We start from the raw sequence: 67,209 nt of genomic DNA, 5'->3' as shown, positions 1-67,209 counted from the left end.
AAAGGGTGTGGATGGGGTGTTGCAGAGGGAGAGCTGGTCTTTCCCTGTTGACTGCCTGCTCTCTCCTCAGATCTGCCAGGTCAGCCTGGAAGGGAAGACGTTCTACTCAAAGAAGGACAAACCCCTCTGCAAGAGCCATGCCTTCTCCCATGTGTAAGGGGAGGCTCCAGCTGCCACACCGCACACGTTGGCCCTGCACGCATCTCTGTCTGCCCCTTCTCTCTTGCTCCATGGGGCCCCAGGGAGAAGGGGTTGGAGCCACCCCTCCCTCTGCCACCTCTGGCCTGGGCAGCACCTTGCTCTGGCCTACCTTATAGGCAAAGCTGAGCCTGCTGCTCTCTTGACCCTCAATGGCCTGTCTTCTCTCTGGATTATGTGCCCCCTGCCCCTCTGGTGGTCTCGGCTGGGCCACCTGTCCCCTCCCTTCTGTACCCACAACCAGCTGAGCCAGGCACCTCGCCTGGGGGCTAGACCTATTCCATGCTGAGCCCAAAGGTGGGAGAGGCTTGCTGGAGCAGGGCTGCTCTGACCCTAAGAGGTGACCAGCCTGGGTGCCAGCTGGATCTATCCTTCCCACCCCCTGGCCCATGCCTGGGGCTGGTGCCTCTCACCTAGCCAGGCTGCTAGCTCGCTGGAAGCTGTGGTGTGGATGAGAGAATCCTGCAGGGTTGCTCTGTTTCCCTCTTACCAGGGGCCGTGGCTCAGCATCTCCCTGGCCTTGCTGCAAGCCCCCAGGCTCATTGTGCAGGGAGCCCTTGCTTCATGGGCAGGACACAAGTACAGTCCCCGAGCCCAGGCCTGCTTGGTGCCTGCTCTTGGTTGTCCTGGAAGGAGCTAGTCCACACCAGCCACATGGCCACAGCGAAAACTACTGGCCTTGTTCCCTGCTACCGCACAGCTGCTATCCTGCCTGGACCACACGCCTATCCTGGCCCCACAGCCCCATGCTGGGCCTGTGCTGAGAGGTGCAGTGGGTCTCTGCCCCTGGGCTATCCAGTGCCCTCGGTGAAGGCTTTTCCCAACTCCAGCCCTACCATGGCCCAGGCTGAGGCAGACTTGCTGCCCCTGTGGGACTGACCTGGACTCTGCAAACGGGGAGGTGAGGGGAAGCTGAAACCTGTCTGGAAGAGGAAGCCCTTCACCCTGCCTGCAGAAGCTGCTAGCTACTTCACTGGTGAGGCTGCGGGGCAAGGAGCTGGGCCCTCTACGAAACAGGCATCGACGGGTCATGACCTGGGAAGTGAGTTTGCTGGCAGCTTGGCCGCCTTGCCCAGAGCTGCCCTGCCTGTGTGGGGCAGTGCTTGGTGTAGCCACAGTGCTTTCAGTGCCTTAATAAACACGTCTCTGGCAAGTGTCGGCTGCCCCGGAGCCTGTGGTTATTGTAGAGCATGGGGCAGGGCCCATGTTCCTTCCAGAGTCCCTCCCCGAGCGTTTTGCTGAAGGTTTCTGTTGCTTTCCTGGGGGAAATTGCCACCGATCCTCCCTGCTGCCTTGTCCTGAGCCAGGCAGGACCTAGACCCTCTGCTGAGCATGAGATGCTGCAGGGGAGGACAATCACCCGCTGCTGAGTCCCAGGGGGCGTCTGCCACCAGGGCCTCCGGAAAGCCAGGGCTCAGCCCTCTGGCTCAGTGGCACCTTGAAGTGGCTTGGAGCCAAACAAATCCAGGCTTTCAGAGCGGCCCTTCATGCAGCAGCTACCCCAGGGAGCAGAGGAGGGGAAAGGCCCCAGGGGACTGGGAAGAGCAGTTTGCTAAAGGGGTAAAACCAAGAAGTCTGGCTGGGCAGCAGCAGCAAAATGGGGGAAGGGGGTTGCCAGTTCCCCAAGTGCAAAAGGAGCAATTCAGGCTGAGGCTGTAGCTGAGAAGCTGAATGATTCCTTTGCGTGAGTTCCCCCCCTGAGGATGGTGGAGACACCTCCCTCCCACCTGCTCTTTCCTGGCAGCAAAGGGAGCGAGGTGTTGGACAAAGAGAGGCCGGAACAAACTAATCGTTTAAAATGCAATAAGTCACCAGGCCCCCGTGGCTGGGTCCAAGCCAACCATTCGGAGAGCGTAAGCATGAATTAGCAGAGCTGCTGCTCCCAAACCCAGGGAATCACTGTAAGAACAGCTCCTACCTCAAGGACTGGAGGGTAGCAAATGTACTAGACTTCAGCCAGGTTCCAAGGGGGATGGGGAATGGCTGACCAGTAAGCCATAGCTCTGGGCCCAGCGAAGGATTTGGAATGAGGATTAATAATCGAATACTGGGTAGGTCGTGCTGTGATAGGGTCTAGCCAGCGGGGGTTCTGTAAAGGAAAACTCCGGCTAATCTATGAGGATTTTTTGGCTGTGGTGACACTAGTGCATGATGGAGAATCAGCTGACGTAATTATTTAGATTTCAGAGACCTTTGCTAAAGTCCCACGAGAGAGGCTAGTAAAGAAGCGAAGTGTTCAGGGAGTGAGAGCTCAGTGATGTTACGGAGCAAAGACTGACCAGGAGACAGCCAGCCAAGAACAAGGGGAGATGGTCAATTCACATTATAGCAAAAGGTTAAAAGTGGGGCCTGGAGCTTCCTGACTAGGTTGGGTTTTGTGTCCTAGATTTGCTGATGGGCTGGGTTAAGGCTGATTCCCCACTCTGGCACTTCGAGTGCAGAAGGTGGGGCCCTCAAGGACTCTAAAAATTAACACTGGCCACTCCAGGCTTGTATTAAACTCTCAAGGTTACAGCTTTTCTCTGAGCTTGGATGGGTAGATGCTGCCACCACCCAAGTGTAGAAGCCCTGTGAGAACCCAGGAAGGCACATTTGAGAATTCCTTCCTGTGGGGTACCCTCCAGCCCTTTCACCCCCCCCTCTGGGGAAGAGCTGAGAAAACTAACCCCCCCTTTTTTTCCCCACCAGCTAACTAAAAACATGTGCACAACCTCTTAAGAGACAGAAATCCAGTTTTGTTGTTAAAAAAGGTAAAATTAATTTTTTTACAAAATAAAGAAAATACATTTGGAAACAGGCGTTTGCTAGATTTAAAAAAAAAACAACGATTAAGCATCAAGAATAGCTCTCTTGAGGTCCAGCTTAAAGGTCACAAGCAGAACAAGAGCACCGGGGTTAGCCCAGAGGAATCCACAAGCCATAAAGAAATAAAAGGGATAAACCTCATCACGTCTTCCTGGACGTTTCCTGGTCTACTGACATAGCTGGGGTTTTAGAGGAGTAGGTTCTAGGTATGATACTGATGATTTTTCATACTTAGCCCAAGCGTCTCACAGCAGAGCTGCTCTATTTGCCTTTCCCTGGAGAACAACCACAGACAGACAAAAGGGGAGTCTTGTTTCAGTTTTAAAAAGTTCTAGCCTTCCCATGAAAGCTCATGCTTCCTCACGAAAGCTCATGCTCAAATAAATTGGTTAGTCTCTAAGGTGCCACAAGTACTCCTTTTCTTTTTGCGAATACAGACTAACACGGCTGTTACTCTGAAGCCTTCCCATTGGCTCTTTTGGCCAGGTGCCCACTCACTTCCTTTGACCTATGCAAGGCAGTGAGAAGTTTTAACGCTTTACAGGTAGAGCAATTAGAGAACAGCTACTCAGAGGGATTTTATAGCTACTGGCTGGGTGGGTGTCCATAAAAGGGAGCTCCCCCGCCTTCATTTATCACAAGCTGGAAAGGGGGTGAACAGACAGCTAGCAACATTTGCAATGACACTATTCAGAGAAGATTGAGGAACTTCAGGGAGCCCTGACCAGGCCTGGGGAATGGTTCACATGATGGAAAATCAATCTAATGTTGAAAAAGGAAAATAATGCAGCTTGGAAGGAAAAATTGGACCTGCTCAGCTCGCTTACGGGGTCTAAGTTTTCTCTCAGCTCAGAGAAGGACCCTGGGCATAACTGCTGCTAGCTCAGTGGAGACCCCTGCTCGATGTGACGCTGGGGGCAAAACCACAAATCAGGCTGTGTAAAGAATGGACTGGAGACTAATCTGGAAAGTACAAGGCTGCTCTGTAACTTGCTGTCCCACTGTAGCTGGCTGCTGTGCCCAGTACTGGTCAGCCCAGTTCCAGCAGGACATGGCAGCCCCAGAGGAGGGGCAGCAAACAGTGACATGACTGAGCCGGGCTCTGGAAAACTCTTTTCTGAAGTGAATGAAAAGATTAGGATTGTTAATCTTAGAAAGGAGACAAGGGCCCCTGATGAAAGTCTAGAGCAGGGGAATTAGGAGCTCCTGTCTGAACATGACAAGCGGAGGCCTTCCAATGACATTGAAAGATGGCAAATTCAAAAGTGATAGTAACACTTTTCCAAAGAAAGTGTGATTAGCCAGCGGAACTCATTGCCACAGGATGTCATTGTGGCCCAGAACTTAGTGAGAGCCCAAGAGAGGCTGGCCATGTGTACGGATAACAGGAGTCAGCAGAGCTATAACACCAGTGCAGCCAGAGTGGGGAAGGTAAACCTGCACTGAGGGGCTAAAGCAGGCTCTGGTAGGATGAACAATGAGGAGTCCTTGTGGCACCTTAGAGACTTAACAAATTTATTTGGGCATAAGCGTTGGTGGGCTTGAACCCACTTCATCAGATGCATGGAGTGGAAGATACAGCAGCAGGTATAATTACATGAAAGGACAGGAGTTCCCTTACCAAGTGTGAGGTCAGTCTAACAAGACAGGTTTCAGGGTAGCAGCCGTGTTAGTCTGTATCCGCAAAAAGAAAAGGAGGACTTGTGGCACCTTAGAGACTAACACATTTATTTGAGCATAAGCTTTTGGATTGACGTGGACCAGGTGTGCTGAAGATTCAGAGAGAGTCGGTTTCAGGGGGTGGTTAACCCCTGGGAGTGTGTGACCAGAGAGAAGGACTTTTGCAGTAACAGGGTCCCCCGGGGGATTGCAGCGAGCGGTCCCAGGGGCGGAGGAGGCTGCAGCTCGACCCTGGCAAAGAGGTGGTGACCTCAAGGAGTGGCACCCTCGGGGTTCTTCCTGGAAACTGTGGAAAGCTGCCCAGGCCTGCGAGTGGCAGCAGGGAGATGTGATGCAGCAGGGAGGGGGGAGTGTTGAGCTGGGAATGTGGCAGGGGAGTTTCACTGGGGATGGGAGACCTGAGAGCCTGTCACCTGAGCCGGGAGGGGGAGGGGGAGGTGACACCTCTGCCCCGGAAACTGGACAAAGGCTGCAGGAGAGAGCCTGCTGGGGGGGGCGGGGTAGTTTCAGTTTGGGGCTGGGTGGAGGAATGCAGGGAACCCCAGGGCTGGGGTCTAAGCTCCCTGCCCCCCAGAAGGACTTAACTGAGGGGTCCTGGGTGTACCCACAAGCTCTGTTTTGGACTGTGTTCCTGTTGTCCAATAAACCTTCTGTTTTACTGGCTGGCTGAGAGTCTCAGTGAATCCCAGGAAGAGGGGTGCAGGGCCTGGACTCCCCCACATTCTGTGACAACTGGTGGCGCTGATCCACCAGGCACTGGAAGGTGGCCGGCGCTCCCTTGAGGCCAAAAGGCAGGGTCAGGAACTCATAGAGCCCCAGAGGGGTGATAAAGGCCGATTTCAGTCGGGCCTCTGCATCCAGCGGCACTTGCCAGTAGCCCTTTGTAAGATCCTTGGTGGTAAGGTATCGAGCTCCTCCCAGCTTGTCTAGGAGCTCGTCCGGCCTGGGCATGGGGTAGGCATCAGATTCAGTGATGGCATTGAGCTTCCGATAGGCCACACAGAACCAGACCGACCCATCCTTTTTGGGGACCAGCACCACCGGCGAGGCCCAAGGGCTGGCCAATGGCTGGATCACCCCGAAAGCCAGCATGTCCCGGACCTCTCTTTCCAGGTCCTGAGCAGGTGAGCTACAGCTAAATTGGTTAGTCTCTAAGGTGCCACAAGTACTCCTTTTCTTTTTTCTAATGAGACAATTCACTTAGCAAGATACCAAGGGAAGAAAAATAACTTTTGAAGTGGTAATGAGAGTGGCCCCTTTCAGACAGTTGACAAGAAGATGTGAGTAACCGTAGGGGAAAACTAGGTTTAGGTTTTGTAATGACCCAACCACTCCCAGTCTTTATTCAGGCCTTATTTGATGGTGTCCAGTTTGCAAATTAATAGGTAGGATGAGCTACCACTGGGGGCAGATTCTCTCGTTGGTTACTGCTAGGTTCTTGCCCCTGTCTCTGCAGTAACTGGCAGGGTACAGGACTAAACGAACCTCAGATCTGAGCCCATCTGTCAGTTGCTGAGGCAGCCAGGATGCTGTGGTGCTGTTGATGGACAAGCTGAGTCAGACCATCCAGCCTAGGATCCTGCCTGCCGGCAGTGGCCAGTTCCAGGTGCTTCAGGGGCACTGAACAGGACAATCATTGAGTGATCTCCACTCCCGGCTTCTGGTGAGCAGAGCATGGGGTTGCATCCCTGCCCATCTGGCCTAACAGCCCGGGATGGACCTGTCCTCCACGAACGTGTCTTGTTATAGCTCTGCCTTCACATGCCCTGGCAGTGAGTTCCGCAGGTTGTGTGCGTGTTGTCCGCTGCTCCCCAAGGAGCACAGCTCCGAGCAGGAGGCAAGGCAGCCACAAACACAGCAGCCTGGCAGGGTGGGCCTGGCCCCTGTTGATTTGCTACTGCTGGCTGTGCACCTGTCAGCACTCCCATTTCCCTGCTCCCTGGGTTAGCCCAGCCACAAGCGGTGCAGGGGCAGAGCTCTTAAAGCCCCCGGCAAGGCCAGGGGCTGCCGGCTCAAAGCGCGGCAGAGCTGGAGAAGCCAGCGCACTTTGGCATGAGTGGGGGGACCTTGGGGGTGGGCGGAGCCAGGGCTGGGACTCTGCCCAGTCCAGCTGCCTTGGGAGAACAAAGCTCCCGAATGCTGAGCTCTCCAGCGGCATCCGCGCTACGGGCCGAGAGCAGCCTGCAAGCGGCACCGGGTGAGGTGGCAGCTGCCCAGACCCTACCCAGCAGCTGTGGGCAGGAGCCTGCGTCAGCTCATGAAAGGCTGTGGGTGCAAGGGCATTTGGAGAGGCACTGGAGCTGGAGTCCAGGCAGGAATCATAGAATATCTGGGTTGGAAGGGACCTCAGGAGGCCATCTAGCCCAACCCCCTGCTCAAAGCAGGACCAGTCCCCAATTTGTGCCCCAGATCCCAAATGGCCCCCTCAAGGATTGAATTCACAACCCTGGATTTAGCAGGCCAATGCTCAAACCACTGAGCTATCCCTCCCCCCCAAGACCTTTCCTGCCTCTGGCAGAGAACTCCCCAGGGGAGCATTAACAGGCAGGAGCCACCACAGTCATGCAGGGGGCTTGAGCCCCTCACCATTGTATCTGACCTGAGACGCACGGTGCTGGGTCAGTGGGGTCAGCAGCACTGAGCACAGGGCCGAGTGCCCCCCTGCAGGGCCGCACCCCCGGTACCATGCTGGGGCATTGGAGTCAGGGCTGGCTGCAGGAAGCATTGCCCTCCTGAGCCTCTCGCACCATTGTAAGCGTTCCTTGGGTGGCGACTTCCTTAGGTCCCGGCTGATTCTCAGCTTGTGCCATCGGCCCTCGGGTGAGCTCAGGGCTGGTGAGGGGGCAGCACTACCAGGAGGTGAGCGCGAGTGACAGATGGGGGGCCTGGGCAGCAGATTCTCTGCCAAGGAAGATGCTAAGCCCAGTTCCTGGCTCTCGTGCTGCCAGCGGCTGGGGCAGGTTCCTGGGGGAAGGGCCCAGGCAGTGGAATGCAGCAGGAGTCGGTGGAATTGCAGGAGTAGGGCCCAGTGAGTCGTGTGCCCCATTAGCAGAGCCTGAGGAAGGCTAATCTTGGGAGGAGGCCCCAAGCTGCAGCCTGGGGAGCTGGCCACTGGTGCGGGATGTTGCCTGCCCACATGCTGGTCACCGGGGGGCTGCTGTTTTCCAGGGGGCTGAGGTCTGGGGCACGGCCTTTGGCTGCCTTGTAGCAGCTTCCCCCACCTGTAGGCTCCGGCCTTTTCTTTGGGAACACTGGTCAGGAGCCAATGGAGCTGGGAGCAGCCCTTCATTTGTAGCAGGGCTAAGCCCCCGCGCTTCTGGGCTTGCCACGTCAGTGATGAATGTAAAAAAACCAGCTGGAGCTCTGACCACTCTGTCATTACAAATTAAGCCCTGGCTGGGGGGTATGGAACCAACCGTAGGGCGGAACAGGTCCGGCCCAGCAGGGTCCCTGGTGCCTGTCTGAGGCCAGCCAGGGAGCCCTGCAGGGCAGCTGCAGTCCAGAGCTCACTTTCGCAGCCAGAGCATGGAGCTGGCAACTGTGTGGGCTCCCCCAGGGGCACAGCACCCGCCTGCAAAGCCAGGCAGTGCTAATGAAGGACGTGACGCAGGAGAAGTGGCGCGTTGGCACCTACCACGCAAGGTGCCATGGCAGCCCCGCAGCCGCACTCGCTGTATGGGGGGCAGGGAGCTGAGCCTTGAGTGCACTGGGCTGCTCTGAAACAAAGCAGTGGGGGGTGGGTGCTGGGGGGTCCGGGCAGTGGGTGGGGGGAGTGGGGGAACTGGGCGGTGGGTGGGGATTCTGGGGGAGGGCCTGGGGTGTGTGAGGGCACTGGGGGGTTGGGTGAGGGGTGCTGGGGGGTCCAGGCAGTGAGTGAGGGGAGCTTGGGGGCTGGGGGGCTGGGTCCATGTCCGGGGTGCTGGGGGGGCCTGGTGGTGTGGGGAGGGTTGGGCAAGGGGTGTGGGGTCCGTGTTCAGAGCGCTGGGAGAGGCTGGGGGGTTGGGTGGGGGGCGGGGTCTGTGTCTGGGGAGCTGGGGGGATCCAGATGGTGGGTGAGGGGAGCTCGGGGCACTAGGGGGCGGCATCCGAGTCCGGGCGGTGGGTGCTAAGGGGCGCGGGGGGGTCTGGGCAGTGGGCGAGGGGAGCTCGGGGCGCAAGGGGGTGGGGTCCATGTCCGGGGTGCTGGGGGACCTGGCCGTATGGGGTTGGGCTTGGGGGTTGGGCGAGGGGCGCAGGGTCCGTGTCTGCAGCGCTGGGGGAGGGTCTGGGGGGGTCTATGTTTGGGGTGCGGGGGGCCTGGCGGTGTGGGGGGGTGCTTGGGGGTTGGGCACGGGGTCCGTGTCCGTAGCGCTGGAGGCGAATGGGGGGCTGGGCGGGGTCCGTGTCCGGGGTGCTGGGGAGCCTAGCGGTGTGGGGTGGGGCATGGGGATTGGGCGAGGGGTCTGTGTCTGGAGTGCTGGGGTGTTGGGCCGGGGCGCAGGGGTGTGGGGTCCGTGTCCAGGGCGCTGGGGGGTCCGGGCGGTGGGCAAGGGGAGCTGGGGGCGCTAGGGGGCGGGGTCCGGGTTCGGGGTGCTGGGGGGTCCGGGCGGTGGGCGAGGGGAGCTGGGGGCGCTGGGGGTCGGGGGTCGGGGTCCGTGTCCAGGGCGCTGGGGGGTCCGGGCGGTGGGCGAGGGGAGCTGGGGTCGCTGGGGTGCGGGGTCCGGGTTCGGGGCGCTGGGGGGTCCGGGCGGTGGGCGAGGGGAGCTGGGGGCGCTAGGGGTCGGGGGTCGGGGCCGGGGTCCGTGTCCAGGGCGCTGGGGGGTCCGGGCGGTGGGCGAGGGGAGCTGGGGGCGCTAGGGGGCGGGGTCTGGGTTCGGGGCGCTGGGGGGTCCGGGCGGTGGGCGAGGGGAGCTGGGGGCGCTGGGGGTCGGGGTCCGTGTCCAGGGCGCTGGGGGGTCCGGGCGGTGGGCGAGGGGAGCTGGGGGCGCTGGGGTGCGGGGTCCGGGTTCGGGGCGCTGGGGGGTCCGGGCGGTGGGCGAGGGGAGCTGGGGGCGCTGGGGGTCGGGGCCGGGGTCCGTGTCCAGGGCGCTGGGGGGTCCGGGCGGTGGGCGAGGGGAGCTGGGGGCGCTGGGGTGCGGGGTCCGGGTTCGGGGCGCTGGGGGGTCCGGGCGGTGGGCGAGGGGAGCTGGGGGCGCTGGGGGTCGGGGGTCGGGGCCGGGGTCCGTGTCCAGGGCGCTGGGGGGTCCGGGCGGTGGGCGAGGGGAGCTGGGGGCGCTAGGGGGCGGGGTCCGGGTTTGGGGCGCTGGGGGGTCCGGGCGGTGGGCGAGGGGAGCTAGGGGCGCTGGGGTGCGGGGTCCGGGGCGCTGGGGGGCCGGGCGGCGAGGGGCGCTGGGGGATCAGGGCGGGGGCCGCGGCCGGGGCCGGGGCGCTAAGGCCGGGCGGGCGCGGCGGCGGGCGGAGCCGGCCCGCCCCTGGCCCGCCCCGCCCGGCTGCTGCAGTGTCTCCGAGGCAGGCAGGCGGCCGGGTCCTTGGCTTCGCGCGGCTCCCTGCGCCCGGCATGGCTGGCGTGAGCTTCGGGGCGCACCGGCTGGCGCTGCTGGCCGCCTACCAGGAGGTGATCGGCGAGGGGAGCCCCACGGACTGGTGAGCGCCCGGCGCTTTGGGCGGCTCCGCGCGGGGCCGGGGGGGACCGAGCCCCGGGGCGGCGCCCCCCGGGCCCCCCAGCCGGGGCCGAGCGGCAGCCACGAGCTGCCCAGAATGGTGCGCGGGCGGCGCGGCGGGCTGGGGAGCCGGGGCCGGGCCCCTCGGGGCGGGCTGCGCTGGGCGAGGAAGCCGGGACCCCCCCGGGGCCAAGGGCGCCCCGAGACCAGCCCCCTGGGTCCGCCCGCTGCGGGGTGGGGGACGCCCCCCCCGGGCGCAGGGAGGCAGCGTCCGGCTCCAGGGGGGCCCGGACCCGAGCGAGCCCTGCCCAGGTTGCTCCAGCTCCCGGCGCCCCGCTCCGGCTCCCCGGCTGTGGCCCATCTCCGCGGAGTCCCTAGCCCCGGGTCCCCAGCACCGCCCCGGACTCTGCCCGGCCACGGCACCAACTGCCCGGGCGGTTCGGGGCTGTTGGGCCTTCGGGGCTGCAAGAGTCTGTAGCGACAAGCTGCACAAAGGAGGGTGGGGCTGGGGGATGCAGGGGGAGGAGAGGAGAGGGGAGGGGAGGGGCAGGGGGAGGAGGCGGTTGGGGGGCTGGGGAGGTGGGTGGGGGGTGGTCAGGTTACTAGCCGTGCCCGTCCTCCCGCTGGCCCTGCCACTGGCTCCCGTGGGATCCATTCCCAGCCCTGCAGTCTGGCTCCAGCAGGCCCATCGCCTCCTGTTAGGGTGGGCCCTGGCCTGCCAGGCACCCGCTGGGGATGGGCAGCTCTGGAGGCCCCATTTCCTTTCGTCTCCCCATCTTTCTCCAGGGCAGTGTCTACCCTGCCTGTGCTGGAGGGACCCCCAAATTGCTTCTTGCTGGAGTGGCTGGTTCCGGTGGTGGAGACGCGGGCCCACGGCCCCCGAACCGGAGCCACTGACATCCCAGCCTGCACTGGAGAGACGGGCATTGCTGGGGATGCTGGTACCTGCTGGCATGGAGGGGCTGCGACCTCAGCCAGCGGGAGGGGGCAGCGAGGTCACCAGACCTGGCCAGCACCTTGGGGTGCAGGACGGCCGGCTCTGTCTAATGGCCCCCAGTAGGGGAACTCAGTGCTGCATGCCTGGGCCCAGGTCCCAGCAGGATCCTGCGGCTGTGCCCTGTGGAGCGAAGGCTCGTGGGAGCCTGGGCGGCCGTTTGGCGCCTTTGCTCAGCATTGGTGCTTGCTCCGGCGTTGGCCAGGCTGGGGAATGGCCTCGCGGTGTGCTCTGGGGCAGCCGAGTCTTTGTCTTTGAGCGAAAAGGCCCCCGTGGCTCTGGTCCTGCCCCCAGGCTCTCCCCGGTTTCCTAATGTGTCCCATGGCTGTGGGTTCTCTTTCCAGTCATCCTTTCCCAACAGCCGGTGAGGTGCCAGGCTGGTGCCTCCCCACCCTGGCCAGAGCTCCAGCTCCTTGGGACGGTCATGTGGGAGCAGGGTCTCAGGGTGCAAAGTCTCTTGCTTTTGACACCCCCCTTCTGGGGTGAAATAACGATGTTGCCCCTTGGCCCGACACGCCTCCGTTGGTGCAGGGCATGAAGGGAAGCAAATGGCTAGTGGCCATGCAGGGCCGGGGCTGCGTCCGGCGGTTCCCCGGGTGGTCGGGCCTGGAGCTTTTCTCTGCCCCCACTCGCTGGTCCGAACTGACCAGGGGAAAGGATCTGTGCTGTCTGGCCCCTGAAGCCACGACCACTCAGCCACACCATCTCATTGGCATCTCCCCTCAGCTGGGTCTGCCCCCTCCCCACAAATCGCTTGCACATGAGTGGGGCTCTGCTCCCTGGCCCTGCTGGCCCTGGCTGAGCGCTCTGTGCAGGGATTGTTGCCCTCGGCCCCTTTTGCATCTTCCTCCAGCTGCCGGCCGACGCGGCTGGTGCCCGGTTCCGCTGTTCGTGAGCGCTGGGGCCTGCTCCCTGCCTTGTCGCTGTGGACCCACAAGGCCCTCCCAGCGAGTGTGCACTTCACCCCCACTCCAGCTGCTGCGCTCCACTCCCTGCCCTCCCCGGGCCCTACCAGCTCCCTGCCTCTCTCACCCCCCAGCCAAGGAGCAGGGGTGCTGCCCTTCTTCCTGCCCACGCCCCAGTAAAGGGCCAGCAGCATGTGAGCTGCTCTCCTCCCACACAGGACCTGGGGGCTTGGAGGGGCATCAGCCCCCTCCCCAGCCATGTTACCGCAGAACAATAACTGGGGGGGCTGGGGCAGGGGCCAGGGAGCAGGTGCAAAGGCTTCTGGGGAGACGGCCAGTGAGCTGGCGATGTGGTGAGTGTGGGGTGTGGGGAGCTGGAGGCCGGGGGCCAGCGTGGCCCCCGGCAAGTTCTAACCTGCTTTGTGAAGCGAGGCTGGAGCCCTAGGTCTGGGCAGGGGGGGCGCCGAGCAGGGGGCGAAGTGGGGAAGCTCCATGGGGTGTGCAGGGAGGAGGGTCTTGAGGCGCTGGGGATGGAGTTGACCCCCGGGGGCTGAGGAGGACTCCCCACTTCAGGCAGGCTGGAGCCCCTCTGGCTCTGGAGGCAGCTCTGAGCATGTGGTGGGCAGAGGCTGCATTGGAGGCCCCGGCCAAGGGGAGACTTTGTTCCTGGGCGTGCTGAGGGAACCTGGCCCAGGGGCTGCTGCATGGAAAGGTGGCTAGAGCCAAGGCACCGAGTCTGGCGGCAAGGGGAGCAGCGACCTAGGGGCCGGGCGTCTGCCAGCACTTGGGGATGGCCAGCTCAGCCAGAGACGTGGGCTGGGGTCGGGTGCTCAGACCGGGAGCTCTTTGAGCCTGGGGGCAGCGTCCCCCTCCAGAGTCGGGGCTGGGGGTCGGGGGCTGCTCTGGCATGGGGCAGGTAGCTTGTTGCTGGTGAGATGCTGTCCGGGCCCCTGGAGCGCAAGGCTCCCAGGCTGAAGGGCCTGGCACGTCCCGGCTGGCTCTGGGGCTGCTGCCCAATGCGCCCCAAACATGGGGCCTGGTGCCACTGTGGGGTGAGGCCCAGCTTGCAGCCAATCAGATTGCAGGATGCAAATTGGCCCAGTGGCATTTGATTGGCCCAGCGGCCATTGATGTCACATGGGGCTGCTGAGCAATTGCCCAAGTGGGAAGCGCAAATCTCCAGGGGCGGGCGGAGCCGCGCGGGTACCCTGGGCAGGGATGTCCTACCCGAGACAGGCTGGGTGAGGGCGGAGGGGGCATGTGCCAGGCAGCAGGAGAAGTCCCCGGTGCTGCCCCCTGCCCAGTGCGGAGTGCCCACCCTGGCAGACCAGGCTGAAAAGGAAGCCAGGTCCCCCCTGCTCCAGCCCCAGCAGCCGCCTGAGGCTGCAGACGGGTCACCCCTGCTGGCCTAGGTCGTGGGAGGCGCAGTCAGGTTGCTGCTGGCCCTTGGGGGCGGGGTGGGCACACGGCACCTGTCTAATCCTGCAGACAGTGGCATTGGCTTCTCCCCCAGCAGCCAGCGGGACCCTGTCTCCGAGAGGTCACGGCCAGGGCCCCATCCAGCGTGGCCCTTCTGGCCAAGTCACCGCTCCTCAACGGGGGGCGACCCGAGGGGGCGGCACATCTCTGGTCACACTGGCCAGGAGACACTGGCAGTGTTGGGCTGGCTTCTGACAGACTCCGCCTGTGGTCTCTGGCTGGGAGTCCCCTTCCAGGCCGCCTCCCCTGTGGCTCAGGCTGACCTGAGCATCCCCGACCCCCACGTGGGCCCGTCTGGCCCCAGGGGGCAGTAGGGCAGCACCATGGGGAAAGAGCAGGGGCAGGGCGGGGAGCGCTCCTGAGAGCTGGGGTGCCAGGGCCCAGTCTGCCCACCTGAGACAGTCCGCTGGGAAACACTGCGCATGCAGCAGGGCCGGCCTGGGGGCTGAACAATGGGCTCCTTATGCAGCCAGTCCCCCAGCCAGCCATGCAGCAGCTGGGGCACGGGCTGTGTGCTGCATAACAACAGCCCTGGCAACAGTGTGCTCTGGTCACCTCCTCCCCACCCACCCGGATGAGCCGGGTCGGGGACAAGACCCTTGTCCGGCCTCCTGGGGAGCACAGGCCAGAGACCTGCCTCACACGGTTCCTGCAGCGGAGCTGGCAGAAAGCTCTCCCATGGCTGGGGTGAGTGCAGCCGGCCTGGGTCCTCGGCTTCAGGCGCGGCGGGGCAGGACTTGCTTCTGGAGTTTAGGCTTTGCCCCCTCCTTTGGGCTCTCTGCCCCCTCCCTCTAGGTTGCTGCTGGGTGCGTGGTGGTTCTGGGGCTGGCAGCCCTGGGAATCTGGCAGCTTCTTGGAAGGGGCAGCAGCCCCAGCCACTGGGCCTGAATTGTTCCTTTCTAAAGATCTAACTCAGGGGCTGGGCTCTCTGCTGGAGAAGCTGGGTGCAAGGGGAGGAGGCTGGGGACAGGGCGAGGTGGTGCAGAGGGGCCGCTCCACCATCCTCTGGGAGAGAGACTGTGCAGGAGATTGTTCTCAGGGCATGGGCATCAGGCTCCGTGCTCAGGGTTCGGCTCAGATAGCAGGGGCTGCGGGTCAGGAGTGAGGGCCATCATCAGAGCAGGGGGCTGGGGCTGGATGGGGCCATGGAGGGAGCTAGTGCTCCTAAGCACGGCCTTGTTGCGCAGACAGGGCTCCCATCCCAGGGCTGCTCAGCACAGGGAAGGGGATGTTTAGTCTGGGGCTTCCCCTCCCCTGAGCGTCCCGGAGGGTCCGGGGTCAGAGCGGCCCCTCCCCCTCCCTGCCTGGTGGAGGCGGCTGGGCCCATTACTCCATAGGAAAGGAATTCGGTGCTGTTTTCCGTGCAGTGACTTGCTGGGCCTGCATTGGAAACACATGTGCGCAGGCTGGGGGGGACGGGGCTTCTCCCCCTCCAGGCCATGGGGTGCAGGGGTCGGAACAGGGCTGCCTCATGCCCCATTCACACTCTGCGCGGGCATGTCCCGGGCCCGTGCTTTGTGCTTCCCCCCTCGCTGGCTGCTGGGCCCCAAGCCTGGGATGTGCAATGTGCTGTCCCTGGCACATGTGGTGTGAGGGCTGGTGGGGCAGGGCGCGGTGCTGCTCCCAGGGTACTGGGGGGCGCTGGCTCGGCTGCTGGGGTGCAAGAGGCACGTGAGGGGCTGACAAAGGGACACTTGAGGGAGGGTCTCATGAGGATGATCCCCCTCCCCCGGCCTGGCTGTGCAGTGACTGGCTAGCTTGTCTGCGGCTGAGCCCAGAGCTCTGAGCAAGGCAGCGGCACTGGGGGGTCTTTGCCAGTGTCGTCCTCATTATTTATGTCCATGTGCGGAATGAATTTTGTGATGTGTGGTACATCACCTTCGTACTGGTGCACATAACATTCATGGGGTGGGGCTGAGGGGTTCACGGTGCGGGAGGGGCTCTGGGTTGGGAAAGAGGGTTGCGGTGTGGGGGGATGCGAGCTCTGGCTGGGGGTGCGGGCTCGGGGCTGGGGATGAGGGGCTTTGGGTACAGGAAGGGGCTGGGGTAGAGGGTTGAGATGTGGGGGGTGAGGGCTCCAGGGTGGGGCCGGGGATGAGGGGCTTGGGGTGTGGGCTCAGGGCTGAGGCAGAGGGTTGGGGTGGGGGGTTTTGGGCTCTGGGGTGGGGCCAGGGATGAGGTGTTTGGGGTACAGGCTGCCCCAGGGCTGCAACGGGGAGAGGTGCCTCTCCCCAGCCATGGCAGCTCTGGCGGGGCCAAGGGAGGGGCTCCTCTCCCCGGCTGGCTGCGGCAAGTCCGGGACAGGTCCGTGTTGAGGCATCCTCTCCCCGCCACAGCCCTGAGCCCCTGTGTGGGGCTTAATGGGCAGCTGCGCGGCCGTGCAGCTTAGAGGGAACTTAGGTCTCCGTGTCGTGGAAGATGGTGCCAATGGGGCGAAGGCCTGGCTTGGCGAGGAAGCTGGAGGGGGTCCTACGGCCCATGTGGGCACATGGGGTAGCGGTGGCCTGTGGAACTTTCTGTTGCCGGAGCTGGGATGCAGAGCACGCAGCATTTGGGAGGGCGGTGGGGCAGGTGCATCTGGGCCTTTGTGCTCTGCCCATATCTAACATTGCCCTTCATGTCTCTTCCTCCTTGGCCTGCTTCCTGTCACCTCGTCCCATCAGCCCTGGGCTCTGGGACAGACTCCCCCACCACTGCCAGGCTGCAGAGGTGCCCGTGTGGCTCGCTCACACCAGCATTGCACCGCTGGCCCAAGGCCAGGCACACAGGGAACTGAAGCTGCTAAAATTAGCTGCCCATTGTGAGAGTTAATGGAAGGTCAGGCTGGTTTCTGATTGCACCAGGCTGGTCTGGGCCAGGCCCCTGGGCATGCTGTCCTCCCAGGCATGCTCCCCCCTGGGCCGTGCCCGTGCAGGAAGCAGGGCTCCCGGTGGCTTTGGTGCTGTGTCACTGGGAAGATCCATGCCACCCTGTGTGGAAAGGGGGCTCGGGCAGCCTGGGCACTGACCTGGCCATGCAGGGGTTGGGGGGAAGGAAATTACCCAGTATCCCTCAGCCCCGCCCAGGCTCCCTGGCCCGCAGTGACCCCCGTGCTTGTCGTGTGCCCATGGTCTCCCAACAGCACTGCTCCCGCTCCGCTGGTATTGCCCCCCCAGCCTGCCCCTCCCCCATTGGCAGCGCCACTCGCACTGGCTGAATCCACGCGGTGCCCAGCCCAGCCCTCGAGTCTCCTGTGGCTCAAACCTGTGGGTATCTCCATCTGCCCTGTGCAGCTGGGGGAGGGTCTCGGATGCCCCAGGGCTGAGCATGCTGCGGGGAGGGGCAGGCTGGTGGGGGGCTGTGCAGCAATGAGGCTCCAGCCGATTGTTCCTGTTTCGTGGCCCCGTGTGGGGTGTTGCCTGGCACCGGGCTCTGGGCAAGGGGCAGTGCCCTTCTGTGGGACAGGCAGGGCACTGGGGCTGTGCATGGGGGGCAGTGCCCAGTGTGGGGGTGTCTGTGCAGGCGGGGACTGTCCCCGCTCTTTGTCTGGTTACATTGGAGCCGGGGGCTGGAGCAGGGATTTGGTCGCAGCTCGTGGTGCTCATCAGGGGCGCAGGAACCCCGTGGGCTCCCCACTGCCAGGCAGGCGAGTGTCCTGGTGCCCCGGTGCGGTGGGCTGGGATTTTGAGGGTCCCCGCACATCCCCCCCATCCCTGCAGCTAGGCTGGAGCAGAGTCCAGGTCCATCTGGCTCAGAGTCGGGAGGCAGCCTGGGCCGGGGAGGAACCCATGTCCTGAGCTGCCAATCTGGGAGATTTGGATTTTGAGATTAACGTTGATCTCCTTTATGCCATTATCTGTGTCTCAGGGAGGGGGGTGGCTCCCAGTACTGCCAGCTCTGTACCGGTTCAGGGACTGGGGTGCGGGCTGCTTGGGGGGTGTTTGTCCCCAGTGGTGCAGCTGCTCCTGTCCCCCCACCCAGTGCTTGGTATGGACGGGTCCCGTGGGAATGGGGGAGTGGTCTGCGCCCACGGTTGGGTTTGGACTCTGCCTGGTGAAAGGGGTGAATGCCTGCAAGAGCCACAGGCAACATGAGGGCCAGGGTGGAAGGTTGGGGGGTCATCGCGTCCCTGGGCTCGAAGCTTGGTGGTTACTAGGCCTGGTAACAGCATCCTGCTTGAGGGGCTAGACTAGGGGTGGACAAACTTTTTGGCCTGAGGGCCACATCTGGGTTGAGAAATTGTATGCAGGGCCATGAATGTAGGGCTGGGGCAGGGGGTTGGGGTGCGGCAGGGGGCTCGGGGCAGGGGTTCGGGGTGTGGGCTCCGGGGTGGCAGTGGTGCGCAGTTGGGCTAAGGCAGGCTCCCTGCCTTCCCTGGCCCCATGCCACTCCCGGAATGGCCAGCATGTCCGGCAGTGGCTCCTGGGGGTGGGAGGGGGCAGGCGGCTCTGCTGCGCGCTGCCCTCACCTGTGGGTACCACCCCCAAAGCTCTCATTGGCCGCAGTTCCCCGTTCCCGGCCAATGGGAGCTACAGGGGGCGGTGCCTGCAGGCAAGGGCAGCGCACGGAGCCCTCTGTGCCCCACCCCAGGAGCTGCAGGGATGTGGTGCTGACCGCTTCCGGGAGCGGTGCGGGGCCAGGGCAAGCAGGGAGCCTGCTTTAGCCCCACTGCGACGTGGGACTGGCAATCCTGCGGGCTGGATTGAAAGCCCTGATGGGTCAGATCTGGCCTGCAGGCCGTAGTTTGCCCTCCCCTGGGCTAGGGGCTCCTGGGTCTCCTGCTGGCATGGCCCTTACTGGGCCATGGGCCGGGGGGCCCTCAGTGCTGATGGTCGGGGACCTGCAGAGCTGACAGCCTGAGTCTCTGCAGCCTCCAGGGATGTGAGGGATGAACGGGGTTTGTTAGCCCTGCCTTGGGGGGCCCGGGGCTGAGGCCAGGGCTTGCAATTCCCCACCCCCTGCTCTGGGCCTCCAGGGGCTAATGGGACTGCCCCTCCCGGGATGAGTCCAGTCGGCCACGGAGCTGCCCTGGGCCCACGTGGCCCTTCCCCTCCCCATCCCCCCCAGACCCCAGAAGCTCAGCCAGGTGGATGAGGAGCTGGGTGCGGGGATCCCAGCTCAGCAGATGGGGAAAGTGGTGATTCAGCAAATGGCCATAGCTCCACAGAGTGTCCCTCAGCGAGCGGCCTGGTGGGGGATGGGGAAAGGTGCACAGCCCAGGGGCCGGGGTGGCGCGCTCGGGGGCCGGGGGGCCAGTCTGCAGTGGGGAGCAGGATGTGTTTGAGGGGAGGGGTCCGTGGGGCAAAGTACAGTAGCTAGTGCTCCCGCTAGGGTGCCTGCCAGATACCAGTGCGCCCCCTGCCTCCCCCACTCCCCCCACTAATCATCTCCTCATCTTGTGAGCGCCATCCCAGCTGGAGAGCTGGGTGGTTGCCATGGAGACAGAGGATGCTGGTTGCCTAGATAAGCTGAAATTTCCCTGTCTTCGCCCACCAGCCCTGGACCGTCTCTGCCGGCTGCCCACCCCCGCCTTTGAGGAGGGGCCGGCATGGGGTGCAGGGGATACAGACAGCAGGGCTTCATGTGGGGCAGTGGGTGGGGGGAGGGGGCCTTCCCAAGCACAGTCCGGAGAGGGGCCGGTATCCAAGAAACCGTCTCCATGGAGCCCCCATCACACCCTGAAGGCTCATTGATTTGCTGCTACTGCTTTAATTGCCTTCCGCTCCCTGCCAGGGGCTCACGCAGCTTGGGAACGTGAGCAGCTCTTGCTTTGTCCTGCGGGAGGCGCTGCTGCCCGAGTCCCAGCGTTCCCTGTGGGTGAACAGTCGCTGACTGGCCCCAGCCAGGTGAATCCTGGTCCCTTCCCCCTCCAGTCGCCCGCCGCCCCCATGCCCCCAGCTCATAGGTGACCAGCCACCACGCTGTCTGGTGGGGGGGGGGGTGAAAAGGACCCGCTAGGTGCGTTGGCCTGGGGGCCGGGACCCCCAGCCCTGTTGGCCATCCCCTTCCACGTGCCACTGCTCAGCCAGGGCCTGAAGCCCAGGGCAGGGGGTGGCTCACCCCCTGCTCCCAGAGCAATGGGGCCGGGACTTGGATTCCGCCCCCCGTCTTGCTGGGAGCGGCCACAGGGAGGCTTCTCCCCGGGCCTCTGGTGCCTCCGTCCCCGGCTGGCCCTGGGACAGGTGCCCGGGTAGCTGGGGCAGGCTGCTGAGACTTGCTCTGCTCAGTGGCAGGCGAAAGGCTTGTGCTAGTGGCAGAGACTTGCTGGGAGCCGGGCTCTGCTGGCGGCCCCCCTCCGCTGGCGCCCGCAGGCTCAGCGTGAGGCCACGCGGCTGGGTGGGGAGAGGGGTCGTGCAGTGTGGCCTGGAGCGCCCAGTGCAGGGGGGCACAGCTCCCTGCCCCCATCCTGGCTCTCCCGTGGGAATCTCCTCCCCAGGGCTGAGCTGCTGGAGGACAGGGTGTGCCAGCTTCTGGCCTCGTCTTCCCCCTCAGCTGCGGGGGGAGGCTGGCAGGTGTGCTGTGTGTGGTAAGGGGTGCAGGCCCCCCCGTGAGTGGGCTCTAGTGGAGTTCTGCGCCCCATGCCCGCCCCATGTCCTGGGGCCATGGCTGGAGCCTCGCTGTCCCTCACGCGCTCTCCTCCCCCAGGGCTTTGTACACCTACGAGGATGAGTCTGACGACCTGAAGCTGGCTGCGTCGGGAGGTAAGGGGACCCCAGCCCCCCACCTCGCTCTGTTGCCCATGCCCCTGCCAACGGCCCTGGGGGTTCCCTCCCTCCTGCCTCTGCAGGGCTGCAATTCTGGGGGGTTGAGGGCGCCTAAACACCCCTCCCCCACAAAGAACTTGACACCTGGGGGGGCAGGGTGGACAGACTGTCCGTGGTCCCTCCCTGCCCCATCCCCTGTGTGTGTGTGGGGGGGACAGACTGACTGACTGTGCTTCCTCCCTGCCCGGCCAGGAGGCGGTTTGCAGGAGCTCTCTGGCCACTTTGAGAACCAGAAGGTGATGTACGGCTTCTGCAGCGTCAAAGAGCCCCAGGCAGCGCTGCCCAAATACGTCCTGGTCAACTGGGTGAGTAGGGCCCGCGGAGGACTGGTGCAGGCCTGCGGGGAGGAGACCTCCTTTGAGCCCGTTTGCAGAGAACCGCATTCGGGATGATGAGGCTCAGGGTCCGGTGTGGGTTGCAACTCGCCTGAGTCATTGCGGTGGGGGGGCTGGTCGTGCTGTTCTGTGGGGGTTGGATGCCTGTTCCTATACACTATCTGATAGCTCTCTATAGGTAGGGGGATCCTTGCCCGGTTCGGGCCTGTTCCTGGCCTAATGCTAGTCAACGTGATCAGTGAGCTGGAAGAAAATATCAAGTCATTTCTCATAAAGTTTGCAAATGACACGTCAGTTCTGGGAGGGACTAAGGCTGGGGACTGGTCAATTCTAGGGCCATCTGGGTCGCTTGGCAGCTGGGCTCATTAAACAAGCATATGTCTGAATACAGTGCAAAACAGGGTGGCACATCTGGCACCCAAGGGTGGGGAGGTGCATGGCTGGCTGCGGGCAGCAGCTAAGAAAGCAGCGACTCAGAACAGGACTTGGGGTCGTGACGGGAACCAGCTGAGCCAGGGCTTCAAACAGGATATTGAACACGGGCAGAAGGTTCAGCGATCCAGGGCCTGGGAAACCAGCCTGGCGGCACTGCGTCCATTCACTGAACACAGAGGAGGCTACAGGTGCCCTGACCCTGGTCTCTGGATGCCAACGTAGGGAGGAGATTCCCAAGAGGAGGGGGCCCTTCAGTCCTGCTGGCCAAGCCAGAATGAGAGCCAGTGCCTGGAAATGGGACAGGACACAAGGCAGACAAGCCCGGAGGCACCGATGGGAACAGGGAGGGGAACTGACCACCAGAATTAATTGGGAATTTCCTTGCTGCAGGCCGAGGCGGATTCTGCCTCACTTGGAGTCCGTAAATCCTGGCTGGGCCCCTCTGTCTGTCTGAGCCAGGGGCTCTGTGCTCTCCGGCCTCCCAGAGCTCAGAGGGGATGGTCCTGTGTGGCCTGAACATCCAGGAATGCTCTCCCCGCCCCCCATCTCCAGGGTCCTTGGGCTTGGGGGCTGGGCGGGGCCCGGTGGCGCTGGGCGGGGCCCCGTGGCATGGCCCTAATGCACCTGGCCCCATAGCTTTTCCAGGGATCCCTCCTGGGCTCTTGTGCTGCCACCTAGTGGACCTCTGCCTCCCTGCACTGGACCCAGCTGAGCTGCGGTGGGGGGGTCTCTCCAGACCCCAGGAGTGTAGCCTGGGTAGGCTGCGTGCCCCCGCCCCCCTTGGCATCCAGGCCCACGCAAGTCTGAGCAGGGGTGGGATGCTGCCGCCACAGAGGCCCGGCGCGTCCCTCGGGCAGCTGAGACTCAGGCAGAGCTCTGCGCCCGCCCGCCGGAAAGGGACGCTCCGGCCTCCCTGCCCTGCCCTGCCCAGCTCGGCGGGCGGAGCCCCGTGCCTGCGGGCGCCAGGCTGGGAAGAGGGCGTCGGGGGAGACACTGAGCAAGCGCCATCTGTCCTTGCCCAGCCCCCGCATTGCCACTCCAAGCTGCTGCCCGGCAGCCCCTGCAGCCCCGTCTCACTCTGCTCCCTGTGCCCGGGCAGGTTGGGGAGGACGTGGCCGATGCCCGCAAGTGTGCCTGTGCCAGCCACGTGGCCAGGATCGCAGAGTTCTTCCAGGTCAGTGCGTGTCGCTACGGGGGGCAGGGGCGGGATACGGGGGACCCGGACAAACCGGAGGACTGGGCCAAAAGAAACCTGATGAGGTGCAACAAGGATAAGGGCAGGGTCCTGCACTTAGGACGGAAGAACCCAGTGCACCGCTACAGACTAGGGACCGAATGGCTAGGCAGCAGTTCTGCGGAAAAGGACCTAGGGGTGACAGTGGACGAGAAGCTGGATATGAGTCGACAGTGTGCCCTTGTTGCCAAGAAGGCCAATGGCATTTTGGGCTGTATAAGTAGGGGCATAGCGAGCAGATCGAGGGATGTGATCGTCCCCCTCTATTCAACATTGGTGAGAACTCATCTGGAGTACTGTGTCCAGTTTTGGGCCCCACACTACAAGAAGGATGTGGATAAATTGGAGAGAGTCCAGCAGAGGGCAACAAAAATGATTAGGGGTCTGGAACACATGACTTATGAGGAGAGGCTGAGGGAACTGGGATTGTTTAGTCTGTGGAAGAGAAGAATGAGGGGGGATTTGATAGCTGCTTTCAACTACCTGAAAGGGGGTTCCAGAGAGGATGGATCTAGACTATTCTCAGTGATAGCAGAGGACAGAACGAGGAGTAATGGTCTCAAGTTGCAGTGGGGGAGGTTTAGGTTGGATATTAGGAAAAACATTTTCCCTAGGAGGGTGGTGAAACACTGGAATGCGTTACCTAGGGAGGTGGTGGAATCTCCTTCCTTAGAAGTTTTTAAGGTCAGGCTTGACAAAGCCCTGGCTGGGATGATTTAATTGGGGATCGCTCCTGCTTTGAGCAGGGGGTTGGACTAGAACCTCCTGAGGTCCCTTCCAACTCTGTTATTCTATGATTCTATGTGTTGGGTGCGGGGGTGTGCTGCTGGATTAATTGGGGTGCAGTAACAGGTCCAGAGAGTCCGAGGTGCTAATGTGACCCTGACACTGAACAGGGTTAAACAAGGGCTGGGTTTGGTATCCAGAGCCCTGGGGCTGCTGAGTGCCAGGCAAATGCCTCTGCGAGCCCTCCCCCCCCCCCCCCAAACCAACTTCCCCTTGAGACAGAAAAAGAAAAGTCTGAGCCTTTGAAATGTGAGTATCAAGCCAGGCTTTAGTTTTGCAGAGTCCCACGTTCCCTTCCTCTGGCTGCAGAGCCGGGAAAGGGGCAGACCGTTGTCCGACACTTCGAGGTTGGGAACTGTCCTCTGTGCAGAACCTAGGCGGGAGCTGGGCTGGGCCAGAGCTGCTGGTTACAGGCGGGTCCCTTTCCTGTGGGGCCGGACCACGGCAAACGCGTAGAGAGGAGAGAAAGGAGTGACGCCGAAACACACAGCCTCCCTGGCCCAGCACGGCGAGGCCTGGCAAACTTGTACCGGCCCTATGCTGGCCTGTGCTCCCCGCAGTGCTGCAGGAGACATAGTGTGGGCCAGCAGAATTTCCAGTCCCCAGGCAGGGGCAGAGGCGGACCAGCCCAGGGGAGCCGAACCAGGGAGCATGGCAGTGGAGGGCCAGGAGAGGGGCTGGCTGGGGGTGGGTCAGAGGCTGGGCTGGGGCAGTGCAGCTGTTGGCTCAGATCCGCCCCATGCCAGCCGGCCTGGCTCTCCCATGCTGCTCCCCGGTGCAGGGTGTGGATGTTATCGTCAATGCCAGCAGCGTGGAGGACGTGGACCCGGGGGCCATTGGGCAGCGCCTCTCCAATGGCCTGGCTCGCACCTCCAGCCCCGTGCTGCATCGCCTGCGGCTGCGAGAGGACGAGAACGCCGAGCCCGTGGTAAGGCCCCGCGTCCAGGCTGCCTGCCCCAGCCAGGTGTTACAAAGTGTGGGGGAGTCAGGACCCCGTACCTCTGCTTCCTCTGCGATTCACATTCACCGTGACTCTCAGCCAGCCGGTAGAACAGAAGGTTTATTAGAAATGACAGGAACACAATCCAACCCAGAGCTTGTAGGCATGAACAGGACCCCTTAGTCAGGCCCTTCTCGAGGTCAGGGAGATTAGACCCCAGCCTTGGGGCTCCCTCCTCTTCCTCAGCCAACTCCCCGCTCAAAAACCCCTTCAGCGTCTCACCAAGCTTCCCCCAGCCAGCCCTAAACTGAAACTGCCCCCCCCCACAGCCCCTGGATTCCTTTGTTCTCCAACCCTTTAGCTCTCACCTTGCAGGGGGGAAGGGCCCAGGCCTTCAGTGGCCAGGAAACAGGGTGTCGGCCATTCTCTGTGTCCAGCCCCCTGCACACACCTGCCCTCTAGGGCTCTGCAATGATCATACACCCTTACCCCACTGTCACGGAGTGTGGGGGAGTCCGGGCCCTGCACCCCTTTTCCTGGGATTCACTGAGACTCTCAGCCAGCCAGTAAAATGGAAGGTTTATTGGACAACAGGAACACGGTCCACAACAGAGCTTGTGGGTACACCCAGCACCCCTCAGTCAAGTCCTTCTGGGGGAGCAGGGAGCTTAGACCCCAGCCCTGGGGTTCCCTGCTTTCCTCCACCCAGCCCCAAACTGAAACTAACACCCCCCCCTTCCCCCCCAGCAGGCTCTCTCCTGCAGCCTCTGTTCACATTCCTGGGCAGAGGTGTTACCTCCCCCTCCCCTTCCTGGCTCAGGTGACAGGCTCTCAGGTCTCCCATCCCCAGTGAAACTCCCACATTCCCAGCTCAACACTCCCCCCTCCCTGCTGCGTCACATCGTCACACCCACCACCTACATACTTAAGAACTGCATAGGGGAAATTGAGGCACCCCCACAGTATTCAGAGAAAACATTAAGAACAGTCCCACTTTGTCACACCACCCTGAGGTCGGCCAGGTCCCTTATCTTCCACAAGGAGGAATCTTTCTGGAACTCAGCGGTCAGGGAAGGGATGGGAACCTGCTCCCTTTTGCCAGCTTGGTCTGAGGCCGCAGCCTCTCTGAGCCATGGTCCCTCGGCGCTCCCTCTCCTCCGGGCTACAGTCCTGCACCTCTGGCAAGGTACCCTCCCTGAAGTCAGGGCATAGCGCCCCTCGCCGGCTCTGGCTACGGGTCACAACCAGGGCTCCCTGGGGGTTGCTTGGCCAGTCTTCTAGGTCCCCCTGCCCCCAACACCTCAGTGGGCAAATGGTGGTGCACCCCCACATCCTTGGGGCCCTCCTTGGCCCTCCATTTCAGATGCACCCTCACCACAGGCACCTTGAATGGGGTCCCGCCCACCCCGCTCAGGGTCAGGTAGGTGTTGGGCACCACCGGATCTGGGGCCACCACCTCGAGCCAGGCCAGCATCACCTCCGCGCCTGTATCCCAGTATCCCTGGACTTTCCTCCCATCCACCTCCAGAGGGACAAGGCACTCGCTCCTTAGGGACAGCTCCGCACCCCCTTCTAAACTGAAAACCTTGAGTCCGGAGCATCCAGCCCTCCAGAGGAGCTGGCCTGGGGTACTCTTCCTCCTGAGCAGTTGATAAGCTGCTAGCCCACCTTGCCTGGGCAGTCTGCCCCTCGTCCAACTGGGTCCCTACCCAGTTAACCCTGGGTGGGTTCGGTCTGCTCAGTCTGTCCCTGAGCTTGGGGCACTGGGTCCATACGTGGCCTCTCCGGCCACAGTGATAGCAGCTCGTGTCCCGTTGGTCCCCTCGAGCGGGTCAGCTAACCTGACGCCGGATGTTCCCTTTGGGAGGGGGTTCTCCATATTTTCCCACAGGAGGTCCCATGGTGACTCTCTCTCTGCATCGTGGTGCGCCTGCTTGTTTGGGATTCCTCTTTGCTACCCCCTGACCAATCACAGACTCGTCGGCCAGCTGCCCTGCATGTTGCGGGTTCTCTGGCTTTTTGTCCACCAACCATAGCCTCAGATCAGATGGGCACAGTTCATACAGTTGCTCCAGTATGATTAGGTCGAGCAGGTCCTCCTTAGTTTGGGCGCCATCCATCCACTTGCTGGCATATCCCTGCATCTGGCGGGTCAATTGTAGATATGTGCCCTCAGGGTTTTTACGTTTTCTCCGGAACCTTTTCCGGTACATCTTGGGAGTCATCCCAAGCTCGTGTAGCAGGGCCTTTTTGAATAGTTCGTAGTCCCCTACCTCCACCCCTTTCATTCGGCTGTGCACCTCCATGCCTTTGGGGTCCAGTATGGGGGTGAGAAACTGGAGCCTGTCTGCAGGGCCTACCCTGTGCAGCTCGCAGGTGTTCTCAAAGGCCGTCAGGAAGTCATCTATGTCCTCCCCTTCCTTACGCTGGGCCAGGGAGCCCTTGTCAAAGCTCGGTGCCGTCTTGGATCCCCCCACACTCACTGCAGCCGGAGGCTTGCTGGTCCTCAGCCTGGCCAGCTCCTGCTGCTGCTGCTTTTCCCGTTCTGCTCGCTCCTCCAGCTCATGCTGACGCTGCCTTTTGCGGTCCTGTCGCTCCTTCTCTTGATCTTCCAACTCTCTGTCTCATCTCCCTCTCCCATTCCAGCTGCTGCAGCTCCAGGGATGGGGAGCTCTGGTGGGAGGATCCCCGGCTGGCTGCTGGGGTCAGGGTGCCCTCGGTATTCACTGGGCTCCTCCCAGCCCCTCCCCTAGGCATAGGTAGGAGGGGTCTCGGGATGCCCTCGGCAGCAGTCTGACCCCTCCTAGCTGGGTCAGGTATCGGGACCCACACTGCCTCTGCTGGGCTGCTTCCCTCGAGACAGGGATCGGTGCATCCGAGTGATCCTCGTCCTCCAGCTGGGCAATCAGCTGCTCTTTGGTGAGCCTCCCAGTGCGCAGCCCCCTCTGCCTGCTCAGCTCCACCAGGTCGCTCTTAAGGCATTTAGCGTACATCTCCCTGCTGGCCACTCGCAGGCCTGTGCGCTCTCAGCTCCCCACGGCTTCCAGGAGGAACCCCTAGTGTGCCAGCCCTTCTCCAGGTCACCACCTCTCTCCCGGGGTCAAGCCGCAGACTCCTCCACCCTGAGACTGCTCGCTGCAGTTCCCAGGGGGACACCGTTATTGCGGCAGTCCTCGCTGGTCACACAGTCCCAGGGGTTAAGCGTAGCTCTTCCACCCCCCGAAACTGCTCCTCTCTGAATCTTCAGCATGCCTGGTCCCCATCAATCCCTTTTCATTTTACTGCTCCCCAGTCATGTACTGCAGGAAGTGCCATCCATGAGGTGCAGTACATCCCACCGCTACCACCAGTTGTTAAGAAGCGTGGGGGAGTCAGGGTCCTGTATCCCCGCTTCCTCTGCGATTCACATTCACCGTGATCTCTTAGCCAGCCGGTAGAACAGGTGGTTTATTAGAGATGACAGAAATACAATCCAACCCAGAGCTTGTAGGCATAAACAGGACCCCATAGTCAGGTCCTTTGTGGGGGTGGAGAATTTAGACTTCCTTCTCTGGGGCTCTCCCCTCGTCCCCAGCCAACTCCCCACTCAAAAACTCCTTCAGCGTCTCACCAAGCTTCCCCCAGCTCCTCCTGCAGCCTTTGTCCAGTTTCCCAGACAGAGGTGTTACCTCCCCATTCCCATCCTGGCTCAGGTTACAGGCTCTCAGGTCTCCCATCCCCAGTGAAACTCCCTGGCAACATTCCCAGGTCAACACTCCCCCCCTCCCTGCTGCATCACACCAGGCTGGAGGGGGAGCCCCGGCCCAGTCCCCCACCTGCATCCCTCTCCCCAGCAGGTTAGAGATCCTGCCCCACCAGCCATCCTCAGCTGCCTCGCCCAGACCCACTGCTCAGGATCTGGGGCTCTCAACTGTGGGACTGGGGAGTCCAGCGCTATCTGGCACCTGTAGAGCCCTCTGGCCCCATGCTGCCCGGCTCCAGCATGGTGGAGCTGTTCCAGCACGGGGCGCCTTGTGGGAGTCACAGCAAAGGAGCCCCGGAGCCCCAAACCCCCTATCGATACCTGGGGGGGGACATGACCTCTGCAGTGCCATGGACCCCTGTGGGAAAATCCCACTTGCTGCAGGTGCTGTCCCCACCACTGATGCCAGGGAACTGCCAGGCCCTCTTCCCCTCTTTCCCCCTCGCGCCCCCCCCCCCCCGGATGCTGGGGCACCACTGCGTGCCCCCTCCCCCAATCCTGGGACATTGGCCCCACCCACTGACGCTGGGGCACTGCTGCACCCACGCTGACCCCTTTCTGTTCCAGGGCACGACCTATCAGAAGACTGATGCAGCTGTAGAGATGAAACGGCTCAACCGGGAGCAGTTCTGGGAACAGGCCAAGGTAGGGGCAGCTGATGGGCCTGCCATGGGGCAGAGGCAGCAGTCCTGGGGCACCCCCACCCCCTGTGTCCAGGCCTGGCCCAGCCGGCAGGTCTCTGCAAAGCCTGAGCTGCCCTCCTGTCCTCTGCACCCCTCACCATCTGTGGCTGGGGTGTGTCCCGAGCCCGCTCTTGAGAGCTCCCCCAAACCAAGTGGTGTCTGGGGTAGCCAGGCGAAACCTGAGTGTGAAACTGGAGCGGGGAGCTGGGTCCAGCCTGGGGAACAGGAGCTGTTGCCGCAGGGTGAATGGGCCGGACTTGCTCTCCGGCATCCCTGCAGGGCCGTTTGGTTTGGAATGGGGAGGGATTAGGGTTTCACTGTCAGGTTTTGCCCCAAGTCTACCAAAAAACTTCTCCACGACTCTGCCCAGCCCTGGCTGCTGAGCAGGAGATTGTCCTTGAGCCGCTGGTACTGCCGGAGGCCTGGGATGCCCCTCCATGGTGTATGCGTGTGGGGCTGTCCTGCGGGGCCGGCAGGGGCCCCTGCAGGGTAGGAGCCTGGCGGGCTGACGGGCTGCCCCCGCAGAAGGAGGAGGAGCTTCGGAAGGAGGAGGAGCGACAGAAGGTGCTGGAGGAGCGGCTGCGCTTTGAGCAGGAGCGCATGGAGCAGGAGCGCATGGAGCAGGAGGAGCGGGAGAAGCGCTATCGGGAGCGTGAGGAGCAGATTGAGGAGCACAGGCAAGGGCTGGGCTCGACTTGGTTCTCAGGGGAGGCGTGGGAAGATTCTGCCCCCCGCCATGCATGGGCAGGGGACGAGGGGCTATGTTCTTCGGGGGTCAGGGTGTTTGTGAGCGCCCTGCCCTGCATGCATGGGGGAACGGCGTGGGGAGAGCATGGCACGGAGAGATGGCTCTAGGGGCTGCGTGGATGGGGGCAGGGCGCTGCATGCTTGCTGATGCGGTGTTGGGGTGGATCTGGGGGCTGCGTGGATGGGGGCAGGGCGTTGCATGCTTGCTGATGCGGTGTTGGGGCGGATCTGGGGTCTGCGTGGATGGGGGCAGGGCGTTGCATGCTTGCTGATGCGTTGTTGGGGCGGATCTGGGGGCTGCGTGGATGGGGGCAGGGCGTTGCATGCTTGCTGATGCGGTGTTGGGGCGGATCTGGGGGCTGCGTGGATGGGGGCAGGGCGTTGCATGCTTGCTGATGCGGTGTTGGGGCGGATCTGGGGGCTGCGTGGATGGGGGCAGGGCGCTGCATGCTTGCTGATGCGGTGTTGGGGCGGATCTGGGGGCTGCGTGGATGGGGGCAGGGCGCTGCATGCTTGCTGATGCATTGTTGGGGCGGATCTGGGGGCTGCGTGGATGGGGGCAGGGCGTTGCATGCTTGCTGATGCGTTGTTGGGGCGGATCTGGGGGCTGCGTGGATGGGGGCAGGGCGCTGCATGCTTGCTGATGCGGTGTTGGAGGCGAGTCTAGGGGCTGCGTGATGCCACCTGGAACTGGGGTACCACTGAGCCCACCTGATCCCCCAGCAAATGTGCCAACTTTTCAAATTGCTGGTGGGTGCTTGACCCCCGGCTCTACCCCAGGCCCTGCCCCCACTCCACTCCTTCCTCCCAAGGCCCCACCCCCGCCCCACCCCTGCCCCCTCCCCCAAGCGCACCACATCCCCGCTTCTCCCCACTCCCTCCCAGCCTCCCTGCATGCCGCGAAACAGCTGTTCGCGGTGGGCAGGCGGTGTGGGGAGGGAGGGCGAGGTGCTGATCCATGGGGCCTGCTGGTGGGCAGGAGGCACCGGGGGGGGGTGCATGGGAGCTGACTGGGGGCTTCTGGTGGCTGCAGATTCACACAGATGCTGAGATCAGCTCTGCATGGGAAGACTCAGCTAACGAACTGCCCAGCACTCAAAGTGCACAACCCCCTCTAGAGGGCAAACCCAAAATTATACCATCTTGCACTGCACAGAGATCTGTACAGCATAAGCTCATGAAATTTGCCCCCTCCCTCATTGTGGAGAGGAATATACACAGCTTGGTGCCCCAAGTTATGATTTCCACACACAGGCTGGTCTTAGACAAAACAACGTAAGTTTATTAACTACAAAAAATAGGTTTTAAGTAGGGCTGTCGATTAATCACAGTTAACTCATGCGATTAACTCAAAAAAATTAATCGCAATTAATCGCAGTTTTAATTGCATTCTTAAACAGTAGAATACAAACTGAAATTTATTAAATATTTTTGGATGTTTTTCTACATTTTTCAAATATATTGATTTCAATTACAACCCAGAATACAACGCGTACAGTGTTTACTTTGTATTATTATTTTTATTACAAATATTTGCACTGTAAAAATGATAAACAAAAGAAACCGCATTTATCAATTCACTTCATATAAGTCATGTAGTGCAATCTCTTTATCATGAAAGTGCAACTTACAAAGTAGAATTATGTACAAAAAATAACTGCACTCAAGCAAAACAATGCAAAACTTCAGAGCCAACAAGTCCACTCAGTCCTATTTCTTTTTCAGCCAATCGCTAAGACAAACAAGTTTGTTTACATTTGCGGGACATAGTATTGCCTGCTTCTTATTTAGTGTCACCTAAAAGTGAGAACAGGTGTCCACATGGCACTTTTGTAGCCAGCATTGCAAGGTATTTTCATGCCAGATATGCTAAACATTCGTATGCCCCTTCGTGCTTCGGCCACCATTCCAGAGGACGTGCTGATGCTCATTAAAAAAAAAAATATGTTAATTAAATTTGTCACTGAACTCCTTGGGGGAGAACTGTATGTCTCTGGCTCTGTTTTACCTGCATTCTGCCATGTACTTCATGTTAGAGCAGTCTTGGATGATGACTCCGCAGATGTTGCTCGTTTTAAGAACACTTCCACTGCAGATTTGACAAAACACAAAGAAGGTACCAATGTGAGATTTCTAAAGATAGCACTCGGCCCAAGGTTTATGAATCTGAAGTGCCGTCTAAAATCTGAGAGGGACGAGGTGTGGAGCATGCTTTCAGAAGTCTTAAAAGAGCAACACTCTGATGCGGAAACTACAGAACCCAAACCACCGAAAGAGAAAATCAACCTTCTGCTGGTGGCATCTGACTCAGATCGAAGAAAGTGAACGTGCATCGGTCAGCATTGCTTTGGATCGTTATCAAGCAGAACCCATCATCAGCATGGACCCATGTCCTCTGGAATGGTGGTTGAAGCATGAAAGGACATATGAATCTTTAGTGCATCTGGTGCATAAATATCTTGCAACGTTGGCTACAACAATGCCATGCGAACACCTGTTCTTGCTTTCAGGTGACATTGTAAACAAGAAGCGGGCGGCATTATCTCCTTCAAACGTAAACAAACTTGTTTGTCTGAGCGATTGGCTGAACAAGAAATAGGACTGAGTGGACTTGTAGGCCCTAAAGTTTTGCATTGTTTTGTTTGAGTGCAGTTATTTTTGGTCCATAAGTCTACATTTGTAAGTTCAACTTTAATTGTCAAGAGATTGCCCTACAGGACTTATATTAGGTGAATTGAAAAATACTATTTCTTTTTTCACAGTGCAAATATTTGTAATAAAAAATAAATACAAAGTGAGCACTATACACTTCGTATTCTGTGTTGTAATTGAAGTCAATATATTTGAAAGTGTAGAAAACATCCAGAAATATTTAAATGGTATTCTGTTACTGTTTAACAGTGCTATTAAGTGCGTGATTAATTTTTTTAATCGCTTGCAAGCCCTAATTTTAAGTGATTATAAGGGATAGCAAACAGATCAAAGCAGATTTCCTAGCAAATAAACCAAAATGCAATCTAAGCTTAATGTACTAAAGAAATTGGACATATGTAGCAAATTCTCACCCTAAATGTTGTTTTAGGCAGATTGCAAAGATTCTTGAAGATAAGCTGCACTTGCTTGCAGCTTAAAACTCCAGTTATTCCTTTCGTAGGCCAGACGCCCTCTAGTCTGGGCTCAGCCCTTCTCCCCTAGTCCAGTCTTTTTGTTCTCAGGTGTTTCCAGCAGTCTTCTTTCCTGGGCAGGAAGTCAGTGAAGAACAAACCACGATGATGTCACTCCCCTGCCTTAAATAGCTTTTGCATATGGCGGGAACCCTTTTTCTCCCAGTTTTATTCCCACGCTCGGTCAATGGGAAAACACTAGTATTATAGAATCAGAACTGGAAGGGGCCTCGCGAGGTCATCTAGTCTAGTCCCCTGCACTCATGGCAGGACTAAGTATTATCTAGACCACCCCTGACAGGTGTTTGTCTAACCTGCTCTTAAAAATCTCCAATGATGGAGATTCCACAACCTCCCTAGACAATTTATTCCAGTGCTTAACCACTCTGACGGGAAGTTTTTCCTAATGTCCAACCTAAACCACCCTTGCTGCAATTGAAGCCCATTGCTTCTTGTCCTGTCCTCAGAGGTTAAGGAGAACAATTCTTATTCCTCCTCCTTATAACAAACTTTTATGTACTTGAAAACTGTTATCACGTCCCCTCTCAGTCTTCTCTTCTCCAGACTAAACAAACCCAGTTTTTTCAGTCTTCCCTCATAGGTCATGTTTTCTCGACCTTTCATCATTTTTGTTGGTCTTCTCTGGACTCTTTCTCCAGTTTGTCCACATCCTTCCTGAAATGTGGCGCCCAGAACTGGACATAATATTCCAGTTGAGGCCTAATCATGGTATTGCCACCCTTGTAGTGACAGAGGATGTGGAAAAAGCTAATGTACTCAACGCTTTTTTGGCTCTGTCTTCACGAACAAGGTCAGCTCCCAGACTGCTGCACTGGGCAGCACAGCATGGGGAGGAGGTGACCAGCCCTCTGTGGAGAAAGAAGTGGTTCGGGACTATTTAGAAAAGCTGGACGAGCACAAGTCCATGGGGCCGGATGCGCTGCATCCGAGAGTGCTAAAAGAGTTGGCGGATGTGATTGCAGAGCCATTGGCCATTATCTTTGAAAACTCCTGGCAATCGGGGGAGGTCCCGGACAAATGGAAAAAGGCTAATGTAGTGCCAATCTTTAAAAAAGGGAAGAAGGAGGATCCTGGGAACTACAGGCCAGTCAGCCTCACCTCAGTCCCTGGAAAAATCATGGAGCAGGTCCTCAAGGAATCAATTCTGAAGCCCTTAGAGGAGAGGAAAGTGATCAGGAACAGTCAGCATGGATTCACCAAGGGCAAGTCATGCCTGACTAATCTAATTGCCTTCTGTGACGAGATAACTGGCTCTGTGGATGAGGGGAAAGCGGTGGACATGTTATTCCTTGACTTTAGCAAAGCTTTTGACACCGTCTCCCACAGTATTCTTGCCAGCACGTTAAAGAAGTATGGGCTGGATGAATGGACTATAAGGTGGATAGAAAGCTGGCTAGATTGTCAGGCTTAACAGGTAGTGATCAATGGCTCCATGTCTAGTTGGCAGCCGGTATCAAGTGGAGTGCCCCAAGGGTTGGTCCTGGGGCTGGTTTTGTTCAATATCTTCATAAATGATCTGGAAGATGGCGTGGACTGCACCCTCAGCAAGTTTGCAGATGATGCTAAACTGGGAGGAGTGGTAGATACGCTGGAGGGTAGGGATAGGATAAGAGGGACCTAGACAAATTAGAGGATTGGGCCAAAAGAAATCTGATGAGGTGCAACAAGGACAAGCGCAGAGTCCTGCACTTAGGACAGAAGAATCCCATGCACCGCTACAGACTAGGGACCTAATGGCTTGGCAGCAGTTCTGCAGAAAAGGACCTAAGGGTTACAGTGGACGAGAAGCTGGATATGAGTCAACAGTGTGCCCTTGTTGCCAAGAAGGCGAATGGCATTTTGGGATGTATACGTAGGGGCATTGCCAGCAGATTGAGGGACGTGATCGTTCCCCTCTATACGACACTGGTGAGGCCTCATCTGGAGTACTGTCAAGTTTTGGGCCCCACACTACAAGAAGGATGTGGAAACATTGGAAAGCGTCCAGCGGAGGGCAACAAAAATGATGAGGGGACTGGAACACATGAGTTATGAGGAGAGGCTGAGGGAACTGGGATTGTTTAGTCTGTGGAAGAGAAGAATGAGGGGGGATTTGATAGCTGCTTTCAACTACCTGAAAGGGGGTTCCAAAGAGGATGGAGCTAGACTGTTCTCAGTGGTAGCAGATGACAGAATGAGGAGTAATGGTCTCAAGTTGCAGTGGCGGAGATTTAGGTTGGATATTAGGAAAAACTTTTTCACTAGGAGGGTGGTGAAGCACTGGAATGCGTTACCTAGGAAGGTGGTAGAATCTCCTTCCTTTGAGGTTTCTAAGCTCAGGCTTTACAAAGCCCTGGCTGGGATGATTTAGTTGGGATGGGTCCTGCTCTGGGCAGGGGGTGGGACTAGATGACTTCCTGAGGTCCCTTCCAACCCCGATATTCAATGATTCTTTCTTCTGCGCTGCCTTCAGAGCTGGGTGGCTGGAGAGGGGTGGCTGCCAGCCGGGTGCCCAGCTCTGAAGGCAGTCCCAGCAGCAGCACAAACGTAAGGGTAGCAGAGTGGCCACCCTCTTCCCCTGCCCCCCCCAGTAACCTTGCGACAACCTCCCCACACCTCCTTTTTTGGTCAGGACCCCTACAGTTACAACACAGTGAAATTTCAGATTTAAATAGCTGAAATCATGGTGGTGTGGATGGAGCGTGGGGGTGGCACGGCAGGGCGTGGCTGGGGGTGGGGGGGCAGGCCACGGCATGGATGGCACTTGGGGGGCGTGGTGTGGAGAGCTGGGGCTGGGGGCTGCGTGGGGCGGGGCACGGCGTGCTGGCTCGTGCATTGTTGGGGGCGGGGCTGGGGGCTGCTTGGGGCAGGGTGCAGCATGGATGGAGCATGGGGGGGGAGGGCGCATTGTGGGGGGACAGGGCATGCTGTGGACGGACTGTGGGGGTGGTGGGGCAGGGTGTGGCTGGGGGATGCATGGGGCGGGTCTGGGGGCTGTGTGGGGCAGGGCACACCGTGCTGGCTGGTGCACTGTTGGGGGTGGGTCTGGGGGCTGCCCCCAGCAGCCGCTCAGGCCCCCTCGCTGGCTGTCATGGCAGGCGGAAGCAGCAGACTCTGGAGGCGGAGGAGGCCAGGCAGCGCTTGCAGGAACAGTCCATCTTCGTAAGTGACGTCCTGGGCTCCCCGCGTGCCCCAGCCCCCCTCCCCGGGCCCCAGCCCCACTACCTGGGGCAGGGACTGTTGCTTAATTTGTGCCAGGGCTGAGCCCCGGCCCCCACAGTCCTGGCGGGTCGTTGCCCCAGCCCCTCTTTCGTTGCAGATGAAGCCCTGGAAGGGACCCTGCCCTCCGGAGGCCCCTGCCTCTCTGCCACCACAGCGGGGGGGCCTGGGATCCCCCGGTGCTTCTCGGAGGGGCCCTGCCGGGGCAGCTCTGCCGGGGCTGGGGGCTGCAGTCGGGGGTTGATGCTGCCTCTCTCCCCAGGGTGAGCAGCAGCCCGGGGCGGAGAACGGGCAGGAGCTGAAGAAGTCGGAGTCGGAAGTGGAGGTAAGCGGAGCTGGGTGGCCGTGGGGCCGGGCAGAGCCAGGCCATGGCAGGGCAGCTGTGGGTTCGGCAGGGTGGGGGGCTGGGGTGGGACTGAAGCAGGCCATGGTGGGGAGGGTTCAGAGGGTGGGGCATGGATGGCAGGGTGGCGGGCGGCCCGCGGGGCTGGCCACAGATGGTGGGGTGAGCAGAGTGGGGCACAGTGCAGTGGGGTGTGGATGGTGGGCTGGGGCTTCGGCCATGGATGATGGGGCTCGGGCTGCAGTGGTGGGGGCATGGGTGGCAGGGCCAGGCAGGGTTGGGGTGGTGGGGTGGGGAATGGGGACAGGCTCAGGTGGTGCCTGGGGGAGGAGGGGTCCAGGCAGGACAGGGCTGGGGCAGGGGGTGGGGGGCTCACGGCAGGACAGGGGCGTGGTGGGGGGCTGGGGGCGCTGTGGTAGGACACTCACGGCCTCCGTCTCTGCCTTGGCAGGAAGCTGCTGCCATCATCGCGCGCCGCCCCGACAACCCCCGCGAGTTCTTCAAGCAGCAGGAGCGAGTGGCCTCGGGCAGCTCCGAAGCCACGTCCCCCTTCAGCCAGAGGACAGGTGCGGGGCTGGGGGGGCAGGCGCAGGCATTCGTGGTGGGGCCAGGCTGTGGGCAGGGAAGGGCAGCAGGCAGATGTTGAGGAGGTGCCTGGCTGCGGGCTTTGGGGGGTCAGGGACGTACGTTGGGGGGGTAGGGCCTGGCTGTGGGCGTTGAGGGGGCAGGGACGTACGTTGAGGGGGTTGAGGTAGCAGAGCCTGGCTGTGGGCGTTGGGGGGGCAGGGCCTGGCTGCGGGCGTTGGGGGGCCAGGGACGTACGTTGGGGGGGCAGGGCCTGGCTGCGGGCGTTGGGGGGCCAGGGACGTACGTTGGGGGGGCAGGGCCTGGCTGCGGGCGTTGGGGGGCCAGGGACGTATGTTGGGGGGGCAGGGCCTGGCTGCGGGCGTTGGGGGGCCAGGGACGTACGTTGGGGGGGCAGGGCCTGGCTGCGGGCGTTGGGGGGCCAGGGACGTACGTTGGGGGGGCAGGGCCTGGCTGCGGGCTTTGGGGGGTCAGGGACGTACGTTGGGGGGGTAGGGCTTGGCTGCGGGCATTGGGGGGTCAGGGACGTACGCTGGGGGGGGTAGGGCCTGGCTGTGGGCGTTGGGGGGTCAGGGACGTACGTTTGGGGGTGGGGCCTAGTTGTGGATGTTGAGGGGCAGCTGTATGTGTTGTGGGGGGTCCCTGGCTATGGGTGTTGGGAGGTGGGAGGGTGCATTAGGGGGTAGGGCCTGGCTGTGGGCGTTGAGGGGGCAGGGACGTACGTTGAGGGGGCAGGGACGTACGTTGAGGGGGTTGAGGTAGCAGAGCCTGGCTGTGGGCGTTGGGGGGGTAGGGCCTGGCTGTGGGTGTTGGGGGGTCAGGGACGTACGTTGGGGGGGGTAGGGCCTGGCTGTGGGCATTGGGGGGGGCAGGGGAGTGAATTGGGGGGTGGGGCCTGGCTGTGTGTGTTGGGCCAGTCCCTTCCAGCCGGCCCCCCGCTCCCCTCAAGGGCGTTGATGCAGTGTGGGTGCCGGGCTAGGAGTAAAGTTCCCAGGTGTTCGGTTTTTGACTGAAAAGGGAACCGGGCAGTGTCCAGTTGGATGTCCTGACTGGACACTAAAAGTCTGGTTACTGTGGGCGGGGGGAAGTGGCAGCCTGTCGCCCAGCCCTGGTGCACCGGCTCGGGCCGTGGCAGCCCCTTTGAGGAGCAAGGTTTGCAGGGCTGTGGCGGTGGACAGAGTGGGGGGCCCACAGCGAGTGGGGTGAGGGGCTCCCAGGGGCATGGAACGTTCCCTGGGAGGGACGGGATGCAAGCTGCCCTGCTAGCCAGTGCTTCTCCTGGCCACGCTCTCAGGCAGCCCCAGGGTGGGGAGGGAAGGTGGCTGCTGGGCAGGCAGAGCGGAGGGAGGTGGGGGGCTGCCAGGCAGGAGGGCCATGCCTCGCTCCCCAGCGGGGCTGCCTGGCTGCTCCAGTCCAGCCGCAGCACTCTTGTGACCTGCACTCCCGGGCAGCCTGCTGGAGCTGGGCTTTGCAAGTCCTTTGGGGCTGCTCACGCTGGAGTTGAGGGTGGAGAGGAGCAAGTGAGAGGGGGAGAGGAGTGGGGGGGTGGGGCCTCAAGGGGAGAGGCAGAGAAGAGGCAGGGCAGGGGCGGGGTCTGGAGGAAGGGGCGGAGCAGGGGCAGAGTCTGGGGGAAAAGGTGGGGCCTCACAGGAAGAGGCGGAGCAGGGGCGGGGCTGGAGGAAGGGGCGGGGCCTGGGGAAGAGGCGGAGCAGGGGCAGGGCCTGGGGAAAGAGGTGGGGCGGAGGGGTCCAGTTTTCAGACATTACGATGTTGGCCACCCATGCTAGGTGGGGAATTGGGGGTGGGCAGCGCTGCCCTGAGCAGGGCTGAGCAGATGGGGAAGGGTTTGGGGAGTCCAGGCTGCCCAGGGATGGGCTGGGCTTGGGATGTGCCTCTTGGGGGGCCATTCTGACCTGCTGATGGACTCCAGGGTTGGAGATATGCCCGCTCCTGCGGGTTTTCTCAGGGCAGGACAAGGGGACATGTCTGTCTGGAGCTGCCAGGCTGAGCTGGTCGCTGCCCCCTTCTGCCTGGAGCTTGTGGGGTCATGGGGCCGGTGCCCCATGTGCTAGTGGCTGGGTGCAGCGTCCTGTCCTGTTCCTGCCACGCAGGGTTGTGCTACTGACCACAGGGAGCCAGGGCTGATGCGGTCAAGAGAGAAGTGCAGGCATCCGTCCCTCGTCCCCCCCCGTCCCTGCTCCCCCCGTCCCCTCAATGCCCTTGATCTGCCCCCGCCCCCCCCGGGGTGCAGCTCCGCCCACACTGCTCCTCCCCGTTCATGGTGGCACTGGAGGGCGGGCTGGGCACTAGACCTGGGAGACTGACTGTTCTCTTTGCTTTCTCTGTCTCCGTGCGTCTGTCTGTCTTTCTCTCAGCAGGTCGTCTGCACTGTCCTTTCATAAAGACACCTGACAGTGGGCCGCCTTCCTCCTCCTCCTCCTCTTCCTCCCCCCCGCGGACCCCCTTCCCCTATGCCACCTGCCACCGCACACCAAACCTCTCCTCCTTCTTCCCATGTAGGTAGCAGTGCCCGGGCGAGTGCCCAGGCCCCGCCCTGCTGGGGGGAGAGCGCATTGGGGAGGCCCCATCCTGCCCCTGCCCCGAGGCCCCATCCCCCCCCTTGCCGCCCCCCTGCATGTGATCACTGCAGAGGAAGGTGGCAGCTGCAGGGCACTAGAGGTTTGGCGAGGGAGATGGGAGGAGAAAGCAGCTGCGGGGACCAAATGGGAAGGCCAGAAACCTCCTTTCTCACAGACACTGTGACGAAGTGGGACTGTTCTTAATGTTCTCTGAATAGTGTGAGGGTGCCTCAGTTTCCCCTAGGCAGTACATCCCACCGCTGCCGCCAGTTGTCACGGAATCCCCGGGTGATGCTGTGGAAATGCTCCCTGCGAAGCCAGTCAGGACTCTGGGGCAGTCTCCTTTCTGTGAGCAGCCTGTCTTCAGAACACAAAGCTCACACAGCTTCCACCTTCCTGGGTCTGACCTTGGAGCATTCAGCATCCTCTCAGCCCCTCCATGCGCTTCCCACAGCGAGACCGCTCATGCGGGGCTCCTGGGGAAGGCAGAGGGTCCTGCCCCCCAACTTCGCAGTCAGACGTGACTCTCAGCCAGCCAGTAAAACAGAGGTTTATTAGACGACAGGAACATGGTCTAAAACAGAGCTTGCAGGTGCAGAGAACAGGACCCCTCAGCTAGGTCCATTTTGGGGGGCAGTGAGCCAGACAACCCCATCTGCACTTCACTCCATGTCCCGGCCAGCCCCAAACTGAAACTCCCTCCAGCCCCTCCGCCTCTGGGCTTTGTTCCTTTCCCGGGCCAGGAGGTCACCGGATTCCTTTGTTCTCCAGCCCTTTAGCTCTCACCTTGCAGGGGGGGGAAGGGCCCAGGCCATCTGTTGTCAGGAAACAGGGTGTTGGCCATTCTCTGTGTCCAGACCCCTGCATACATCTGCCCTCTAGGGCTCTGCAAGGATCATACACCCTTACCCCACCACCTAGAGACGTAAGAACTGCATAGGGGAAACTGAGGCACCCCCACACTATTCAGAGGAAACATTAAGAACAGTCCCACTTCGTCACAGACACCAGCTGGGGCGTGCTGGGTGGATGGGGTGTGCCGGGGGAAGGGGGGCGTGGCTGGGGCCAAGAGGCTGGGGCATGCTGGGGGCCAGGGGGCTGGGGCGTGCCGAGAGGCTGGCTTCCGTAGAATAAATATTTAAAATGTCTCCCTAAAGTGGCGACTGGGTCAAGTGGGAGCAGAACCGCCCCTGTCCCATTGGGGGGCCTACTCCTGCTGCAGTCCTGCCCCCGTGGCCTGGTGAAGGGGAGGGGGCTCTATGGCCTGGCGTGTGCTAGGTGCTGGGCCCAGTTCCCATGGGGTTTCTAGCTCTGGCGGGGGTGTGACTGTAGGCCTGGGGCCTGAATTCCTGCCTGGCTGTCTGGGGAGCCTTGGGGCGTGGGGGAGCGACCCTGCCCATGTCTGTGAACCTCAAGGGCTGGCCCCGTCGCCCTGGGGCCCCAGCCGCCTGCCTGGAGCGTCCTGCTCTCAGGCCAGTGCTCAACCACCCTGGGGCCTGTGCTCTGCCAGGCCTTTGCCCCTCACCCGGCTGCAGGCCCCAGTGGGCAAGCAGGGTGCCCAGCAGGTGCCTTACGGGAGGAGGCACCCCCAGGGACTCTTGGCGGCAGAAGGGAACAGCAGGGCGGGCTGACGGTGGGAGGGGTGCATGCAAACGAGGGGCCTGCTTATTTGTACATGTGCCAACGCACTGGCTGGCGAGGGGTCGGCCTGGGGCCCCTTCAGCTTCCGTCTCGCTCGTTCGCAGGCAGCCAGTCGGACGCTCACAGAAAGGCCTCGGCCGTGGGCTGCAGCCCCTGTGACTCCAGCCCGGCCTCCACGCCTGTCGGGGAGCAGATCGAGAGGGCTCTGGACGAAGTGACGCAGCAGGCCCCGCGGAAAGGTGGGGTGCAGGGGAGCCCAGGGTGCCCCTCCCCAGAGGGCAGGCGGGAGCTGGGGCTGGACTCTGATGCGCTCTCTCCCCCTCCGTGCAGACTCGCCCGGACCCAGCAGCGAGATGCTGGCACCGCCGACAGCAGACGAGCCGCCCGGGGACCCTGCGTGGACAGCGGCACGGGGGGGCGGGCTGGGCCCCACCGAGGACCTTGTGTTCCTGGAGCCCAGAGAGCCGCTGCTGTTCCCCGTGGCCGTGCTGCCCGCAGAGGAGTCCTCGGGCACCACGCGGCCCCCCGGCCCTGAGAGCCTTATCGACCTGTGGCAGAATGACAGCATCACCCCACCCGCTGCCTGGGAGCTGGCCACCGCCACATCGCCAGGGCCCCCCGCGCCCCTCCTGGTGGAGGTGGAGGTGGACGTGCCCCCAGGCACCCCTGCGACCCCCGGCCCCCCTGACGACAACCTGCTGAACTTCGACGAGCTGCCCGAGCCACCGGCCACCTTCTGCGACGCGGAGCAGGACGAGGAGCCGGCCAGCCTCATTGCCATGGAGGGGCCGCACCAGATGACGCTCAGCTACCAGCATGCCCTACAGGAGGCTGCCAGCGGGCAGCAGGCCCCCGAGCCCCAGCTGCTGACCAACGGGGAGATGGCCCAGAAGGAAGGGGTGCAGGTGAGCTGGGCACCAGGTTCCTGCTGCACCTGGAGCCCCTTCCCCCAACCTGGTCAGGCAAGAGGCTCCCTGGGGCGCCTGCCCCATACCCACTGAAGTCCCGGCTCTGTCCTCCACGCCCTGTGGACCCCTTGGCGGGTGGGCTCTGGCTCCTGGGCCTTCCCGGCTGCAGAGCCCAGCTTGAGCCTGCAGCAGTGGCAGTGGGAGGGGTGTCCTGGAGCTGCATGCAGGGCCCTGCTCACCTCCCTGTGCTGGCAAGTCCTGGGCTGTGGCCAGGTGGTAAAGGGCCAGCTGGAACCACTGTCCCGCCGGCTGCTCACTCTGCTCTGGGCTCCTCCGTGGCTGCTGCTGATGGCGGCTCCGTTCTCCTTTCCAGGCCAGCGAGGGCTACTTCAGCCAGTCTCAGGATGAAGAGTTTGGCCAGGTGGAGACTTCTGCCAAAACTCCTCCTGCTGTGTTCTACGCCAAGCCCCCCGGTGAGTGGGACAGCCCTCTGCATGTGGGGGGCAGCCCAAAGCCCTGCGTTGCTCCCCCTCGGGAAGGGGTGCGGGGGGTCACTGGGCCGCCTGGTGCTAACGTGTCCGACTCTCCCACAGAGATCGACATCACCTGCTGGGATGCCGACCCGGTGCCTGAGGACGAGGAGAGCTTTGGGGGCAGCGTCTAAGGCTGGGCCCTGTGCGTGTCAGACCCCCGGGACCGCCACCGTGAGATCCCAGCAGTGCAAGACGGCCATGAGGGGCCCAGCCCCATCCCTCTCCGTCTGCGTGTGCCCCTGGGCCCGGCTGGATGGGCCAGCCCCGCGGCACCCCTGCCCTCCCAGGGCAACTTTTACAGCTTTCCTCTCTCTCTTTTTTAAAAGTTGTCTCACTAGGAGCCACGTGGGTACGCCCGCCCCCCTCCCCTGGTAGCTCCCTGCTTCCCCACCCCGCCGCTCCTGCCTCTTTGCATTGAGCTTATATATTTCTCCGTGCCCCTCAGCTCCCCTGCCCTGGTGCCCTGAGGGAGGCTGGGCAGCTGGTGCTCTGTGCATGGGGCAGGGGCCTCATTTGCCTCTTGCCCGCCGGCTCTGCCCAGAGCCCTGAGAACTTTGCACGAATTAAAAATAAATATGGCAATAAAATGGCCCTGTGTGGGTGCGGCTCTGGCTGGCTGCAGCCCCCTCACTTCAGAGGCGCCCCAAGGTGCTTGTGCAGCAGAGCCCCGCCCCCGAGGGGAAGGTGTTCCCCCTGCAGGTGTTAAGCACCCCTACGGTGGGGGCTGGGAGAGAGTTAGTGCCAGGCTGCCTCTCCCTCCCTGCCTGAGGCTGTCTCAGCTGCAAGGACCCTGCCAGTCTCAGTAGGAGACTGTGGTGATCCCCCAGACTGTGAGCCCTCCTGTGCCCCCCGCTTTGTCCCCCCCTTGCTTGGTCCCTTTCTCAAGTACAGTAACTGGTTTTTTTGAAAGCACAAATTGTGTATTGGCAACGTGCTAATGTATGTTAATAAATAAAGCCTCCACCCTGGCCTGGGCTGAGCCTGGCTGCTTTCTGTGGGAGCAGCAGTGAGCTGGGCTGGTGAGTGCATGGGGGAGGCCACCCTGCTCCAGCCCTGGCTGCAGGACCTGGGCTCTGGGCCTCGGCAGCCTGCAGGGTCAGCGGGCACCTGTGCTGTGACAGAGGCCCAGCCTGCCCTGGGGGAGAGTGGATCCAGGCTGATCTGCCCAGCCCTGTGGGGCTGGACTCACCTGCTGAGAGGGACGCTCCAAGCCCCTTTGTGGAGGGCAGGGTGGAGCCTGCCCCGAGTCTCCCTCCCCCCCCGCCCCACAGTCCAGGCAGCCTGGCCCTGCTTGGAATGAATCTGGTGCCACAAACTTTTATTCTCAAACTGTAACAAACAAACTAGGAAAAAGCCAAGTGCAGGGCCTGCTCGGAGCCCCAGTCAGCACCAAGGGCGCCTGCAGGGGCCCACGGGGCGAGATGGGGACCAGCCCCTCACACACTGGCCGCAGCAGGCAGCGCTTCACATTGTCCAGGCAGGGTTTGCACTAGCCCTGAGGTGGGGCCCAGGGCCGGCTCCCAAGGAGAAGGGGCAGCTTGAGCCCAGGCAGGCCCTGCTCCAGCCCCAGTCCATGCAGGCTCCAGTGTGGCGCTCTGCCCGGCAGGCCCCTAAACCGCCGTAGTCCTGCCAAACAAGGGCATGGAGACAGGGAGGTGCCAGGCTCCAGGTTCATACGTGTCCCTGCCACTGAGCTCCGAGTCCATCCAGCTGGGGAACATGCGTTGGGCATGCTCAGCCTCCAAGTAGAGGGCAGGGCAGGCGGGGCCCTGGCTGGCAGAGCTGGGCAGGTGCAGGGCTGAGCTGTAGCCTCGGTCCAGGAAGAGGGGCTTGTAGCTGGGGGGCTGCTCCTGTTTCTCGGGGCGCTCGTGGCTCAGGAATGGGGCGTTGATCTTGCGGTACAGCCCCCGCGTGTCCATGAGCACCTCGCTGTAGGGCGGCGGTGGCTCAGCCATGAGCAGCGCCTCCTCGTAGCACGGGGGCTTGGACAGGTCCGACTCTGCAAGGCAAGCAGCATAGACAAGCACTGAGTGCAGGGGCCGCATCAGCCCTGGGGCCCAGGCTCGCCCCCTTCTTCCATGTGTAGATGGGGCCTAAACCGCAGCCTCTATGAGGGCTGCAGGGCTCCAGCCAGCAGGATGGGGTGTCCATATGGCACTCTGCCCTGGGCCCGAGCACAGCCAGGCCCGGCGGCCTCAGCAGGGCCAGGCAGCCGGGGGTCCTGCTGGATTGGCCATTGGGGCAGCACGGGGCTGCTGGAGCCAGAGAGGCTCTGAGGGGCTGGCCCTGCCTCCGGCTTGGAGCCTGCGTGAGCAGCGCCCGCTACCCTGCCTTGGGAAGCCCTGGCGGGGATGGGCCGGGCCGAGGGAATTGGCACCACGGGTCACCAGCCGCCCTCACCATGCCTGTAGCTCCAGGGCCGGGGGGCCGGGGCGGGGGGGTGGCGCGGCTCCAGGCGCAGCCGGGGGGGGATGGCTGTGGCCATGCCGGGGGGGCTGCCCGAGAAGCCCTCGTAGTGCAGCGGCTCCATCTCCAGGGCACGCAGGTTCTGCTCCCGCAGCCGCTGCTCCTGCCGGCTCTTCAGACGGCGCCGCAGGGAGCTGCAGAAGCAGCAGAGCAGCACGACGAGGCCCCAGATGAGCCAGAAGCCGGCGAAGCAGGTGAGAAAGGTGTAGGTGCCCTGGGACATCGCCATGGTGGCTGGGCCGGGGGCCGGGGCGCCCCTCAGCTGCAGGCAGGCAGCGCACGCCCGCTGCCCATCGCCTGGGCCCAGGTGCCAGCTCCGACGTCTCGTCACTGGCTCAGGGCTGCCCCCGCGCTGCCAGCACCCGTTGCCATGGCGCCTGCTCCCCGCGCTGGGGACGGATGGGAGGCAGAGCCGGGGGGCGAGGGTCAGGGCCTGCCCTGCTCCCCAGGCACCAGGCAGGGACGACCCGGGGGCGGGTGGGCACTCCGGAGGGGCTCGTCCGCCGCAGGGATCTGCAGAGCCGCAGGCCAGGCTGGGTAGCCCCGTCCAAACCAAGAGCGCCCAGCCCAGCTCCTTCCCATCGCTGTGCCGAGCAGCCGACGGTGCCCCCTGCAGACAGACAGACAGACAGACCGACTGACCTGAGCATGACGGCCACACCGCTGTGCCCCTAGTGACTCACCCACAGGTAAGTGATCCCAGCTCAGGGTGGCCAGGCCGGCTCCCGGCTACAGCCGTGTGGATTCCCTCTGGCTGGGTCCCTCTCCTCCCCATACCGACCGCCACCCATTAGCCCAGGCCCCCTTCCCCACCCCCAGCTGCTCATTTAAGGGCTGCGTTCCCACGTGCATGTTCCCACCCCCCTCCATAGCCAGGGTCCCATGCCTTGTGCATGCCCTACCCCAGACACCAAGGCTGGTGCTCTAAGGTGGCCAAGGCACCAAGCCCAGCAGAGCCTGGTCCAAAGGGATTGTGAAGAGAAGGGGGGCACCGGGCTTGCCAGCCTCCTGGGAAGGGCTGGGGTTGGCATGGCAACAAGCTGAAAGATTCTAGAAATGGGAGGCATTGCTTATAGCTGGCAGCCCCAGACCCTGTCTGCTTGGGGTCAGGATGAGCTCCTCTCCCCGTCTGCTTCTCAAGGTTCACCGAAGGAGCCAGGGAGGCAAGGGAACTGGAAGGAGCTGGGTTAAACAGCTTCCTCGGACCCCAGGATCCACCATGATGCCACAGGGCCTGTCAGCCTGGTCCTGACCAGGCCAGAGAGCAGCAGCCACTGCTTCAGTGAAACACTTCTAAAGGGACAAGAACGGATAATTTTTACTCAAGAGTTGTAAAAGAATTGGCTAAGGAACAGCTGAGTAATTGGTAATATCTCATAATTCTTGGACAATGGGTAAGTCTCAGAGAAGGGGAAAAAAGAATATTGTCACAACATACCCTTTTAGCTTAAGTGAGATGAGCCGGGTAACTATCGGCCACTTAGTCTGATGTTAATCCTGGGCAATATCATAGAAAAGCTGCTACAGGATGCAATCAGTAAAGAATAAAGAGGAGAGCAGCATAATTAATGTCAATCCACGTAGTTTCACAGAAAACAGGTCTTGTCAAACAAACTTGGTATTGTTTTGAGATTACAACCATAGTTAGTAAAGGTAACTTGACAGGACAGTTAGATTTCTGTAAGGCATTTAACTGTAGCCCCACAGTCCTCGATTACATTATTAATTGATTGCATTCGTACAGTGCTAGTTCTTAATGAAGCACAGATTAAATGGACTAGAAACTGGCTGACAGATTCCAAAAACACTTATCAATGGGGTATTTTCATCCCCAGAGGCTGTCACGGGGTGACTGGCCCCTTTAAGAGGGAGCGGGGCTGGCGCACCCATGACTGATTACTTGGTGCCCAACTGGGTTTACAGGAAGCCCCTGGGCCCTAAAGGGGAGCCAGCAGCGGGGGAGGGGTGCCGTCTGGACTTCTCAGCCCAAGGAGGGAAGGGGAAGAATGACCGAGAACTGCTGAATAAGGCACCTGAAGGACGCTGCTGGGGAAGCTGAAACACAGGCCCAGCAAGGAGGCCTGTGCAACCCCCAAGCTCACAGGGACAGACTGAGCAGAACCTGGGAAGGGCTAAAAATTGGGCCAAATGGAGAGGCTGGGAGCTAGCCAGAGCTCAGGGAGGAGGTGCTGCTCCCCGTGGGAGGCTGGTGGAGCAGAGACTTACCTTTGGGTTTGCTTTATGTTAATGAACCAGTCCCCAAGGAAGGGGGTTGGTATTGCATGGAAGCCTCCATGGAGCATTCCTGGGAACCTGCGAAGGGGAAACCGAGGCCATGTGCTGCAGAGCCACCCCTGGCCATAAGAGGGCAGCGGGGAGGTGGCCTGCCCTTTACATACATCTGGTTTCTAGAGGGGTCCGGCAGGGGTCTGGTTTTGGCCAAAGGCTGTCAGTATCATCTGGCTGAGGATAAAGCAGTTGCTCTAATTTTGCAGAGGACAAAAATTGTTGGCGTGATAACTGCTGACGGGTCAGTTCTGCAGAGTGATTTGCATCACATGGTAAAGTGGGCTCAGCCCCATTCCTTTAACCCACCTACACGCAGGAACCTGGAGGACTGGCCGCACTCCCAGGCTGGGGGACAGCACCTTGGAAAGCAGCGACGCAGACCAGGACTTGGGCTCATGACAAACCTGCTGAATGGGAGCACCCAGCACAGGGCTGTCGCTAGGAGGGCAAACGTGATCCTTGGCTATATGAGCAAGGAATCACCGCGTTACAGAAATGAAGGGCTGGAACCACATCGACATGCCACCGAGCCCAGCCCCCTACACTGAAGCAGGACTAAGAAAAGCTGGACCCGCCTTGGCAGGTGTTTGTCCAACCTGGTCTTAAAACCCTCCAATGATGGGGATTCCACAACCTCTCCAGATGCCTGTTCCACAGATTAACCACCCTGAGAGTTAAGAAGTTTTCCTATTATCTAACCTCAATCTCCCTGGCTGCAGACAAAGCCCATTGCTTCTTGTCCTGCCTTCAGTGACATGGAGAACAACTGATCACAATCCTCTTTCGAACAGCCCTTCACATAACTGGAAACTTATCAGGTACCCACCCCTTAGTCAGTTTCTTTTGTCAAGACTAAACACGCCTGGTGTTTTAACCATTCCTCATAGGTCAGGCTTTCTAAACCTTTTTGATCAATTTTTTGTTGCTCTCTTCTGGACTCCCTCCTATTGGTCCACATTTTTCCTAGTGTGCCGCACCCAGAACTGGACACTCCAGCTGGGGCCTCACCAGTGCTGAGCAGAGCGGGACAGTGACCTCCCCTGGCTTACCTACGACGCTCCTGTTCATACACCACCAGGGAGATATTAGCCTTTTTTTGCAGCTGCATCATATTGTTGACTCATGTTCAATTTGTGATCCACTGTAACCCCAGACCCTTTTCAGCAGGGCTATCACTTGGCCAGTTATTCCCCGTTTTGTAGCTGCACGTTTGATTTTTCCTTCCTAAATGTAGTACTTTGCACTTGTCTTTAATTTAATCTTATTGATTTTAGACCAATTCTTTAATTTGTCAGGGTCATTTTGAACTCTAATCCTGCCCTCCTAAATGCTTGCAACCCCTCCTAGCTTGGTGTCAGCTGTGGATTTTATAAGCACCCTCCCCACTCCGTTACCCAAGTCAGGGACGAAAATGGTGACTAGGACCAGCCTCAGGACCGATGCCTGCACTAGTTCCGCTGTCCCAGTTTGACAGCGAGCCGCTAACTCCTCATTGAGGACAATTGTTCAGCCAGTTGGACACCCATCTTCTAGTAATTCCATCTCGCCCGAACTTCCCCAGTTTGCTTCTGAGAATGTCATGTGGGACTGTGTCACAAACCCTGCTAAAATCAAGACCTCACATCTGCGGCTTCCCCCATCCGCTAGGCCAGTGACCCTCTCAAAGAAGAAGATGAGGTGGGTTCTTGACAAATCCACACTGGCTGTTCCTTATAACCTGTTATCCTCAGGTGCTCACAAACAGATTGTGTAAGAGTTTGTTCCAGTATCTTTCCAGGTATTGAAGTTAGGCTGACTGGTCTGTAATTCCCTGGGTCCCCTTTGTTCCCCTTTTTTACCTGTGTGCCCTTCTCCAGTCCTCTGGGACCTCACCCCTCCCCTAAGTTCTCCAAGATAATTAATTGCTAATGGTTCTGAGATGGCATCTGCTAGTTCCTTTGTACCCTAGGATGAATTTCCTCAGGCCCTGCCGACTCGAATCCATCAAACTTATTGAAATATTCTCTAGCTGGTAACTATCAGCAGGACGAGGCAGGCGGTGTCATCTCTGCAGACGGCCATAGCGAGACTGTTACTAGATGCCGTGTCCAGTTCTGGGGGCCGCCCTTCCAAAAGGATGCTGAGAACACTTGGAAAGGTTCCAAAGAGAGCCAGTAGCACAATTCCCTGCCTGGTGAGAGCCAGAGGATCAATTGTTTAGTTTACCAGCGAAAGTTAAGAGGTGAATGGATCACAGTCCAAGTTCCCACATGGCAGAAAGATTTGACGGGAGAGGGAGCTTTACTCGAGACAAAGGCAGAACAAGCTCCAATGTCTGGAAGCTGGATAAAAATCAGAGTAGAACTAAGGCTGTCTGTGTTTCAATGATTAACCACTGCATGCTGCACCCAGGGCCGCTGGGGGCTCCACAGCAAGACTGGCCTCTTGCTCTGTTCTAGGTCCAGCAGTTGAGGAAGTTCTCCGCTCCTTCAAGCACAGCTGGTTCTAACCGTCCACTGGCATCAAGACTCTGACCGGAGCGATCCGCGCCCCAGGGTCAGGCACTGCAGCCTCCCTAGCACTGGAGAAAGGAACCTCCTCCAGAGCCCCAAGGCATGTAAGGTCCTAGGCCAGCCAGCCCTGGGGAGAGCATGCCAAAAGCCACCACAAGCCACATGGCTGCAGGTCCTTGTATGGAAGGAAAGGAGGACTTGTGGCACCTTAGAGACTAACCAATTTATTTGAGCATAAGCTTTCGTGAGCTCCCTTCATCGGATGCATACTGTGGAAACTGCAGAAGACATTATACACACAGAGACCATGAAACAATACCTCCTCCCACTCTATTGTTTCATGGTCTGTGTGTGTATAAATCTCCTCACTGTATTTTCCACTGCATGCATCCGATGAAGTGAGCTGTAGCTCACGAAAGCTCATGCTCAAATAAATTGGTTAGTCTCTACGGTGCCACAAGAACTCCTTTTCTTTTTGCGGATACAGACTAACACGGCTGCTCCTCTGAAACCTGTCATGATGTATGGAAGGAGGGGCTCACTGGGACCTGCCCAGGGTGCCAGGTGCAAAGCAATGGCAGACCCTCCTCTAACACAGTCAGCCATCACCAACCCAGAACCTGCCCTGATCTCAGGGGAGCAACTGCAGCCAGTGGGATGGAGAGACTGGGCCAGATACTTTCTGTCTAGCATCTGAGGCCCCCACCACCGGGCAAGAAAGAGATTCCCTTCAAGTTGCAAGGAAAAGTGCTGAGAGGGGAGACCCCCCTCCCCCCCCCGTAGATCTTTCCCTTGCATTTCCAGAGGAAACGTCCCCTACCAGCAAACGCACACCTGTGTGTGTCAGACCGCAGCTGGGCTCTGAGCTCAGGGGAGAACTCTGGCACCCGGCAGAGCTGTGGCCACAGAAGGCGGCCCCTACTTGGAGCAGTACTGACCCTAACAGGTTGTCAGGTGCTGGCCAGAAAGCAGGGGCACGGAGCTGCCCTACATTCCCCTGCCCCCCTCCAGGGACAAGAAGCAGTACCTGCCCAGCTACGCCACCACCTCCAGGGCAGCAGCCTGGGAGAGGGGGCCTCAGCACACAAGTAGCAATGGGTAAAGCCTGACCCGGGACAGAGCTTAACTCTCATACCCTGCATGCAGCCCACGCAGCTCCTTCCCCGAGGGCATGTCTCCCAATCAGGCTGGGCTGGAAGGGGGGAAAGCCAGAGCCAGAGCCACAGCCATGACCAGGCTGGGCTCGCAGGGAACAGGAGCCAAACCGGTGCGAGCAGCTGGGCGGGTGGCGCACTGGGGCCAGGGCAGGGGTCCTGCAAGGGCAAAGGGGGTGGGGGGGCGCTGGTGCCCGGGCGCACTGCAGGGGAGGGCCGGCGCCGCGGGATTGGGGGCGGGGGGAGCCTGGCGCCCCGGGATTGGGGGCGGGGGGGCCTGGCGCCCCGGGATTGGGGGCGGGGGGGGCCTGGCGCCCCGGGACTCTGCAGGGCTCGCCCGCCCGGCTGGCTGCGCGCACAGAAGCGGGCCGGGGTGCGGAGCCGCCGGGCGAGCCTCGAGCTGCAGCGGGCCCCGGGCCCAGCCCGCGCGGGGAGGGGGCGCAGCCCGGGGCCGCGCTTGGCGCCTGTTCCGAGCCCCGGCTCCATCTCCCCTGGCGCGGGGCGGGGGCGGGCCAGAGCCGGCTGCGGGACCCCCGGGACCCCGGCTCCAGCCGCCCTGCAGGGGCTCCCGCGCCGAGCACGTGGGGGGGGCCGGGCTCTGCCCCGCACCCCTCGAGCCCGCTCCGCCGCAGGGGGGGGCCGTGTCCCAGCCCCGCTCGCCCCCGGCTCGTGCACGGTGCAGCCCCCGCGCTCTCCAGGGCCCCCGCGCGCCCGCCCCCAGCCGGGCACGCGCGGCGGCTGCTTTCGCCTCCGCAGCCGGGCACGCGCGCAGACAGGTGCGCGCGCTCGGCCCCCCCCGCCGCCGCTGCCCCCCCGCAAGTTACCGGATGCGCCGATCTCGGCGGCCCCGATCCTGCGCCGGGCGGCCGCGCACGTGGAGGGCCGAGCCCGCGCTCAGGCCGGGCCCCTCCCGGCGGCCGCTTCCCCGCGCCCCGCCACGGAGGGAGGCCCCGGCCCCGGCCCGGCTCCCTTTGTCTGCCGAGCGCTCCCCGGCTCTGCCCGGCTCTCGCTCGCGAGCTCCCCGGCCCCGCCCGGCTCCCGCCCCCGGCCCCTCCCCCGGCCGCCCCTCCAGCCCCCCCGCTGCTGGGGGTGGAACCGGCTGGGGCTGCGCCCCCCGGGAATCGGCCCGGGAGCCCCCTGCCTGGCGTGTCCTGCCGGTCCCAGGGACCCTCACCGCGCTCTGGGGCTAGAACCCAGGCGTCCGGGCTCGCCCCGCCCCCCCCGCCCAGCCAGGGGACATCGCTCCGCTCCCAGAGCTGGGTCCAGAACCCAGGCGTCCGGGCTCCCCCCCCTCCCCCCCCGCCCAGCCAGGGGACATCGCTCCGCTCCCAGAGCTGGGTCCAGAACCCAGGCGTCCGGGCCCCCTCTCCCGCCCCCGCCCAGCCAGGGGACATCGCTCCGCTCCCAGAGCTGGGTCCAGAACCCAGGCGTCCGGGCTCCCCCCCCTCCCCCCCCCGCCCAGCCAGGGGACATCGCTCCGCTCCCAGAGCTGGGTCCAGAACCCAGGCGTCCGGGCCCCCCCAGCCAGGGGACATCGCTCCGCTCCCAGAGCTGGGTCCAGAACCCAGGCGTCCGGGCTCCCCCCCCTCCCCCCCCCGCCCAGCCAGGGGACTTCGCTCTGCTCCCAGAGCTGGGTCCAGAACCCAGGCGTCCGGGCCCCCCCAGCCAGGGGACATCGCTCCGCTCCCAGAGCTGGGTCCAGAACCCAGGCGTCTGGGCTCCCAGACACCACCCCCATTATTTGCTACCTGCTTTGTCCAGTCAGAGCCCTCACTGGGCAGCTTGAGAGCGGGGCTGTGGGGCACAGAGGCCTCTGTCCAGTAGATTATGGGGAAACTCTGGCCCCCTGAGCGGCTCCAGGGAGGGACAGGCCCAGGTTTGGCCTGGGGTGAGGACAAAAAAGGGGGGCAGTGGAGTCACCTGGGGGGGCATGTGCCAGGAGGATGCACCGCCCATGTGGGTGGCACAGGGGTGGTGCCAGGTTGGGCAAGGCTCCAGAGGTGGGTGTTGGGAGCTGGCACCGGGCTGCAGCCCAGTATCGAGCTGCTTTGCTGCCCGGGCAAGGCTGGCAGGAGCTGGGGGGGCCTGGGCAGAGCCCACTGCTGCCCCCCATGTGCTCACCACAGACCGATAGTGGCCAATCCCGACTGCAGAGCTGCCAGGGGCAGGAACAATGCAACCGGCAGCCACTCCGCGCGGCTGTCATGGTGACAGCACCGGGAGAAACACACAAAGCTGCCGCTCGCTGCCACTTAATTACATGTGTCGTTCTTCCCTGGCAGGGCCCCGGGAGGGAGCAGGGACAGGCCACGGAGTCAGCTCAGGGTAATTTAAACAGACACATGCCCCCCGTCTCATTGGCCCACGTGGGTCTCAAATTCCAGAGGCATTACCCCCAGGCAAGAGAGAAGGGCAGAGATGGCCCCTCATGGATGGTGGTAGAGGGGGCTCAGGAAATGAGGGGCAGAGATGTGGGACAGGAGCTTGCCACAAAGAGCCTACAAGTTCTCTAGCCAGCCGGTGAGGTCCTGTGGCCATGCAGGCACAGAGGCTGCAAACAGGCCAAGCCACTCGGGAATGCATGACATGCCCAGCATCTGTGAGCCTAAGCCTGCCTGCTGCCACACTCGCACTGGCCCAGGGACTGAGTGTGGCCAGCTTGGTCTCCCCATGCTGGGACTGGTTAGAGCAGCCCCACCTTCTGCCCTTGCTGCCTGTGTGTGAGACCCTCTGGGTCTGGCCCCATTGGGGACCAGCTGTGGTGCAGGGCTGCCCTGCAGCAGGGGTATTCTCCAGGAGATCTCACCTCTCTGCCAGCTGCCCCCAGTACCCCTGCCTCACTGGTGTCAGACCTGGAGACTGGCTCCCAAGTCCCCACCCAGCTGGCTGAGGCTCCTGTCCCAAGGCCCCAAGCTCCCTTGGACTCAGGCCAGAGATTTTAAACACCCCAGTGGCAGAGCCCCTCCTGCCCCAGGCCATTACAGCTGCCTGGCTGTTCCCTTCCTATGTCAGCCCCTTGCTACCCCCATGCGGTTGGCCCATCATTAAGCTACCAAGCCCCCGAGCCAGGCCAAGGTGTCTGGCCCAAAATTAGCCCAGGAGCTGTAATGTAAGTTCCATGGTTGTTCAGGAAGTGCCAAGAACTGACCCTGAACTCCCAGGGCAACTGTTCCGTTCCCCTCCATCCTGTTCCCTCTAGGACCGTCTGCTCCACATTGCACTGGCCTTGTCTGCTGCCATGTTGCACTGCAGGCCCCTGTCTCACTTGCAGCAGCCCTCCCTGCTCTTTGCCCCCAGGCCATGGGGAGCTGCCCAGGGTCATGCCCCCGCAGTCACTGCGGTCTTTCTCCAGGCTGACTCCCTGGCTGGTTCTGTGACTTACAGGAATTATGAGAATATTTCTGAGGGCAGGGGCTGCATGGGACAGGTCGTGCAGGGCAAGGGGCTGGAGGCGCTTGGGACAATGATGAGTGCCTGGCTGTCTCTTCTTCAGGCCAGAGGGGAGGCCCCAGGTCCCATGGATGGTTATTGGCAGCTGCATTATTGCGGGGGTGGGGTCGGAGATCCTGTCCTCTGACTCAGCTCCTTTGTGAACCAGCCCTTGCCCCCTGGAATGGGAATCAGGCTGCCATTTCCAGGGCCTGGGCAGTGGGAGACCAGCCTCAGCCTCATCCACAGAACACTGGATCGGCACATGCACAGAGCTGGAGTTCCCCTTCCCCAAAACAGAGCCTAGCTCAAGTCAGAGGGACATGGGGCTCATTGCCATCAGCAGCTCCTGCTGCCCTTGTTCCTAGGCTCAGTCCTGACTGCCTAGCTGCTGCAGACAGCTGTCCCTGCAACAGCAGCTACTCTGCCCAAGCAGGGTGCCATTAGCCTGCAGGCTCCACTGGGCAGGACCCTGGGCAGCATTGGAACCCTGGGCAGGCTCTCTCCTCCCACAGCACTTCCCCGTCACTTGCCAGGCTCTCCCTCACTAGAATGGGGAATTTGGCTGCTGAGATGGGATCTCAGAGCTGTCTCCCATGCTGGGGGCCACCCTGGTCCAGCTGCAAGGCTGCCAGTGAGCGCAGCTTCCCTGGAGCTGTGGCATGGCCCAGCCAGCAGTCATGCAAGGTGGGAGATGCTCACTGCCTCTGTTCCAGGCAGGGTTATTCACCTACTCCAAGGCCGCTCTGGGCTGACAACAGGCCAGGGCCAGACCCCTCGAGGCCCAGGCCGAGAACACATCCATCACTGCAAGGCAGAGTGGCAGCACAGAATCCAACTCCCCCAAATAAGCCCAGAAAGCAGAGGGTGGAAGGAGTCAAAAAGCTGCTGCCAGCCATGCGGTTGGGGGAGGAGCGGTTATCCTAGCAACAGCTGAGAGCATCACTCACCCCTGAAACTTGCTTTGCAGTGTTGCCTCCCTGGCTTATGGAAGGGAAAGGGGGCGGGGGGGGGGCAGCAGGTATGTGAAGGCAGAACCACTCTGGGGGCCCAGGCCAGCCTTGGAGGAGTCATGCGCTCACTGTTCTATCTGAACTAGCCAGAGCTGCTCCTGCCCTTCTGCACCTGGCTGAGGGTCCAGCCCCCAGCACTGTTAGCCAGCCCAGGCTCCGGCCCCTGGAGCTGAGGAAAGCCCTGCTCTCCCTCTGGTGATGCAGCTGCAGCACCTACTAGCTCTGATCCATGCCCCATATGCCAAGCCAGCAGGCTCCTGGTTTTACAGGGGTGGCTGGCATGGGATTCAGCACCTCTTCTAGCCATTTCACAGCCTAGTCCAGTGAGGGTCCCCCGCAGCACTGCCCCACTGGGAATAGCTTATGTACAGGCCTGCAGTCCAGTAGCCCAGGCTCCTGCCCACTGCTCTCCTGCTCAGCTCAGCCATGAACGCCCAGGCTGCCCACACACATTGGCCAGGCAGCCCTGCTCCTCTCAACAGGGCAGCACCCTTCGGCGGGCTGAGACCGGGGGAACCCTGCTCCCAGATCGGACCCGCTTGGCCTTGCCCAAGGAGCCAGAAAGACTGGGTGGAGAACCGGCCCCAGCCCTGGCTTGGGTTCACATGAAGGGGGCATTGTCTCCGGTCCCAGCCGCTGTGCTGCTGAGGGCACGCAGAGACCCCCTTAGGGCTGGGCAGCTGTCGGGGAAGGTGGCCGCAAGGGGCCAGGGCTAGAGCTGCGCCGGGGGCAGGGCCCCTCCTGCAGGACTGGGAGTTTGAGTCTTCAGGCTGCAGCAGAGAAAATTCCTGGGATTGTCGTCGAAGATGCTCCTTTTCCTGGCGAGAAAGCACTACTTTTGCCTGTTCCCATGGCGACGGTTCCCAAGATAACAAACGGCGCTTGCCGTTCTCAGGCATGTGCAGCTGTGAAAGACAGGGACCGAGCAGAGCAGCAAGAGGCTCTGAAGGGACAGGACCCTAGAGAGCTGCCAGCATCAGCCCACTTCAACTCCTAGCCACAGGCCAAGGGTCCATCCCCTCCCCAGCTGGACCCAGGACCAGCTAAAGCAAGCAAGACACATCAGGCTGCAAGCAGCACCAGCTTCCTGAGCCTTCCCATGGGTGGCCCGTTTCCCCCACGCCCAGCCGAAGCTGAGGGAAGGGGCAGCCCAGCACAAGCTCTTCCAGGATATCGGCCATGCAGGTGCTGCTCTTGCAAACTGGAAAGAGAAGAAATTGCAGCTTAGAACCCACTTGTGCAAGGGTCAAAACACATCTGACCCAGCCCCACAGCGCTGTAGCAATCATTCAGCTGCACCAGGCAGAAGGGATGGCCCCTGCTCCAGGAAGCGATGTCTCCCCTGCCATAGCAGGTGTAACTAAAGGCAGTGGTGTGAGGTCTTACAGCCTCGGTGTACTCAGAGGAGGTAGAGTGGGCTGCCCAGTTCTGAGTACATTAAAGACAGCCTTGTTCCCAGAATGCATAAAGGAGAAATAGGCTCATGGGCTTTGTCATCTATCTAAAGCAGGGCACCACTGACTGGGGCATCCAGGTGCCAACAAGTGAGCAGTAGGTCTGTCTTTCTCAGAGGGAAAGGGAGGCAACTGAGAGGTGTCCTCCTGTGACTGGAAGCGCTGTGACAGTAATGAGTTCCACAGTAAAATACAAAGGGAAGGGTTCGCGTCAACCAGCATATTTCACAAAAGACAACAGGCATTCCTCAGGGGCTTGATGAAAAAAAGCCCCCCCCCACAGTGGTTGAAAGGAAATCAGCTGGGTGGGGTGGGGACGACTCTAAGCAGATTTGGATGGAACTAGATTTCACTAAATGCCTAAAAACCAAAATAAAAAAAGTCTCAACTGAGAAAGAAAAAAAACTGGCTTATAGGGGAAGTGAAAGCAGCTATAAAAACAACACCCTATCTCTAACAAAAGGGAGAAAGGGGAAGTGGAGGGTAATGAATACAAATCAAAAGCTAGGAACTGCAGGAAGTTGAGAAAAGAATCAAAAGGACACAAGGAAAAAAATTTAAGGCCAGCAGAATTATGGTCAATAAGGAGTTTGTAAAGTATATGAAGAACAAAATTACAAAAATCCTAACACTGGGATTGGTCCATGGTGGAATTGCAGTAACGAAGTGTTCAATACATACTGCTGTCCTATATTGGAAGGGGAAGCAGATGATAGAGTTGTCTGAGTGAAAGGTCTCAACATGTAATTGTAAACAGGGAGTCATCATTATTAAATGCACAACTGCCACCAATTCCAATGCAAAGGAAACATAGGGAGAATAGTAAGAGGCCAATATAGCACCACCAGGAGCTCTTTAATGGCCTGAAAAGCAAACAGAAATCCTACAAAAAGTGGAAACATGGGTAAATTGCTAAGGAGTACCACCAAAGAATAGCAGAAGCATATAGGGAGAAAAATCAGAAAGGCTAAGGCACAAAATGAGTTACACCTAGCCAAGAACATAAAAGGCAATAAAAAGAGGGTCTTTAAATACATTAGGAGCAAGACAAAGCACAGATCGTTTACTTAGTGGGGAAGAAGAACTAATAATGGATAACTTTAGCGTTTAATGCCTATTTTGATTCAGTCTTCACTAAAAAGATTAACTGTGCTGTGTATCCGGTCACCATAAGCAATGACAAGGGGAGAATGCAAGACAAAATGGGGAAAGACCACATTACAGATGACTTAGAATACTTAAGGAGCTGGCCATGCTTGGCGGCAGAGGTCCTTTAGGCTGGAATTAAGCGCTCGGCCCACATCTTGAGAGAGAAGATGAGGGAAGCATGGAAGATTTGATTGTCTCCTTGTCCAGCAGTCAAACAAGTCAGGATACCAGTGTGACGGTGACATATATATATGACAGAACTGGAATATGTTCTATGCTACATATGCCATGTAACATATCTATGTAAAGGTTATGATCTACTGAATATTAATCCTATTTGTATGCAGGTATCATTTTTGTATTCAAAGTTATGAATAGTGGCTGTGTACTGGCTTGATTTCTAAATAACCTTAGTAGAGCATTTGGTCAGTTCCTGGAGAAAGGAATTCACAAAGTTAAGTGCCCAATCAAGAAGCACTTAAGGAACAATGCATCTTGGAATGCTCCAGTCCACATAAGAAGTCTTTCTGGAAACATTCAAGATGCCATGTGGGCAACAGCTTGTGCCTGTAAAACCTGTGTGTCACGTATGGACCTGTGACTGGCCCTGGTGACTCCAGAGTATGTATTCATACTGGGGGGGGGGGGAACAGCTGTGCATCTCTCTCTGTCAGTGTTACAGCAGGTAAGCAACTTATGAGTTAACCCTGTATAACGCTTATACAGGGTAAACTCATAAATTGTTCACCCTCTATAACACTGACAGAGAGATATGCACAGCTGTCCCCCCCCCCAGTATTAATACATACTCTGGGTTACTTAATAAGTAAAAAGTGATTTTATTAAATACAGAAAGTAGGAGTTAAGTGGTTCCAAGTAGTACCAGACAGACTTGTGGGTTTTATTTTAGTTTGCTTGGTAATTCACTTTGTTCTATGTCTAATTAAACTGAATACAGACAAAACCTCACCAGTTCCAGTAAGCTTCCTTTTACAGACTGATCTCCTTCTAGTCTGGGGCCAGCAATCACTCACACCCCCTGTAGTTACTGTCCTTTGTTCCAGTTTCTTTCAAGTATCCTTGGGGGTGGAGAGGCTGTCTCCTTAGCCAGCTGAAGACAAAACAGAGGGTCTTCCACGGGCTTAAATTGACTCTCTCTTGTGGGTGGAGACTCCCTCCTCTCGCCTATGCAAAGTCCAGCTCCAAGGTGGAGTTCTGGAGTCACCTGGGCCAGTCACAGGTCCATGCATGACTCTCAGTTTTTACAGGCAGAAACCATTGCCCACCTGGCATCTTGACTGTCTCCAGGAAGACTTCTTACGTGGACTGGAGCCTTCCAAGATGCACTGTTCCTTAAGTGCTTCTTGATTGGGCACTTAAGCTTTATACAGGGTAAAATGGATTTATTCAGGGTTTGGGCCCCACTGGGAGCTGGGCATCTGCGTGTCAAGGACAGGAACACTTCTGTAAGCTGCTTTCAGTTAAGCCTACAACTATTGGGGACGTGGTTCAGACTTGGGTCTGGGGTTGCAGCAGGCTAGCGGGTCTGGCTCAAACCAGGCAGGGCACTGAAGTCCTAAGCTGGCAGGAAAGCAGGCACAGAAGTAGCCTTGGCCCATCAGGTGGCAGCTCCCAGGGGGTTTCTGTGATCCAACCTATCACAACCAGGCTTCCCTCGGCCATGCAGGGACTATCAGGACAACCCTGGCTTTGTCTTGCCTGATCTTGTTCCTTACTTTTAGAATCAGAGATATTGTGGAAAGTGTGTAATACAGGCTGTCATAAATATAAAGGGAAGGGTAAACACCTTTAAATCTCTCCTGGCCAGAGGAAAAACCTTTTCACCTGTAAAGGGTTAAGAAGCTAGGATAACCTCGGTGGCACCAGACCAAAATGACCAATGAGGAGACAAGATACTTTCAAAGCTGGAGGGGGGGAGAAACAAAGGCTCTCTCGGTCTGTGTGTTGCCTTTGCCGGGACCAGAGCAGGAATGCAGTTCAGAATTCCTGTAAAGGGTTAATAAGCAATCTAGCTAGATATGTGTTAGATTCTATTTTGTTTAAATGGCTGATAAAATAAGCTGTGCTGAATGGAATGTATATTCCTCTTTTTGTAACTTAAGGTTTTGCCTAGAGGGATTCTCTAAGTTTTGAATCTGATTACCCTGTAAGGTATTTACCATCCTGATTTTACAGAGGTGATTCTTTTACTTTTTCTTCAATTAAAATTCTTTTAAGAACCTGATCGCTTTGTCATTGTTCTTAAGATCCAAGGGTTTGGGTCTGTGTTCACCTATGCAAATTGGTGAGGCTTTTTATCAAGCCTTCCCCAGGAAAGGGGGGTGTAGGGCTTGGGAGGATTTTTTTGGGGGACAGACGTTTCCAAGTGGGCTCTTTCCCTGTTATATATTTGTTAGACGCTTGGTGGTGGCAGCAATAAAGTCCAGGGGCAAAAGGTAAAAGAGTTTGTACCTTGGGGAAGTTTTAACCTAAGCTGGTAAAAATAAGCTTAGGGGGTTTTTCATGCAGGTCCCCACATCTGTACCCTAGAGTTCAGAGTGGGGAAGGAACCTTGACACAGGCCCTTCGTCCAAGGAAGGAGAAATGCATCTTCCAAAGACTGAAGGCCTAGGCTCCCTGGAACAGAACAGACTACACTTCCTGTTTGTGGCTGAGGCAAACAGATTCACCTCTGGACATTCCCACATTCAAATATGCCGTCTAGGGTCTGTGGGGGATCCAGCTCCCCTTCTCTGTCCTGGGAGAAGCGTCTGCTGAGAACATCGGTGTGGCAGAGTGTGTTCCAGGAATGCACACTGCTGAAATGGGAATACACGGGGCTATGCACCCCTTCCATAACTGTACTGCTTCAGCACCCAAAGGGGGATCCCGCACCACCCTGCCAGTTGATGTGAAACATGCATGCCACGGTGGCGAGATCTTGCCAGACTTCCGTCTGATGAGAGGGAGAAAGCGGAGACAGGCATTTCTGACTGCAGGTTGATGTGGAGACTGGTTCCTTGAGGTGGCTGCCTGCCCTGGCCTGTATGAACACCAGGATGTGCCCCTCAGCTGAGCAGTAATGCATCCATTGTTACGGTAGCCAGTGGCACTGGCCAAAGGGAGTGCGGGCCTCACGGCTGTGGTGTCCTCCCACCAGCCCAGGGAATCTTCTACCTGTTTGTCCAAGCTGTTTGGCGAGGTGGCTGTCCTGAGCCTCCCCTGAAAGCAGCGAAGGTGCACTCTTGCATGAGCTGTGACAAGTGCAAGCTGCCAGGTCACCCAGGAACTGCAAACAGAACCTCACTGAGGTTTGAGATCTCAGTTGAATAGTCTCACTGAGGACTGATAAGGTTATGAACCTGTCCCTAGGAAGACAGCTCTGGCAGCCAGCCAACCCCATGTATCTTCTTCACAGAGTCAACACAGACTTCTCAACATTGAGCTGTAGGCCTAACCATAGGAACAGAGCTAAGGCCCTCTGGGTGGGAGCCTCCCTTCCCCCTCAGCACGTTTCCAGCCCCCTCAGCCCCTGCCCCTGGCCGCCCGGCCCGAGAGTGGAGGGTGTGGGATGCTGCTGCCTCCCCAGCCTGGCTCTTGCAGGCAGCCACTGAGCTGCATGGAGCAGGACCCTCCGTGGCCACCCTCAGCTGGCTTGAGAAGCAGCTCAGTCCCCTCCCTCCACTCCTGGCTGCCAGGGAGAGGGGCCAAGCAGGCTGGACACATGCTGGGGGGGACAAGGGGAGTGCAGTGGGAAAAGGACAGAGCCCCTCTCCCCCCCCCCAGGTAACTGGCAGGGGGAATATGGCAGCCCTGGGCCAGGCACCGGGGTCGGGGGGGTCGCTGGGGAAGGCACAGGGAGCAGGGTCCCTCTGCTCAGCTCAAGTTAGGGACATTGTCCGTGCCCCTCCCCATGCTGAGATGTCCGTGAGGGCGTGGGAGCTCCAGGGAGACACCGGTGCTGTGAATCTCCCTGGGCTGGCCCCAGCCTCGCCCAGAGGCATATACTCCCCACTTCTGTGGCCTCAGTCCTCCAGGAGCCAGCAGGATTGGCTGCCCTGGCCCAGGGAGGTGGGGCTGGAAGGCTCTTCCCAGAGGTGACATGTGGGGTGGTCATGTGCCCCAGCCCCAGTATCTGCAGGTACGATTCATTTCTGTGCCAAGCCATCCTTGCAGAATCCAAGGTCACCTCGTTAATCAGCAGGGCGAGTCTGGTCGGTGTTGCCAATTGGAAGGTATTCAATAAATCCTATTGCAATCCTTGACCTCTCCCAGTGGTATCTGAAGGGAGCCTGCCACATTCTTCATGAGGTCTTGAAATTGCTTAAAGTTGTTGCCCAGAGAAGGTGCAGAGGCACCCCTGCTTCATCACATGGTGGTGGGGAGACAGTGGGTTGAGAAGTAGCGGCCTGATCTGCTCTAGCATCTCATTCCTTAAATGTCTCCCCTGCTGTGGTGGGCTGAGGCGGTAGAGACTGCACCTCCCTTCCCTCTTGGTGAGCTTCGCTCAGAGCCCTGGGAACTGCTGTTGGTAAGCAGCCCAGGATTCCCACTGAGGAGTCCCTACCAGGGAGGAGGGCCCCCAGGGTTGCTCCCACCCCTTGTGATGCCTTGTCCTGGATTCCTCCCCATCTCTGTGGCCCACACAGCAAGTGTTCCTAGGAGGGGCGGGGGAAGGAGAACCCTGTATTGAGACTGAAGAGGTGAACAGAAGTCCTTTTCATCCTCCTCCTCATGAACAGTGAAGAGCCCCAACCGAAAGTGGTGATGAATCAGGTGGTACCTGTGATAAACCAGCGCCTGGACCAAACTAGTCTTGATACCAAGGGACCCTTTGTGCCCATGATCAACAGAGACGGTGCTTCCTCTGCTACAGTCAAGTCCTTTGAGTCCGAAATTCTCCCGGTACTGAATGTAGCGTCACTAGGCCGTGACAGTCTCTCTGGATGTAGATGGTGCAGAGGATTTAGAATGCTCCCATAGGGTGCCAGATGTAGACGCTTCAAACTGTACCAGTTGACCCACTGAGGGTGATACTAGTGGCAGAGGTGTGTCTGATGGCACCTCTCTGGAAGAATGTCTCTCCTTGCTGGTCCCGTCATGTCCGGTTGTTACCAAGGCTCACTCAGACCATGCTTGCTCTTGGAGGAGCGTCTTGGTTTTCCTTGCATCTGAGGAACCTGCAGCCTCCATGGTACCAGAGCTACAAGTTGATTCCAAGACCACTGACTCAGTGGGAGACTGCGATCTCTTTGGAGCAAACTCCTTATGAGGTAAGTTAGAGCACCTCTTCCCGGGGCTTTTACAGGTCTCTGAAGCATTCCCTTTCTTGGAGAGGTGATGGACCAAAATCAAAGGGGCACTAGCTCTGTCTGGAGGCGGTGTACAGGGGGATTCTCCTGACCTGGCTCCAAAGTAGGGCCAAGAGAGCTCTCCATCATATGTCTCAACTTGGTGTCCTGTTTTTAACTCGCCCTAGATTTCTGAGCTAACTAGAAGCTACACTTCTGTGGGATGGGCAGCTCCCCATGGCAGTGGAGATACTTGGAGTGGCCAGGGCTAACTGGAAGAATCTCCCAGCAAGTGACACAACATTTGAAGCCTGAAGAGCTGGGCATGCTCTCCTGAGGAAGACAAGTCTCCCTGGTGGGAGAAGAGAGGAAAAGGCACTCCTCTCACCAAAACATAAACTCACGACTTGCTAAACTAAGACTGAGAGAGAGACTCTATAAAGATAAGGCATGCTGGCAGCGAACACGCTGCAGCCCCATCTCAGGCCAAGGTGGTTGAGAAGGATTTTGTGGCTCTTCGCCCACACAGCCCTAGAGAGCCTCGGCAGGGGCATGAGGATGTGGATAGTGCATACGTAGGCTGAAAGGACACAGCTAACAAATCTTCAGCTGAAGACACGTGAAGCACGTGACCACCAGAGGTGGAGCCCACACTTGAAGAAGAACCTGACCCCTGAGAAAAGTTAAACAAACTAGGCATGTTTAATCTTGAGAAAAGATGACTGAGGGGGGACTTTCAAATCTGTGGGGGGCTGTTATAAAGAGGGTGGGGATCCATCATCCACTGAAGGCAGGACAAGAAGCAACGGGCTTCATCTGCAGCAAGGGAGATTCAGGTTAGATATTTGGAAAATTTTTCTAATTCTAAGGCTAGTTAAACTCTGGAACAGGCTTCCAGGGAAGGCTGTGGAATCCTGTCATTGGAGGCTTTTAACACAGGTTAGACAAACACCTGCCAGGAATGGGCTAGGTTTATTTGGTCCTGCCTCAGAGCAGGAGACTGGACTTGATGACTTCTTGAGGTCCCTTCCAGCCTGCCATTTCTATGATTCCATGTGTACATTTCTAGTGGGGTCCTGTAAGGATCGGTTTTTGATGTACACTATTTCAATTTTTGGTATTAATGACCTGGAAGAAAACAAAATCATTGCTGATAAAAGTTTGCAGATGACAGGTCAATGACAGAGCAATCTGGATCACTTGGTAAGCTGGGTGCAAACAAACAAAATGCATTGTAATATGGCTAAATGTAAATATCTAGGAACAAAGAGTGATGGCCATACTTACAGGGTGAGGGGCTCTATCCTGGGAAGCAGCGATCCTGACAAAGATTTGGGGGACACAGTGGACATTAAACTGACCCTGAGCTCCCAGGGCAATGCTGTGGCCAAAAGGGCTAACACAATCCTTGGATGCCTAAACAGCGAAATCTCAAGTAGGAGTAGCGAGGATATTTTACCTCTATATTTTGCACCAGCAACCGTTGCTGGTCCTAAGTCCAGTTCTGGTGGTCACCATTCAAAGAGAGTGTTCAGAGAAGAGCCACAAGATTGATCAAAATATTAGAAAACATGCTTGTTAGTGATCAAATTAAGGAGCTCAATCTAGTTATTTTACCAAAGACAAGGTTTGCGGTGACTTCATCACAATCTACAAGTACCTACATGGGGAACAAAAATTTGATAACGGGATTTTTGATCTGGCAGGCAAAGGTCTAACAAAAGCCAGTGGCTAGAAGTTGAAGTGAGAGAAACCTGGAAGTAAAATGCAAATGTTTACAGAGGGTAATTAACCACTGGCATTGCCCAAGGCTCATGATGGATTCTCCATCACAGGCAATTTTAAAATCAAGACTGGATGATTTTCTAAAAGATGTGCTCTAGTTCAAACAAGAATTAATTCAGGGAGGTCCTATGGCCTGTTACACAGGCCAGACTAGATCACGGTGGTTCTTATGAAAAGTGGTTTCAGGTTGGTGATGTGAACACACCCTTAGAGAAGGCTACTCTAAATGTGTAACAGTCATGACTAATCATTTCTGATTTGTTCAGTTCTTTCTCTTCTGGCTGGGATCCATTGTTTAAAGCAGTGTTTCTCAACCAGGGATACACATAGTCCTGGGGGTACCCAGAGGTTTTCCAAGGGATACATCAACTCATCTAGATAACTGCCTAGTTTTACAACTGGCTACATAAAAAGGAGTAGCAAAGTCAGTACAAACTAAAATTTCCTGCAGACAATGACTAGTTTCTACTGCTCTGTGCACTACACACTGAAATGTAAGTGCACTATTCATATTCCAGTTGATTTATTTTATATGGTAAAAAATGAGAAAGTCAGCATTTTTCCGTAAGAGTGCGCTGTGTCACTTTTGTATTTTTATGTCTGATTTTGTAAGCAAGTAATTTGTAAGGGAGGTGAAACTTGGGGTACATAGGACAAATCAGACTCCTGAATGGGGGACAGTCATCTGGAAAGGTTGAGAGCCACTGATTTAGATCGTCACCATTTTGGACTCCCTTGAGACAGTGGTTGAAGCTAAGATTTGTGGGGGATGGATGTTATGAGTTTGTTTAAACGTATTTGAAACCAGGTGGTGTAACCAGACTCCTTCATTAAAGATAGCTGAGACAGAAAGCGAAGTAATAGAGTTTACTGGACTAGCTTTTGGCGGAGGAAGGGACAAGCTTTCAAGCTTCACAGTTCTCTTCCTCAAGTCTGGAGCAAGACAGACCTGAGAAGAACTCTATGCAGCTCAAAAGCCTTGGATATAAACTGGTCATTGGGAAGTTTAGACTTGAAATTAGACGAAGGTTTCTAACCATCAGAGGAGTGAAGTTTTGGAATAGCCTTCCAAGGGAAGCAGGGGGGGCAAAAGACCTATCTGACTTTAAGATTAAACTTGATAAGTTTATGGAGGAGAAGGGATGATGGGATAACATGATTTTGGTAATTAATTGATCTTTAAATATTCATGGTAAATAGGCCCAATGGCCTGTGATGGGATGTTAGATGTGGTGGGATCTGAGTTACTACAGAGAATTCATTCCTGGGTATCTGGCTGGTGAATCTTGCCCATATGCTCAGGGTTTAGCTGATCGCCATGTTTGGGGTCTGGAAGGAATTTTCCTCCAGGGCAGATTGGAAAAGGCCCTGGAGGTTTTTCGCCTTCCTCTGTAGCATGGGGCACGGGTCACTTGCTGGAGGATTCTCTGCTCCTTGAAGTCTTTAAACCACGATTTGAGGACTTCAATAGCTCAGACATAGGTGAGAGGTTTTTCGCAGGAGTGGGTGGGTGAGATTCTGTGGCCTGTGTTGTGCGGGAGGTTGGACTGGATGATCATAATGGTCCCTTCTAACCTTAGTATCTATGAATCTATAAAAGCATGTCCCTTCCACCAACAGAAGTCTATCCAATTAAAGGTATTACCTCACCCACCTTCTCTCTCTCACAGCCTGGGACCAACAATTTGAGATAGTTGTAAAAAGCATTAAACTCCTTTATGTAACCCAGGATCTGAACCAACAGGCAGAGGAAATTTCACTGGCTATTGTTTGGTGAAGGTTTGTGTGTCTGTGATAGAAAAAGCAAGAAAGCCCAGAGAAGCTGAGAGAAGGCAGAAAAGAAGCACGGGCAGCATGGCCACGTAAGCAAGAACTTTTGGGCAAAGTCCTACTTAAAAGAGGCTTTGAACTGTGAGCAAAGAAACTAACTCCAGCTTGATTCCTCCTGTATTAAGGAAACAGGACATTGTAAATAAACACCTGAAGTCATCATCAATTTCTCCTGGTGTGACGAAGCGGGACTGTTCTTAATGTTTCCTCTGAATATTGTGCGGGTGCCTCAGTTTCCCCTATGCAGTTCTTAAGTATCTAGGGGGTGGGATAAGGGTGTATGATCCTTGCAGAGCCCTAAAGGGCAGGTGTGTATAGGGATCTAGACACAGAAAATGGCCGACACCCTGTTTCCTGGCAACTGATGGCCTGGGCCCTTCCCCCCTGCAAGGTGAGAGCTAAAGGGTTGGAGGACAAAGGAATCAGGTGACCTCCTGGCCCGGGAAAGGGACAAAGCCCAGAGGAGGGGGGGCTGGAGAGAGTTTCAGTTTGGGGCTGGCTGGGGACGAGGAGTGAAGTGCAGACGTGATTGTCTGGCTC

At 59.2% G+C, this 67,209-nt stretch overlaps 3 protein-coding genes across 28 annotated transcripts in view; 2 read left to right on the top strand and 1 right to left on the bottom strand.

Annotated features, from left to right (window-relative positions):
* PDLIM7 (PDZ and LIM domain 7) overlaps window positions 1-303 on the top strand; it is a 23,444-nt gene extending 23,141 nt beyond the window's left edge. For all 10 annotated transcript variants that reach the window (XM_084636986.1, XM_084636985.1, XM_084636978.1 and 7 more), the window contains one exon: window positions 71-303. In XM_084636986.1, the coding sequence (XP_084493112.1) occupies window positions 71-157 (87 nt within the window). In that variant the 3' untranslated portion in view covers window positions 158-303. The remainder of the gene's footprint in view (window positions 1-70) is intronic.
* Window positions 304-10,143: 9,840 nt separating this feature from the next.
* Window positions 10,144-43,285, top strand: DBN1 (drebrin 1). 7 transcript variants are annotated; one of them, XM_084637694.1, is made up of 15 exons: window positions 10,144-10,305; window positions 20,325-20,380; window positions 20,636-20,748; window positions 22,313-22,387; window positions 24,015-24,161; window positions 28,483-28,560; window positions 29,124-29,275; window positions 35,608-35,671; window positions 35,991-36,053; window positions 36,523-36,637; window positions 39,035-39,172; window positions 40,981-41,115; window positions 41,207-41,781; window positions 42,158-42,257; window positions 42,378-43,285. In XM_084637694.1, exons 1-15 carry the CDS (start codon window positions 10,220-10,222, stop codon window positions 42,446-42,448), a joined length of 1,968 nt encoding a protein of 655 aa, XP_084493820.1. In that variant the 5' UTR covers window positions 10,144-10,219; the 3' UTR covers window positions 42,449-43,285. The 7 variants fall into 7 exon arrangements, with proteins under 7 accessions (XP_084493820.1, XP_084493819.1, XP_084493822.1 ...); XM_084637693.1 differs by having other exon boundaries at window positions 39,032-39,172; XM_084637691.1 differs by lacking the exon at window positions 10,144-10,305 and adding an exon at window positions 14,230-14,387 and having other exon boundaries at window positions 39,032-39,172.
* Window positions 43,286-43,608: 323 nt separating this feature from the next.
* Window positions 43,609-52,763, bottom strand: PRR7 (proline rich 7, synaptic). 11 transcript variants are annotated; one of them, XM_084635848.1, is made up of 5 exons: window positions 52,467-52,763; window positions 47,010-47,096; window positions 46,222-46,304; window positions 44,718-45,393; window positions 43,609-44,316 (listed from the first exon to the last, which is right to left on the bottom strand). In XM_084635848.1, exons 4-5 carry the CDS (start codon window positions 45,010-45,012, stop codon window positions 43,928-43,930), a joined length of 684 nt encoding a protein of 227 aa, XP_084491974.1. In that variant the 5' UTR covers window positions 45,013-45,393; window positions 46,222-46,304; window positions 47,010-47,096; window positions 52,467-52,763; the 3' UTR covers window positions 43,609-43,927. The 11 variants fall into 11 exon arrangements, with proteins under 11 accessions (XP_084491974.1, XP_084491973.1, XP_084491969.1 ...); XM_084635847.1 differs by lacking the exon at window positions 52,467-52,763 and adding an exon at window positions 51,543-51,726 and having other exon boundaries at window positions 47,010-47,246; XM_084635843.1 differs by lacking the exon at window positions 52,467-52,763 and adding an exon at window positions 51,543-51,726.
* Between the last annotated feature and the right edge of the window lie 14,446 nt (window positions 52,764-67,209).

Source organism: Lepidochelys olivacea (assembly GCF_965140295.1).
Source record: "Lepidochelys olivacea isolate rLepOli2 genome assembly, chromosome: 8".
In the NCBI taxonomy this organism is placed as follows: Eukaryota; Metazoa; Chordata; order Testudines; family Cheloniidae; genus Lepidochelys; species Lepidochelys olivacea.
The sequence above is the reverse complement of the archived record's forward strand: the minus strand, read 5'-3'. Positions and strand labels throughout refer to the sequence as shown.

Excerpts from the sequence above, each read along its gene's own strand:
- DBN1 (XM_084637691.1), top strand. The coding sequence starts at position 14,275 with ATGAGCCGGGTCGGGGACAAGACCCTTGTCCGGCCTCCTGGGGAGCAC. Across the intron at positions 28,561-29,123 it reads AGTTCTGGGAACAGGCCAAG|AAGGAGGAGGAGCTTCGGAA; the intron begins GTAGGGGCAGCT and ends CTGCCCCCGCAG. Across the intron at positions 29,276-35,607 it reads GAGCAGATTGAGGAGCACAG|GCGGAAGCAGCAGACTCTGG; the intron begins GCAAGGGCTGGG and ends CTGTCATGGCAG.
- PRR7 (XM_084635848.1), bottom strand. The coding sequence starts at position 45,012 with ATGGCGATGTCCCAGGGCACCTACACCTTTCTCACCTGCTTCGCCGGC. Across the intron at positions 44,317-44,717 it reads GCCCTGGAGCTACAGGCATG|AGTCGGACCTGTCCAAGCCC; the intron begins GTGAGGGCGGCT and ends CTTGCCTTGCAG.